Consider the following 72,089-nt stretch of genomic DNA (forward strand, 5'->3'; position numbering starts at 1 on the left):
TTTTTAGAATTTCATCCTTAGTGGTGTGATTGCAGCCCAGCAAGTGCAGAGGTATTTGTGGCAGACAGCTCAACACCAGCCAAGTATTTTAGTATGAAATGCGTGTATGTGAGCAGAGGGAGTGGTGAGAAATCGTTGCACCAGCATGTCATGTGCCAAATTCATCCTGGGAGGAGAAGCTTGTGAACTAGTGGTGAGTTCAATACAGGGTTAAGCAACTGTGCTGTAACTCCTTAACAGAGACATTTGAATCTCAAGCTGTTTGTCTCAGTTCAAAATGAACACACAGAAATATTTAAACATTTAAGGAATGCGGAGTTGGCTCAGGACTCTGAACTGTTAGTGCTGGCATTACACTGGTGGTTAGCAGTAATTCAGGGCAACTTAATGATTATTCTGTCACTCCAGTGGTCACTCCCAGGCAGACCCGTTTCAAACCAACTGTGCCTGCAAGCATGGCCTCATGGGACCACTGCTGTAATTAAACAAAACCTTTCTTATGCAGTGGTGTGTACTATTTGTTTTCACTTCAGAGTTATGTGAGGGAGGCATTCTTTTGGGGAACTGCATTTCATCAGTGCTGTTGACCAGTGCTGACTTCTCTGAGATGTGCTGGTTTTAGGACTGTATTCTCTGCTCTCCTTTCTTGCTGGGACAGACACTATAAATGAGACAGTAGTTGTTTTCTCAGTGTGGTACTTATTTAATCCCACAGATTGTTCTTTTACTTCACTGTTTATAGATTGAGGATACTATTCCAGTTATTTTAAATTCTCCCATTCATAATATATTTCAGAAGTAGCTGAAAGAGTGAAAATGAAGTTATTTTAAAATCTCTGGTATAGCAGGTTATCATGACTGAAACAGCTTCTGTGTGTTTACACATGTGAACTGAGTTGATATGTTGATTGAATTTCTGCTATACAGATATCAACATTCTAAAAATTGTGATGATGACTGACAGCAGCTAATGTGCTTTTGATTGTCAGCTGTTGAAAGAAAGTAGTTAGAAATCAAATGGATCGAAAAATTTTATACTTAACTCTTTGCATTTTATTCTTATTTCAGATTTGTAGCTTGCAAGAGTACAGAATTTTAACACACTATTTGTTCTGTGCTCCTTGCTCATCCATGCAGGTCTTTTGCCTCTCCTGCTTGATTTCTTACTCCTGGGGATACACTGATATTGAGCTTGGAAGAGGTGGAGCTTGAACATTAACCATCTCTCTTCAGCCCCTTACTGCCTAGAGCCCTAGCCCATGGGTTTCCTCCAAGTAGGTCTCTGAAGTTGTCAGAGCTGCCTCTTCTCAAATCCAGGGCTGCAACCTGACATGCTACCCTGCTACTTCTTTTCATGATCCTGAACTCTAACATTTCAGGGTTACTGCAGCCAAGGCTGCCCCCAGCTTTCACATCCCTGACCAGACCTTCCTTGTTTGTTATTACGAGCACCTTGCACTTAAGTACTTATATCTGAGTGCAAATTTGAGAAGATTGTGTGAATTTGAAAACATCCTGCAAATACAGAGCTAAAATTGCTTAAAGGAAGTTATAACTAACTAGAGTTGTACCTGGGTAGTTTTGCAATTTTTTCCAAATTTGAAGCTTTATGTTTTAAACAGGAAAATTCTTTCATCACTGTACAAAGCACCTAGTTTAGCCACTTGAAAACAGGAAAATTCCACCATAAAAGACTAGAAAAGAAAAGTTTTTCTGACATGCTGAGCATGTTCCCTTTCACCATCTTTTATGAACTGAGTAGAGGCAAGATTCACAGAACCTGAATTGTGACTCATTGGTCTGTGCAGTCTCTCTGCACAGGTGTGAATTGTGACCAGTTTGCCCAAAATCCTTTGCAGTTAGGGTAGACAGTCATCTGGAATCTACTTCAAGAGACAGAAAATTTATTCACAGCTAGTACATGGAGATAATTTTACTTTTAAAATGATAGTCACAGCTTACATATTTGAGATAACTGTTTCAGCTTTGCCCTGCAGCAAAGCCTTATTCTGCATATCATGTGATTGTTACATTAGTAATATATCCTGCTTAAAAATAGAAATGCCTGCTGCACCAGTCCTAGTAGCAAAGAAGTAAAAGTCAGTGTTAATAGGACTGTTTATCATACAATTTTCAGTCAATTAATTTTCACTAATCAAATCCACATGACTCGAGCCCACATACCACACCCCCTTAAGTAGTGAGTATTAGCACATTCGAAGAAGCAAAAACCCTGATGAGTATTTGCACTGTATTTGCTTGGGAACATAATAGAAACTGGGTGAAAGCACAGGAGAGGAAGAAACCACTCAAAAGGATGGCTGTATTTTGACAGATGCTGATGTGTAGCTGCCTTTAAAATTCCCATGGAACTTGAGAGAAATAAAAGGTGCTAGTCTCACTACCTTGGAAAAACTGCAGTTGTGTGTCCTTCCCCTTTAAATTGCTCTTGAAGTGGATCTCAGAAGGGAATGTATGCTTAGTGATACAATTTTTTTAAAAACAAGACTGATACTAGGAAATTATTGAATTTTTCATAAAATAAGTTTAATTCTGAATAGTCTTTGTTTGTTGCAGAGGCAAATCTAGCATGGAGTGAACAGACATTGAAACAGAAATTACAGTGTAGCATGAGATATACAAGGCACTGTGTGCTGTTTTCAAAGCTGCATCTCTTTCACCAATTCCACTGCTGATTACACTAGCAGTCATGGGATTTCAGCACTGTGCCTCCTCTAATAGGATTGACATGCTTTTACATCTCTAAAGCAGCATAGAGAGATGTGATTTTCCTAGTTTGTTCCTTCTTGACTCTCAAAATCAAATGAAATCTCTTGTCCCACCTAGATAATTTAATTCTCTCACCCCATCTTATTTCACTGCTAGGTCCTGAGAGTCAGTGGAAAGCCCTTAAGTGAATTGCAGAAAGATCTTGTGTAGGTAAATACAGAATTATTTTTAAAATGGAATAAACAAAACCAAAGCAAACCTGCAAACAACAGCCACAAGAATATCTGCTTCTTAAAGAAGAGAAGCAAATTAGGAAAATGTCTCAATTTCCATGATTTTTCACCCCCTTAATTGTTCTGAAACATATTTGTGACTTTTTGCCAGACACTTTAACACCTCAGATATTGGTTGCTGCTGCTATTGCTAGAGAAAATTTGTAAATACTTGGAATTGATTTAATATATAAACACAGAAAAAACCCAAACTATCTATAGACTTTATTGCATTTTTTTAAACTTAGTTCTGCAAACATTTCAGTGCTAGAATTGAGCAGAGTGCAAAGGATTGCTGGTGAGAGAAACTAAAGCTATGTAAAAGGCCACAGCAACACACTTGTAGCTGGGGTGCTTCTGATTCTTATGGAATCTGCACAACTTTGGTTCTCAATAGCAGAGGAGACAGAGAGGCTGACAGGGAACTTGTTCTTTCTGAGATTTTTAGCAGCACTGTGCCTCCTAATCAGGTCAATTACTTACAAAATTGTGGGCAATACTTCCTCTTCTTTCCATGCACGCTGCTGTTTTGTTGATAAAATTCACTTTATTTAGCAAACCGATACCATAACATGATATCAAAAGCTATGCTAGGTGACAGCTTCTGGAAGTTATCAGTTAGCTGATTTAAAAAAAAAAAAAATAAATAAATCTAGGATTCTTCAAAAATAGAATTTCTGCCACCACTGGAATATATTTTTCTCTTTTACTGTCTTCCTCTTCGTGCTGTTGTCTCCCTCATCCTAGTGCAGCTCTGACTGCAAAAATTATACCTGTTTGATGAAATGTGTACTGTTGGGTTGGTTTTTTCCAGCTTCTGACCCTTTGTTCCTCCTGGAACAGGCAGACTTTTATAGAAGCATTGGTCCTGAAACCCTGGGCTACCACAGGTGGGCAGCAGGCAGTCAAAATGACCAGTGCCAGGATGTAGAAGCCGAGAAGGGCAGACGGGACAAAACTGAGTAAGAACACATGAGTTTAGCACCTGATACAAAATCCACCTGCATCAAATAAGTCTTCCAATTGCAATGAGATTTGATTCAGGTTCAGAACAATAAGTCTAGCTAAGGCCCAGCAGCTGTTGGGAGTTTTAACCAGGTGCTCTGGTATAACTGCAGATGTACAGTCTGTCCAGTAATGATGAATTTAGTTGTGAGAAGAATGGACCTAATTTCAGGATGAGGGACAAGCTGCACTGAGCTTGGCCAAAGGAGGTGCTTTTTAAACAAGACCAAATGACTCTTTGGTTCCAGGGAAATAAACTGATTAAAGGGAACCTGCATCAAGTTAAGAGGGACATTGAAAGAATTTACAGACAGAAAGGCAACCAGAGGGAAAATATTTCTAAGGAAGTTATTATCAATTTCCAAAAGTGATTCCATGCCTGAGAGTTGTATGTTTTCAAGCAGCCATTCCATAAATTCCATCTTTTTCCTCTGTGAAAGTGTATGACAAACATTACAAATGGATGAAACAAGAAATAATTATTTTTAACATTATCTTTATTTCCATCTGATTCATGGTATAACGTTACATACAAACTAGGTAAATTTGCCTGTAGGTATTCCAGACTGGGACTGAGCATGGATGAAATCTGTTACCTATATTTCAAGTGCCTAGATTGGACTTCAAAAAATTGGAATATTTTTTTCTCAAATTCATGCAGAGCTGTCCTTTTGCTTTAGGCCAGAGTAGGCATGAGAGAAATTAAGAATCACCAGGGAATAATATTTGAACATGGTTGGAGGTGCTGAAACTGCCCCAAATCTACTCTTGTGAATCTGTCTCTGAGATTTATCATCAGGCTCTAATTTTCCAGCTCTTTTCTGTTAAGTAGCTGAAAACAGAAGTTGCTGCTCTGAGCTGGACTTACCCATTGAAATTTTCCTGCCTGGTTTCTCAAAGTCATGCACACATCTTCGTAGGGCAGCTGGAAGGCATATAGTTTTATTTGTCGGCAAGCCTTACTTGTCCAGCAAACAGTAGCTACAAAAAATTGCTCAATCCAGCATATAAAGAAAAAATGCTAATTTTTTAAGTAAAAGCATTTCCTTTCTTACATCAGTTAAAGTCCTGGCATGCAATGCTCATTGTTTAACAAAGCTCTTCTTTCCTGCTTCTCTGTGGTCTGTCAGATACTAATCTGAAGAAAAGTGAATTGCAACTTTCCACTCAGCCACAACAAGGACATACTGCACCCCTTGGGAGAGTTTATATATATTCAAACCAGAGAGAATCTCCTGTGTTGCTTCTTCCCCTCCCATGTGACAACTCTGCTTTCTAAATACAAGAAACTGTTCGAAGCAGGCTAGCTGTGGAGGCGGCTTTGATGTCCTGCCATCACACTGAGCTGTGGAAAGCCTTCTTGTTGTCTTATGTAGGGAGCAGTTGAGAAAATCAAAGGGAAGATGGGATGTTAAATTTTTATTGATGAATGTTTAATAGTCTGGGTTGTAAGCTGTCATGAGTAATGCAGTAAAAGGATTCATTCTGAATCTCACTGTTTGCCATACAGTGCCTGAAAGTGATTAGTCTTTAAAGAGTACAAATATTTTTTTTTTCTTCACTAGCAATTTATTTTCTGCAGCAGATTAAAAGAAATCTATCATGATACTTAGGAAAGAGTCAAGTGGGCACATTAGGTTAATACACCAGCCTCTCAGCTTGAGACTTGAGTTTGAATCAGGTTTACAGCAAAAAAAAAGCAATGAGTTTAGCACTGTTTTCTGAAGGCCTACTATTGTGACAAGTTTGGTCATGTCCCGCTAGGTTTAGGGCTGTGCAATGTCATGAGGTGCAACTTTATACCTTGTAAAACGTGAAGTGTGATTATTGAGTAATGTGCACTGGACACTGGACAACCCAAGGCTACAGGCAGGTGATAGCTGAGGAATGAGCTGTTGCCCTTCCCTGCCCCACCAAAAAATCCCAAATAAACCTACCTCCTGAATCACTAAAGTTTTAACATAAATGTAAACAAAACCATTTTAAAACAATGGATCTCTCATTCTTCACTTCTCATTAAAAAAAAAATACATATATGCTCAGTATAACATCTAATACACATTCTGAAAATAAACCTGTGCCAACATAAGGGAAATTCTGAGGAACAGGGTGGGTTCCATATCGTTGTAAGTTAGGCCTGCTTTCTTTTCTTACACTAAATATGATTCAAGATCAAGGTTTAGTTAAACAGGAGCTCTAACCAGCTATGGTTTAAGACACTTTAATTTACAAATTTTAGTGAACTACAAGTGCAGTTTTGAGAAAGATGCCAGATAAAACAGCCTTAGGTTTAGGCCAAGAGTGTTATTTTGCTGAACTCTACTGAATATATAAAGAAACTAACATCCTTTAACTGCTGCCCTGATTCGTAGAGAGTAGTTTTTTAGATAGCGAAGAAAGATTATTATCTTTTATGATTCCTAATCAACCCTTGATCACAGCTAATTCAGTGACTTTTGACAGTGTGAGAATTATTTGCATGCTGTGAATCCATATTTATCCACTAAGAAATGGGTTGAGATACTCCATTCATTACCTCCTAGATTTCTGAGCAACCATCAGTTAATGATTTTTGTTTACTACTGTCTGAGCTGGTGATGAAATTTTACCTCAGTCTGAGGCCATGTTAGCAATAAGTTAACCTCCTAACTATTGTCACTGCCGCACTGATTTTTTAAAAGATCATTTTTTTTCTCTCAGTCATCCTAAAAAGAGACCATGAAACAATGGGGTTTTAATGAGATATCCCAGAAAAACCCTGGCTTAAACACAAAATTCTAATGGCCATGTAAACCTACAGAGACAAACTGGTGAGGAAGAATTCTGTGTATGTGTCATTTATGAGGTGAGTGGGGATAAACTTATGCGCAGGGATACATATGTGCCTGTGCCTTACATGCTCACAATCTCTGTTTTACACATCTGAGCAAAAGCATGTGACTGAAAATCTGCACTACCTCTTTGTTGTCCATATGTTGATTAAAGGCAGATGGTGCTTCCCTTACTTGCAATAAATAGTTCTGGTTTCTGCTTTATTTTTGCTTTTTAAGGGAGATTTTGTTTGCATAAAGAAGCCTTCAGTAAATCTACTCTTCAAAATACAATGAGCTTTACGTAGGCACCTTGAAAGGCAGACTTAGAAGCATTATAAATGCTTTAAGTGGACCCAAAGAGTAACTGAATACAGTTTTCAGTCTCAATTACAGAAGGCTGTAGTGGTAAGAGATAACAGGATTTTCCCAAAATATTGTTTGGGATTAGAAGACCCTTGGGGATTTTACTTTGGATGACAGATTTTTAAAGTCTACTTAGAAACTACAAAATTTTCGTTACTTTCCAAAATACATGCTTTACTACATCTCTGGGGTTTTTTCATTCTCTGCAGATCCTTGACAAAGTGCCTCATAGTTCAGTGGTGAATCAAAGGGAAACAAAGAACTAACTAAATTATTATTACTTATTTGCTGTACACTATATGTATTATAACAGGTTTTTTTTGTGCAGGCATAAAATCTTATTTTAATATACATTTATTTAAAGTCAGTCTAATAAACAACAGGAATATTATGAGTAGTAACAAATTTCATAACAGTGCTTTTTAACTTCCTCTCTCCATAATGAGGGCAAGAACTGGCACGTGGTTCTCTGCTCTTTGAAAAGGCAACTGAAAATTAGAAAAATACCTGAAGAACATTATCTCATTGGAATCCTTCTCAAACAGACCAAGTAAACTTTAGACAGAATTCTTCTTAGAGCTTCAATTGAGCATTTCCAGTTTATATCAAATAGGGATGGTTAAAAATTTTTGTTTCAAAAAGTATTTTGGATTGGACAATATTTACAAGCAAGTGTCCCTGGAACAAAATTCTATCCATTACTTTAAAAAAAAAAATAAATAAATGTGTATTTTAATATTTCTAGCTTATTTATTTTTCTCTCTGGGTTTGATTCTCTGAAATACATCATCTATGAGTGCTCAAGTCAGTCCAAGACTGACTAGCTGACTATGGGAATGTAGCATAGAGTCTGAGCAAGAGAGAAGCTTGTCATCATCACAGCAGGTTCTGTCACAAAAGCAAGGCTTCTCTTTTGCATTAATTTCTGTGATTCTGAAGTTTGCTTTGATTTAGTGCTTTTCTATTAGTTTTCTGATGTGCAGAGCTTTAAAAAGTGGTCTAGCTGCTTTCCAGATTATTGGCGAAAAGCATTTACTGCATTTTCTTGATTGAGAGCTAGACTGTTGGATTATCTTTACCATCCAGGCTTTGTCTAAAGCTATGGTGTTATTATTTGATACTCAGTGTATTCCAATATACTCACACCACTTAGTGTGGAGCGATTAGTAAATATTTTATCATTCACCCAATTGCCTTTGGCCTATGAAACATTTTTAGAACATATTTGCTAATACATGTCAACCACATTCCTTTTTTCATCTTTTAAGCAGTGCCATATATGGCTATGAAATGGAAGGTGTCTAGGTTCTGAGCTCGTCTTGGACTCTGATCCCAGATGGCTTTTCTTTATTGCATATAAGCTACAACTTTCTTCACATTTTACATTGACTTTATTGAACTTCATTGCAATCTGTTTTAAAAATATAAATATTCCTTATTTCTAAAGTACTTTTACATGACACTGTCACAGACCAATATGTTTGAAATTGTGATTTATCAGAAAATAAAATTTTATTAATAAAAAGAGATAAATGAAAGACTGTAGGAATAGTCAACGTAACAAGTGATTTAGCAAAAACAGTGACATTATTGCCGGGTTGAGGATGAAAAAACACACTCTAACTTATTACAAGGTATCTCCAAGGAAGGATGTGCATAAGCATAAATGCAAAGTAAACAGAAAACCTTGTCTGCTGAAATATGTAGATGTCCTCACTTATAAAATTAAATGCATAAAACCAAACACTTGGACAGATAGAGAAGTATGTAAAAGAGGCTACCCCATATTCAAAGTTTCCCCCTTTAGGGTTAAGTAAATAATCATAGTATCATTCAGGGTTGGAAGGGACCACAAGGATCATCTAGTTCCAACCCCCCTGCCATGGGCAGGGACACCCCACACTAGATCAGGCTGGACAGAGCCTCATGCAGCCTGCTCTTAAACACCTCCAGGGATGGGGCCTCAACCACCTCCCTGGACAACCCATTCCAGGGCTTCACCACTCTCTTGGTGAGGAACCTCCTCCTCACATCCAGCCTGAATCTCCCCACCTCCAGCTTCATTCCACTCCCCCTAGTCCTATCACTACCTGAGATCCTGAGAAGTCCTTCCCCAGCCTTCCTGTAGGCCCCCTTCAGATACTGGAAGGCGACAATTAGGTCACCTCGGAGCCTTCTCTTCTGAAGACTGAACAGCCCCAACTCCTTCAGTCTGTCCTCATAGGAGAGGTGCTCCAGCCCTCTGATCATCCTTGTGCCCCTTCTCTGGACACCTTCCAGCACGTCCAGATCCCTCTTGTAATAGGGGCTCCAGAACTGGACACAGTACTCCAGGTGGGGTCTCACCAGGGCTGAGTAGAGGGGGAGGATCACCTCCCTCGACCTGCTAGCCACACTTCTCCTGATGCAGCCCAGGATCTGATTGGCTTTGCGGGCTGCAAGTGCACGCTGAGAGCTCATGTTGAGCTTTTTGTCCACCAGCACCCCCAAGTCTCTCTCCTCAGGGCTACTTTCCAGCCAGTCACTGCCCAGCCTGTATTTGTGCCTGGGATTGCCTCGACCCAGATGCAGGACCCTGCACTTGCTCTTATTGAACTTCATGAGCTTCACGGTGCATCAGCATTTCTCAACAGGCAGCAGTTATCCCAAGGAGGTGGTCTCACCCAGGCCTCATGTTGGCTTTGTCAGCAGATGTTCCTGAGTGGCATCCCAATTCAGGGAAGTTGCTTCATGCAGTCCAGGAGAGCTCAAAGTGTCTTATTTTGGATTGCTATTTCCAAGTACCAAGCTGAGTGACTTTTGTCAGGTGCTCTTCCCTTTGGGCCTAGCTTGAGTTGCAACATTCTGATCTGCACAAAGTCTCAGACTTGAGGCTCCTGATACTTTTTCCATCAGTTGTGCATGCCCAGAGCTTACTGGATCTTGGAATCTTGGTGTCCTTTGTCTGGGCTATGACCCCCATACAAGTGTTCCAGGTCTTAAGAGAGTCAACGGATCATCCATAGGCAAGAAGGAAGGAAGTAGGAACCAGGTGCACCAAGAGGCCACCTCAGACTCTGGTCTACTGCACAGGGTAACTGTCCCCAGAGAAGAGAGGAAGCTGGAGACAGGTATGTGAAGAGTGTGCCATAACACTCTGGTACTGCCTTTGCATTTGTACTTTTCCAGTGGTTTGCTGTGTGGTTCAGGAAAAGGGGTCACATGCTGTGTCAAGAGCCCAGAAGTGGGGCGATCGTAACTACCACAGACAGTCGGGAAAGTTAATGCTTGGATCTAGGCCTGTGACTTATTACATGCTGCTTAGTCTTTTGTTTGTAACAACTATGTATTACACATCAGGCAAGAGTATATAAAATAAGCCTATGGCTACTCTTGATGGACAAAAACAGTGCCCTTGCAAGCTTATCCCAGAATAATCAGCTGCCTCTGCCACTCCTTTTGTTTTAAGGGTAGCGTTTTTCTCACTACCGAGAACTCCATGTGTTGATGGTGTCTACAACAGTCTTCATGAATGAACTGCTATAACTTTGAAGGTCAACTCCTGGACCTTTGCCTTGCTGGAAAATTGTTGCCTTCCTCTCTTAATTTGAACTGTTTGAGTTTAAATTCCTGGTTACAAGAGTCCACTGAATACCATTGTCCCTTAACACCCAACCACCAGTGCCTTTGTTAATAAGTGAGTGTTCTTGATGCCTACATATGTCCATGGTAGTAAGTGTAAATACTTAGCTACTTAGAAACTAAACAAGCAGAAGTCAGGCTCATGGTCTCCATCCAGTTCTGTCAAGAGATAACATTTCTCTCATACCACAGAGATTACTTCCCCTTTCACAGAACTACAGTTATGGCACAACAGCAGGGAAATATTTTTCTGGGCACATGTGGAAGAGAGTAAAATTCTGTTTGTTTTTCTTCTATATTAATTTGCAGACACTAAGGCTCCTCATCGGGGTGGTCATTTAAATCTCTGTCTTTCCTTAAAGATGTAAACTTAGCAAAACTCAAAGATTTCTGCTCAACAGGGCTAAATGGTTTGTATCAAAGCCCTTGTTCAGTTTGCTCTCACACCTGGTGGCTCTATCCTACACAGAAATAAGGCACAAAAGTAAGTCTCTTTTGGGATTAGGGCCTACATAAATAGTCCTCTCAATAGAACAGTTCAACCAGTAGACAAAAGTAGCAAAAGGTGTCTTGGAAGATAATTGGAGGAAAAAGAGTGGTTTTCTATACATGTGCTTATGACAGCTTGTATTTAGAGCCAGCAGCGTGCTTCGGTTAGGTAAAAGATACTTTTTTTGATGTATGCATATATACTAAGTACATTTTAACCATATGTATAGGAGTGTTTTTAAGCAGTTTCAGAAGTTAACAAAGTAATTGATCTGAGTCATTAGAGCAAAATCTGTTAACATTTTAGATGTGTGGGTGAACCTCAATATTGAATAGAAAAATTGGTTTAAATTTATAAAAATTAAAACAAAAAGGTGACAGGTTTTAGGAGACTACAGGAGGTTTCATTACATTATCCAAATCTGTGTCTACAAGTGCAGCATGCAAAGATGACTAACATCAAGGGCTGCAGAGGGAGTAATGTCTCTGATAGAGTGCACGACTAAATTATAGAAGTATGTCTGAAGGCTCTGCCATCTATGGGAAGCACAGGCTTGTGAGCTGGTGTAGGGATTTTCCATTGGTTTCAGTGACAATATATGTGATTTTACCAAGCTCATATTTTCCAGGACAGCTTAAAGAGCGATAGCTAGGATCTGAAGGCCTCTTCAGTCACCAGCATCTGGTCTTACAATGTTTATGCAGCCTTCTTTGAACACATTCACAGCACAGCACATGCAGGACTTAGATTTATAACAGGTGATGATGTGGTCTGGGCCTCCTAACTGCTCACAGTCATTTAGTAATTGCATATATAAAAGGAAAACTTAAGGAAGAGAAATGTCTGTGTTTTGAAGTAAGGAATTCTGCTGACACTACAGATTCTGCAAGCACAATGTGCTCAGTGAAAGTACTTGAACCTTGAAATAGAAATACAGACCTCTTAATTAATCTCTCTGTTATTCTATATAAGTGCAAAGCAAACTAATACAGAGAATTTTCCTGTTAATTACAAATGGATTCTTTGTGTGTTTGAGTGTGTGACAAGGAGGAGAATGTTGGACCAGGGCAACACAATATTACACATCCTACGTAATTATGTAGGAGGGGTGGTTTTATTAGGCTGCAGTAAGCCATTATTTATGTGGATGGAATCTTTATTAGAAAACTACTTTTTAACCTTGCCTTTGTTCAAGTTATAGCAGAATATCTCATCTAAATCTGTTCCTTCATGAATGTTTATACTGAAAAGATATAACAATCTGGCATGGGCCAGGCTATCAAAAGCTTTCTGTAGGCTGATGGTTGGAGGAGGTCCACAGCCACATTAGTATGCCAGATGTTTCAAGATGATCGGGGGGCCGAAGCACCTCTCCTACAAAGACAGGCTGTGGGACCTGGGGTTGTTCAGCCTGGGGAAGGCTGTGGAGAGGCCTTATAGTGGCATTTGAATGTCTGAAGGAGACCTTCAGGAACGCTGGGGAGGAACTGTGTAGAAGGGTTTGTGATAGGATGAGGGGCAATGATTTCAAAGTAGAGCAGGTTAGGTTTAGGTTAGATGTAAGGAGGAGGTTCTTGACATTAAGGGTAGTAAAATATTGTAACAGGTTGCCCAGAGTTGTGGTGGAGGCTCCATCCTTGAAGACATTCAAGGTCAAACTTGATGGGGCCCTGAGCAGCCTATCTAAGAATGTCCCTGCTCACTGCAGGGGATCTGGATAAAATGACGTTCGAGGGTCCTTTCCAACCCAATGCATTCTAAGGTTCTATGATACCATTACAGATGCTATTGAGGGGCAGTTAGGACACAGACAGTGCTTAAATTTCCATCTCAGCTAAAGGGCTGAAGCTACAAGTGTCAGTACTCGCAAGTGCCTAGCCAAAGATCACAAAGAAGACCACTGCATGCAGCTGTGACCAGGATAACGTAAGATGTAAGAGCTAGACAACTCCTTCACTGTGTTATACAGCCTGGACAAGATAGCAGTAATGGGGTAGGAGCTCAGCCCTATTGTCTTCTTCTAGCAAATCGTTGCCTGCCTTTCTCCACCATTCTCTCGGCAGTACTTTATTTCAAATTATATTGCACAATTTTGCAGTACATCTGATTTCTTGTCCTATCAGAATGTCTCACACTCACAAATTTTGATTTGTCTACATTCCTCAGGATAACAATATAAAGCATCAAGGAGGGGAAGAAACGGGTAAATTTAATGTGCCTTGTGAATGAAATATTGGCAGAATGGGATGTGTTGAATCTTGCTTTTCTTCTGCCCCACAGGGGAGTAACTGAATTAATTCATCATTTTGCTTAAGCATGGAAGAGGGCACCATTAAAGAAAGCTTAGAGGAAAGAGAATTAAAATGATAGGGCACAATCATTTTAATCACTTGGGCTCAGCTTCATAAAATGAGGTGAAATTCCTTTTCATTGGTCTTCAGAGTGCATGGATTTCATGCATGATTCCTCATCAACTTGTCTGCTGTACGTAATTAAAAACTTTTTTTTTTAATATGCCTTATGTAATTCAGTGAATGCTGTATTGAGAAAGGTTTCCTATGTCTTTTGTTCCTATTATTTTTATTTTTTCACTGTTACCCTCCAAGAAAGCAGCAATTACTGAAGTAAACACATACATACCAGAGTAAGAAAACCTCCTGTGCAGCAACACTAGCTGGTCTTGACCTGGCAAACAGATCTGCTAGAATAAAGAAACTTGTTCTTATGAAATCAAAAGGGGATGAGAAGTGGAAGGGAACAAAAACTAACACCCAGAGTTTTATTAGAATAAACCTTTATTAGAATAAACCAAACCAGGTTGGAAGAGACCTTCAAGATCATCGTGTCCAACCCATCAACCAATCCAACCCACCCAAACAGCTAACCCATGGCACCAAGCACCCCATCAAATCTCCTCCTGAACACCTTCAATGACGGCGACTCCACCACCTCCCCGGGCAGCCCATTCCATAGCGCAATCACTCTCTCTGTGTAGAACTCCTTCCTAACATCCAACCCGAACCTCCCCTGGTGCAGCCTGAGACTGTGTCCTCTTGTTCTGGTACTGGGTACCTGGGAGAAGAGACCATCATCTGCCTGTCTACAACCTCCCTTCAGGTAGTTGTAGAGAGTGATAAGGTCACCCCTGAGTCTCCTCTTCTCCAGGCTGAGCAACCCCAGCTCCCTCAGTCTTTCCTCATAGGGCTTGTGTTCCAAACCCCTCACCAACTTTGTTGCTCTTTTACTGGAAGAAAAAAAAAAAAAGTGGACTGTTTATAACAAATAAACACTAAGGAGCAGAGACAGATTTCTTTAAACAGGCTGTCTCTGAGACCTGTCAGAAGAGGTGGACTTTGTCCCTCCAATAGATCTCACCAACTTCTAGTCCTCTGGCCTGCTCCTGAAACAGTGGCAGCTACTGCTTTGTGGCTGCTTTACCAGCCACTAAACTGGGACGTGGAAGTAAAAGGTTTAGTTATGCAGATGGCATAGTTACACTGAAGCTGACCAACGATTCTCCTCCTGTACGACACAATGTCAGAATCAATATGTGAACATCACACCCTGAACCAGGGTTAGTGCTGGCCTTTGTCTTTTGTTACCTGCCATCATGAGTCTTCCCCAGGTACTGCATTGTCCTAAGCATGTCTCTGAAAAGGGATTCTCAGCAAAGGAGCAGGTACACAGTAACCACAACTGGAAAAAAAACAGAAAGATTGTATTGCTATCCCTCCAAAACAGAGTTGGGGAACAGCAAGCCCTCAAAATCATTATCAGTCATTCACTTGCCTTTCTACAAGTCAAAAATGGAGCATGTAGACAAGTTAATGTGAAATGTAAACATTATTATGTTATATAAAAAACCCAAACCAAACTAAACCAACAAAATCCCAAAATAAACAAAAAACCCAAAGCAATCACACAAAAAACACTCTGGGATTTGAAAACCCAACTAGAAGAGGGCCGGCTTAATCATGAAGGACGAAAAATCTGGAGAGGGCTTAATGAAGCCAAGGCATCTTTGGCTACCTTAGCAAGAGTTAACATCTAAGTGGTATAGGCGTAGTCAAACTCGGCAGAGACAGCACTGGGAGAAGAGCTAAAATTCCTTCTTGTCTAAATTAAGGTGGACCAGTGGGCTAAAGGAAGCCTTGGATCTGGATGGGGGCTCATACAAACTGTGATCAAGCCTCACACAGCTGCCCACTGAAGTCTCTCTTGTTGTTGCATCCTGAAGCATAGGGAGCCAGTCCTGAAAACACAATTTAGGTAGAAAATCAGTGAGATAGAGCAGTTGACAGAAGGGTCTTTATAATTTCAGAAAGGTCTTTAGGATTGCATTTCAGTGCAGGGGAATCTACTTTGGGTTTTGGGTTTTTTTTTGCTTTTAGGTAATGTGTATTTTCAACTAAGTACATGTTTTGATTATTTTAGGCCAAATTAGGACTTGCCTTTCCTTTTACTTTGGTCTAAGTCATAGCAGTGCAAACTCAGGTTAAGAGGCAAAAGAACAGGACACTAGGGTCTTGATCCCTAGATCCATCATTGTCAAGACAAATTTTCCCATTCCTGCAGAATGATTTCAGAATCAGGCCCTTAGCTGTTACGTCTCTGTATACAAACACATTTCTCCATCTGTGAATACGCACTGATGCGTAGATGTCTGTAATGCTTTGTGTATGTGTGCATATATGTGTGTATTTACATACACATTCTCACAAACACAAACATATATTTAAGATTTACAGTTCTGGAAAACCTAGTGAATAATGTAAATGATTAAAGCAGATGCCTCACAGAAAATACTGTTCAGACCCCTTCATTTAAATTCAGCCTCTTATTCACACTTGGTAATACACTCTGCTGTATGAATTATGGATTCCTGTTTTTATCTCTCACACTACACATGAATGTTTGATAAAGATTGTTTCCAATATTATATTTGTAAAAATTCACATCTAAAATTCAGTTAGAAATGCTTTCCAGTAATTATGGAATTATGGATTGACTTAGCACTCTAAAAAAAAAAAAAAAAGAAAGAAAAAGAATGAAAAAGAAAAGCAAAAAGGAACAAAGGGAGGGGAAAATAAAAAAGCCAAATGATATTATCATTGTTTTTCCCGAATATTTGTGCTAAATAAAACTAAGAGACTGACAGGATTTGCTGCCAAAATTCCTTATTTATACTCCATCCAAATGGAGCCAAGGCAGCTACAGTATGTTTTTCACACTGCTCTACACATGCTTCAGCCTCAGCGCTTTGTCTTGTGAGGAAAAAGGCTGCTTTTATGCTAAATTATTCGTAATGACTTTGTGAAGTGGATTAATATCCAGAAGGGGTCTGAATTCACACTGGAGAAATATCAAATTTACATCCTTAGGGAATCAAGATAGTCTTATTATGAGGTTTCTAAGGAGGGGGGAAGTCCACAGTAGTTTTTGCATTTATTTTCTTTTGCTGTGTGTGAAATTCCAGCTCCTGAGGAAAGATCCAACTAGAGAAAAGCAAAATGTATTTTCCCATTTTAGATGGAAATCTATGTCATGACTTATAATGCTACCCTATCTTCCCCTTCCTTCGTGCAGAATTCTCTTCAATTTTACCGGTCTGTACAGGGGTCAGGTGTCCAGAAGGGACGCTTCTTGGCTCCATCTGCATTCAACAGGAAGGGCAGAACAACAGTCATGTATCTGTAGCTTCAAATGGTGGCAACTAAGGAGCTAGTGCCTACAGTGTGCGTGTTTGGGAAAGAAGGATTATTTTAAATTAGCTCCAGTCTAGTTTTATGGACTGACCTCCTGTCATGAACTGGCATTCATAACTATGCTCCTGGAATGCATTTCCCATTTAGTTTCATTTGAATGGAGTCCAGTACTTTCCAGGAGCCAATCAAAGCAACAGTAAACAGGGGAAACTGAAAGACTTGTTTTAAAAGGACAAGCTTTATCTCATCTGAAATGCTAACCTAACATACATATTAAATTCAGCAGGCTTTGGAGCAGTATGAAAGACTAAGATGAAGCCATCAGTTTTCCTTTTCTTTTCAAGAGAATTAAGTTAGCAGAGACTGAGGCATTGTGCAGGTATGGCTACTGGATTGAATTTTCTGTGGAGGAAGCATTATAATGAAGAGCTCCTTGATTGCACATTATTCTTGGTTAGGGGGAAATCCCTTGAAATATTGCTAGTACTGGCAAAATAGTAATTTTAATTCTCTCTCTCAAGCTGTGGTGCAACAAGTCCGTAAACACTATGTATCTTTTAAAGAACTAAAGGACCAGTACAAGGAAAGTTCTGTTTCTCTTCTAAAGTTAGTAGTAATAATGGATTCATTTTTGCCTATCTATCAGTCCTCGCTGCATCTTTAGCTGAGGAATAGCCTGCGCTCCTCAGCATATTGTCAGCTGGGAGGAGATAAAAACCAGAAACTTCCTTTTCCAAGTACAATAACCATTCCTTCATTTCTGTTCACCTGTATATTCTCCTAGAGTTATTTGAAATCCTTTCATGATTGTGCTGAAAGTCCAAAATGCAATGATAAGGAAAAGAGAGATCCATAATGAGCAGGCCAATGTTGACAAATTTTGAACTTGTTTCATACAATACATCACATAAAGCACATGATCATTAATCTGTCATAGATACATGTGTGCTCCATATTACTAGAGATACTAGCCATTTTCCAATCTTGCTTCATCATCAGTCCTCACAAAATGCTAATGATTTAAATGCTTTTACCCATATATAGCTGATTGGACAATGAGTGGCTTGTCCAAGTTCACATAATTAGGCCACCCTCAAAAAAACTCCTTTATGCAGTGACATGAAGTAAAGAATAACTGAAAATGTTTACAGCTTAATATCACACAGGACTTGTGAAGAAGATGACAAAGTACGAGAAGACATCAGGTACTCTCTTTAGTAGTACTTTGCAGAGTGCTGCATACATACCTGTGAAACAAACAAACAAATGTGCATCAGGGTATACAACTACTATCCTGCAAAGCAGAATTAAAATTTCAACCACTCCCTTCCATCTGATATATCTTTCACAATGGTTGCTGTATTTTGCAAATGTTTTTCAGGTTGCTTCAGTTTTCTCTTAAATTCAAATTTATGAGTAGCTGTTGAAGAGCAATGGCCATTGGTTTTTTACAAGTTTCATTTGTCAATGATAATTTTGATAGGGATTTTTGTTGCTGTTTCTTGTTCTTCTTTTGAACCATCCTGTACCATAAGTAAAGCCCTAGACATCTGTCACAGTAGAAAAGAAAGAGTCTTTTACATTGTGATGGATTTTCCTAAATGTGTGAAGGAATGTTCTAAATGTAAGAGGCACACATTTTTTCACCTGTATGTCATAAGGCTGTCTTTGTTAAGAAAAGGGGACAAGAAATGCCAGCTGTAGATTTCTCAGCTGGAGTATCTGTATTCTACCCACCAGTACTTCAGCCACTTCTTTCCAGACCACTTATTTACTTAACAAATTCAGCCGCTTCAACAGACATTCTCTCTTGCTTCTCTTGAGTTTACACCTGGGAAGCTCCTGCTGCAAGGTTCCTTTGGGACAAGCAGGGTTGTAAAGATAGCATGACCACTCTTTCTCCAGGAGTTGCTGCAAAGGAAAGTTTAAAAATTTCTGAGATGATAACAAGTGCCTAAGTGCAACAACCCTACTGACTTTCTGGATGCAGCTGCTATACCACATGCTTAACTCTTTTTGTATAGCATTTATTAGAATCTCCATTATGGAAGCCATCAGCACTTTCTACATAACAAGGATGAAAGAATTTCTGGCTGTGATTTCTAGAGGCTTGTCCTTGAGGGAGTGCCACAACTTACATAATGTCACCACATATGTGTGTGAGCATACAGGTATCTATCCATCTGTTTAATAAATGCTACACACCAGTTACTTCAGCTAAGAACATTATTACACCACATATGGCCATCACTTGACATATTTCAACATTAAATACTACATATTTGAAATGTCGAGTCCTTTTAAAATGGTACACTTTGTACTAGTTTTGGATATCCATGGATACAAGCACAGATGCTGTCTGCATCTCTTAGAAAATTGAGTGTGAGAATACTTACTGAAATTGGTACTTTCACCTTGCAACCAAGAGAAATCATCACTTCTACTTTTTAGGCTGGATGTACCCTAGTGATGGAAAAGCTTCACATTATATGGCTGTTATGTTTGCTGAAGGCATTATTGGCATTAATCAGATGTATGCCATCAAAACAAAGAATTCCAAGGCGTGGCATGTAACGCCTAGCATGACAACATTTTTGGGTCAATAAATACTTCAGTGACAATGGAGTTGTACATGGGTCTTATGTATCTGAATGGATGACCTGAATATACTCTGAAACAGAGTTCACTAATGAGGGGGGAAAAGTCAGAATATACTGTCTCTTGCATCTTTAATTTGTTGCATCACTCCATGGTTTCCTTTTTTGTTCTGAAAATTAGTAAAATATTTCTGGTATCAGACCAGATCCCCATGTGGAGTCCACCCCACAGCATTTCAGATAGTGCTAAAATAGCATTATGGAATATTACACCAAAAAGAATCTTGTCCTGCACACCAGTGATTTATCCGCTGTATGTTTTTGCATCAGTAACCATAAGAAATCATTATTGGTCCCTCTTCTACTGTGTATTTATATACTGTGGTTAAAGATGAGTTACTGCACAGTTTGGGTTAATGGAGGCATATTCCCCTGAGACAGAAGTACATACTTGCTTTAAGGTGGGGATGGGTAATTGATTATGGTCTATGACTGATTTCAATGCTGCTTTATCATCTGCTAGCATGCACATACAAACTAATAAGCTATTCACTGCTTTTTGCCCCTGAGGGCACCTTTCAATAAGGCAAGTCATTGATTTTTACCATCAGACACACAGACCATAAGCCATTCCCTGTATCGTTCTATCCCAGTGGTGCATTCTGCAGGGGAAATCAGTCATTTTTTTTGTCACACACAAGCACATTCACACATGCACACACACTAGCCAGCAATAATGTAGCTCAGATGCCCAGATACTCACTTTGCCTCCATTGGCTGTACTATTGATATTAACCTCTTCTGTAATCCTGTCAGCATAATTTTTATTTTAAATACTTTGATTCCATTCTGGGGCCTTATACAAAGGACAGAATATACTTTTTTTACCTCTGACAACTTGTCTCTAGTATATAAATGAGCAACTGACCCTCACTGCCACTCTTTCGCTCATTCCCAGCAAGGAGCCGAAAGACTAATTGCAGTAATGTATATAATCAAAGCCAGTGCCTTTTAGGTTACTTGTGTTTCTTCTAAGTATGTGAGGGTCTTTCTTACAGCCTTAAGGCCTTAATACCTTTTTTCTGTTTTACAAACTAAGAGTGCTTAAACTTTATGAACTAGTTCATCCTATTTAAGATATAAATGACACATTATGGATCATTGTGGTTTTAATCACTGCCACTGTCTTCTACTTTTGCTCTGTTAATGTGTTTTAAATCTATCAATTTAGCTTCCTAAATCTGTTCATACCAAAAGAACCCAGATGCTTATCTGGTATAATGCAGAATAATTCAGATTTCAGTGGGAGCACTCATGTCCTGCAGTGGAGAATCTGGCCATCTTGTAGATTTTTCCCACTTTATTTACCTCCCTCTTCAGCAAATTGTCCTTAGGAAAATAGTTGACATACCAGTTAGAGCCTCCCCCTCAGCTAAGGACATGTAAGGAAGAGAGCCAGTGCAGCAGCTCATTTTTCTCTCATCTCTTCTTCAGCCATCTGGCCAAAGCAGCAAAGGGAAGGATTAGCTCAAACCTGATACCCTATGATGCTTGAGACACTGAAAGTATTCTAGCCTGTCCAGAACAGTGACCTGTAATGGCCTTAAACTGTCTTAACTTCATCTGAAATCTTAGTGACAATTCCCCCTGGGCCCCTTGGGGACAGAAGGCATGACATCCCAGAGGCTTCACTTTCAGTAAAGTAAAGCAGCTTTTAAGAGCTTTAGTGGTTCATGAAAAAAAGCCATATGATGTAGATTATATTTTTTATATGTTCTATATACTTCACAGTATCTGCAGCATATCTAATCTTTAAATAATCAGAAGTATCATAGTTTAAAATAATTGGGTCAGAAAGTTTTCCCAGCAGCAAATAAGGATCCCCTAAAAGGAAGTTTTAAGAAATAATTCAATTATAATTCTAATGAAAATATTAAAAATAAATACTGCAATGAAGTTCTTAAAAACCTGCCCTTCAGAGATTTCTGGAGTTTTGCTAAAATATTTCTTAACAGCCTTTCAGATTATACCATTGCATTAGAAGGTATAATTCTGAGTGCCAAGATTGCTGCAGCAAGTAAGCCAGCATTTATTTTTCACCTATCTCTAAACATTAATTAACTAGCTTGATTAAATATCTTTCCATAGTATGCACATCCTTGTTTGAAATTCAGAATACATGTATAGTCTGTATTAAAATGTACAATATTGAGCTGATAAGGATGCGGTCATCACTGCCATAGTGACACTGTATGCATTGAAATAAAGCAAATTCATCCAGTCTGTAGATATACCATGAACTTTGATTCCTATCCTCCCATTGGGAAGGGCTCTATGTGTTAAAATGAAGGATTTGAAATATAAATACTTTTATATAACGAAAATAGCACAGGCAAAACTGCTTTGAAGTGCACAAGGTGCATACATCTTTCACAATGTGTTTGGAAATCTAGACAAAAAAAGTGCATGTGCAGTTGATTGGCATGTGTAGCCATCATAAGCATCTAAGCACACCCTGGTGCCTTCAAGTTATAAAATGTGATTCTAGTTATTGCAATGTAAGTTTACAGTGTGACTTTTTTATACAGACCTGACTGTGAATGCCTCCTACAATGTTGTATTATGTGACCAAATGGTCTTCTTTGACCTCAAGAATTAATGAGTATTGTTATTTCAGTAAGGGAAATTTCAAGTTTTGCTTATCCAAGGTAGGAGAGAAGGAATACCTGTTTGAAGGAGAGCTAGAAAACAGAAATATTTATGAAAGATGTTGATAAGGGCAGGGGGCAAGAAGAAGGGGGGAGGGGGGGGAAGTAAAAATCAGAACCATCCTAGCTCATAAAACATCAGAAGAAATCTGCTTCTCCAAACTTCATATCAAAGGATCAATATTTCTTCTGACAGTGTCTCTGAGCAAAGCAGCTCAGTCTCTGATTGCTAATTAAACCATTGCAAAAAAACCCTAAATGAAGCACCCCCATGCCTGACTAACAACTCAAATCTCAAAGGCTTTCATAATTGAAAGTGGAAGAAATTAAATTACAGAAATATTAGAGAGTTAATGAGTGGCAAACCCCCTGTATTTGGTCTTGGAACAAAATCCCTGTCAGCAAGTACATTGTAAAGGAGTAACACAGCCTCAGACCCATTGTCCAGACGAGTATCTTGTATCCTATAAGGAGCAGTCTTACCTTGTTTTCATCTCATTTTGTCTGGATTTATAAAAGAGCTGTTTAGTTTTATCCCAAGCTGTTCCTTAAGATCTGTCTCAAGGGCTCTAGGAAAGGAAGCACTTGAAATTCATATATTTGGTCCTTCAGTTAGGACATGTGTTCCAGCTCCCCGCTTTGCCTCTCATGTGCAGCAGGGTGAAAAGTCCTCCCACAGCTCTGATTAATGTGTTCCTCGCTTCCACACAGGCACAGGTCATAACTGACAGTGGCTTCACAGAGCTCAGTGATGGAAGAAAGTTAAGATTCATGTCTCTTCTGATGCAAAACTATAGTCAGTTGCTACAATGCAAGTGCTATGCTGTAGGAATATTTCTAGTTGGCGTGATCAATGAGTGGCAAGTAAAATAAACATCTCATTGCACATGCCCTACTGTTAGAAAAGTACAATGCAAAGACCACAGATGTCAGTCTCCTTTCTCCACATTTGGGTGAAAACATAGCAGAGGAAAAGTAATTTACCCAAACGCATTAATATATATTTATTCCCAAGTACAGGGTGATCTATTCCTCCTTCTGCAATATCATATGGTCTAAGCATAATTTCTTCTTTATACCTTGCCTTCCTTTACTGTCAATTTTACCTCCTATAAGTTAGCATCATTAGTTAGATCTTGCTAATGGAAAAACATTTATGTGGATTTAGAAAGGGCTTTGGTGCTATGACACCAGGCTTTGGAAGAATCTTTGCTAGAAAGCTGCTGTTATTATCTACATTTTGTGGGTGTTTGTGTGCATGTGCATTTGGAGTTGTGGGGGACATGGCAGCTCTGATGAAATGCCATGGGTGACATGCATGGCTGAGATGTCAAGCATGTGCCCAAGCAGTGAAATGGTGAGAGCTCCAGTCTCGTTTCTCAATTCTCACAGACAGGTGAAGTGAGGTTTTCAGATGGCAGTTCCTGCCCTTGCAGATAACAAACTGTAACATATCACTCCTTCCCATTCTGGAGCAAACAAGTGACAGAAAGAAGTTAGTCTCCCACTTGGATTTAATCCTCCTGGGGTGCATTTTATGCACAATCCCTGGGTCCAGGGTGCTTTGTGAGCAAAAAGTAGCTCCCACCAGATAAGCTCTTTTGACTGAAATTGCAATCAGTTTCTGTGGACTACAGAAAAGGCGTTTGGATTGAGCTGGAGAAAGATTGGGTTTTACTCTTTTTTCTTTCTTCCCTTCCCCTTCAAACAGTAACTGTGCTCAGTGCAGTGAGTTTAACTTCAGTAAGGATAAAACTACTGGAGAAAATGGTCTCACCTGAACCATTTACCATCAGTGAGCTTTTGGATCTCAGAGAAGCCCTTTCCCTGCAGGTTGCAAAAGATGAAGGCAAACTCTTTAAGGATTACTCACTTATCAGGCTTCTGATGTCTGAGCCTGGAAAATGTGATCTATGACCAGTGGAAAAGTGGCAGAAGATTTTCACGGAAGTTCCAGAACTGCTTTTTCTATAGAATGTAATTGCCTTGTAATGAGCGTCCTTATATCAACTAATTTTACACAGAGCTGTCTTTTAAAGGGAGAAGAATTCAGCTCACAGGTAAAGTACTTTGAAATGAGAAACAACTTTTTCTTTTCTGGAATCTGCTTTGCATTTAAGAAGAGGCATGTTTCAACATTATTTAAAACACCCCCCTTCCTCACAATTTCTTTAAGGACTAGATTGCTGATGTGGAATTTGCGCAGGCATCAGGTCTCTTGCACCATCATTAGTTTTCTATTACTGTTTTGAAAATCTTCATGTCACACAATTACAGAGTCAAAATCACTGTGAGATTTCAAAGGAGGTGCTTTACACAACCCTCATGCAAATTCAGTGTTAAAGTTTCAGATGTAACATAGGATTTCTCTCCTGATTTCAAAGAAAGATGCTGATACAAAGCTGATAAGGAGCTGGCCCCAGATCTGGAAAAGAGCTGGCTTGTTTTATCCACCAGCTGGTGCAGAACTGCTTTAGAAAATATACATCTAAATGATGTGTCAAAGTATTCTTCCATTTTTCATGTGACCAATCTTAATCTGTTTTCCTGGACACTTGTTACACAGTTGAACAAGTCCTACCAGTCCTGGTGGCACTGATGAGAGTGTCACAATGTTGGACTGAAATTTCCCCTGTATCAATTTCATCAAAATATTTCTAGCGATACCTCCCTCAGCAGCTTGAATAATGCTTCACTTGTCTTGCTGAGCATCATCCTCTAAGAACCACGGTCCTTCTCTTGCAGTTTGCCCCAGTTAGGCAGGCTGGTTCAGAAGCAGCCAGCACCTTTGCTGGGGTCCATGAGGTGCTTCGACCTCATACTGCAACTGCACATACAGGTGCAAGCCGTGTCCTAGTGGCATAACATGGCTACAATTGTTGCAGCTGCTTTATATATTGTGTTTGCTGCCTGAAGAATGCACGTGGGGGTAATCTATGGAAGTAGCCCTGCGTAAGAGGAACACACTAAACAACGGAAAAGATTAAAGACTTAGCACAAAAGGCATTTCTAGCCTTTGCTTTGAACATGTGACTTCACCCAAATGCTGTAAATGTAGGCTGTTTGCTTGCAGAAATGGAGTTGAGAGATCAAAAATGCTTGAAAATTAATAAATCCAGGCTTTGCTGTCTGCGTGACAGGAGTGTGTGTGCCTGACTAAAAAGTAAAATAGGACTGTTTGTGAGACAGGTTTTCCCAAAGACATGTAGCTCTTCTTAGTAGTCAGTCACCCCCAGATGAGTGTTTTAATTATCAGCATCTGGCTAAATCACAGTCTTTTATGGAAAAGACATAATGGGTCATCTTGTGCAGCACACTGGCAAAGCAGGATTTATTGCTATAGGACATCTTAGAGTATGTTGTCCTGTCCATGCTGTATAAACCATAGTGGATTCCCACAGTTCTCTTAAGGGATTGTTTTATAGGCTAGTAAATCCTGCTGTTGGGATTTCCTTTTTCTTATTTTTTTTTAATAGTCATGAGGCCAAACAAAATCTTAAGTAATTTGAAAATACTGAAAATTATTTTCATATTACACTTCTGTGATGCTGTAGAGATGCAGTGGTTATTACTAGGATAGCTATTCTTATTGCAATATCACAGTAGTACAGTACTATTTCTAACCCACCTGTGCTAACTTTTGTGTTGTTAGAACAAATTAATGCAGAGTTTGAAAACCAGATAGTAATGCTGGGAACCTTCATACTGTGCCCTCTCTCATGTCTGGTTTGGTTTGTTTTTCTAAGTGGTTTTTTTCTTCTTCTTTTTAAAATCCATTGCAGCTTCTGTTTTAGAAACCATATAAACTGCATCCTACAGGAAGTTTTGCTTGATGTTAGTGAGAAAGGACTTCGTCCACATAGTGGGCACTTTTGGAAATAGTCCCTATCACCTTCCTGACTGCAGTGAAGGAGTGCTTTGCTCCATAGTGTATGATGCCAGTGTACTGCAACAAAATGTGATGCATGCGTTTTAGCTATGTATTTCCTCTTCTTCCCCTTTATTTTACCTGCTTTAAATTCTAGTGGAACAATTTGTTTGCCATCACAAGGAATATCTGAAAGCATAAAATAGAAGTTGTGCCAAACTGCAGAAGATACAGCATTGTACCAGATCATAGATTATTCCTACCAGCTCCTGACAGCTCTGGTTCATTTCTGTTACTGTCTTTAAGGCAGGATACATCCTTTCCTGCTACCTCTTGAAAGCTTCATGCCTGAAAATAATTGCCAAAATGTTTTAAATTAGAGAATCATAAGTAAGTCGATTTTCCAATTGCTTGATTTTATCTTTGAGCTTATTACATAGCCAGGTAAAGGATTGTTCTGTCCTCATTTTTTACTTAATATCTTTTTACTTAATATCTATATGACAGCTACAGTCAGGTGCTGGCTGGAAAAAATCTGACTAGCATCATAGAAAACTGTACCAAAGCCTGACAGTATTCTCCATGGTGCAAATTCGTGGGTACAAGCTTCAGTCTTTCCAACCAACAAGTGCCTGTGCTCTTCAGAGTTTAATGATTACCACCGCAGTTTGTCTTAGAGAACATCCCTGTCTTCTTAACTGGCCCATTTCCTGAAAATTTATTAAGCAAGTAATTGCAGGGAAAGACCAAATAGATTTTCTTTTTTTTTTAAATGCAAGTAATTTTTTAATATATTAATAGGGGTAAGAGGCACTATTATTAAAATGGAGCAGCTTTCATGTAAGTGCTGTGTGAGTCTGAACTACTCATAGCTGAGTAAATAGGTATAAAATTATGTCCATTTCTCTGTGCAATATCTGTAAGAATGGGGTCTGGTGTCACAGGGTTTCCTGGGAATACAATCAAGTCTATGCCTGCCACTTGCAAACATTGGGATAAATTTATTGATATAAATTACTACAAAGGGTGCAAGACCATGGGGAATGACATGCTACATGTCACAAACTCTTCTAATATTCTTGTGTTCCCTGTGACTTGGGGCTGTATCTTCCTCCTCTGCTGACTTTAAACAAGGAAAAAAAAAAAAAAAAAAAGAAAAAAAGAAAAGCTTCCTTAAAAAAGGATGATGGTAACTGAATGCAGAATTTGCTGTATGGTGTTTGAAGTCTTTCAGTAAATTGGAAAATATTGTGAGGTTTATTATGAGGTTAATAATTTGAATTGACTAATAATCAGAAGTTCTTCTGAATTATGTCTCTCCTGGATTAATTAAATTAATACACAAAAGGATGAATACAATAAGTGTCACTAATATTAAGTAACTTCCATGCTGCTCCTCCCAAGTGGAAGTAGTATGAAAACAATCTTTGTCTTTTTGATAAATTTATAGACCAGAAAAGACTAAGTCCAAATGCTGCAAACACACATTTACAGTCTGGCTGCGCTGGGCAGTCTTATTCTAGAAATCATGAGATAGTGTTAATTTAACATAAATGTAAGCTTTCAAAATAATTTAAGTATAATCAGGAGTCCATAATGGAGAATTCATTGAGGGTCATTTATCACTGTATTAAAAGGAGACTAGGCAGAGATCAGAAGCACTGGTTGTCCCAGTGCCCTCCCTTTCACCCCTAGCATCAAGCTCTATTGCACATTAAGCTTCTTACAAGTCTTACGTATTTTTCAGCTGTTGGTCCTGTTACAAATATATCTCTGCTTTTTAACATCACAACCAACTCCTCTCGGCATAGAAAGCCTGTCAGGCCACCTCAGTAGTGCTCATCATGATAATCAGATGATTCACATCTGTGCTTACATATGCAGAGAAGAGCAAGGAAAAGATTTAGTTAATGGCTGTGTGCACAACACTGTCTGAAAGACAGTTGTAGTTGTTAGTAATCTCACTGGTTGAATATACAAATAGATTTAAGAAATCTCCTGCAAATCTGCATACCTCTGACACCCTGCTTAACAGTTAAAGTGTACTTTTACTGAACAGTTAGTGTATGAAATGCTTGCTATCATTAAAGGTTTGTGAATAAGGTGAAAAAAAAGTTAGGTCCCTGAAGATGGAATAGAGTCTTTATATAGCTCAGTCATTCCTGCCACTGAAAAACATCTGTAGCATCCCTCAGATACCTTGTAAGGTAACAGGGAGAAGTAGAGCAGTGGTCACAAGCAATCCATATTCATGTTTCTCTATGCCCAGACATGAAAAGCTAGATGATATGTATCTTCAGACATCTGGATTTATATCAATGTTAAATGTGGATATTTGTGAAGGATTCACTATTAAATAAAGTCCCAGAAGGCAGCATTGAAGACTATATGTCATCATTCCTGTTTCTTGTAGAAGTAATAAGGTTTTATGTCACCATGTACAGAAGATTGCTTCTTCCATGCATCTCCTGAACACTCTGTGTAGTCCACTAAAACAGGTCAGTTTACAGCATCTGGGGACATGATCCTAGATGTAAGAAAAGTCAAAAAGCTCTAAATTCTCTTTATATGATGAATTTTTTCTTTGTCCTCTGGACAGAGCTGTCTGGATTGCCATTAATAACTAAGAAGAATCACAGTATTACCAGTGTTCTGTTGTTTTTAGTGTCTGCCATGGTTGTGTGCTGCTGGCTCTTAAATTCCTTTAAATGATGCTTACTTTGGATTATGTTTTTAATATTTCTGCTTTATGTTTGCAGGGTGAACATGAAGGAAGAAAAGGGAAAATAGGGATATATGAGAAAGCCAAAAGGTACTCAGTAAGAGAAAAGAAAATCACTAAATCATGACTAAACCACAAGGAGTTAGTCAGAGGTCTCATTGGTCTCATTTTTATTACAAAAAGTAGTGGAGTTTTAATTTGGACTAGCCTTAGTTAGTAAGCCTGAGCAAAGCCTGATCTTTGTTGATTCCCTTTTGCAGTCAGTTTTGGTCCAGGGATGATATTTGAAAGAGACTACACAAGAAAATGGAAAATACAGAAAAGAATATGGTAACTTATTTAGGTGGTTGGAAAGTTGGGAGGCATAGATGCCTCAAGAAAATACCCTTGAAGATACTTCCTTTTGAGTAGTCTTTATAGTCTAATGCCTTTCCCATTCTCTAAGTGCAATTTTTCTCTTTATTCTATCAGTCTCCATTTTTCCTTTTTTTTTGTTGTTGTTGTTGTTTCATGGTTTGTGTCAAATCAATAGTAGGATGTTCAGCTATTAATATCTCAGTAAGTGGAGAATGTCATAACAGAACAGTACAGATAAGTCAAAGACTACTGGTTGTGTTTACTGGCTGTAATAAAATGAAAACGTCTACTGGTTACTCTCCACTTTCAATGGAGATGGGTGATTTCTTCCTCGTTGTCTCTTGAATCTGAACCATTTTCAAATGCCAAATGGATTTTCAAAGCACCCCTCCAGTGAACATGCAAAGATGTGACTGTAGCAGAAGTGGCCACTTGCAGATTGCATTGCTCAAAGTGCTTTGAGAGGCAGGATTTTCCAACAGGGAAAAGGCTACAAGCCAATTTAAAAATGGCATGGTTTTTCTTTTTTGACTTAAAATTCTCCACAGAATTTTGTTGTTGTTAAGCACTTCACAAGGTCCTAAGTATGCTGAACTTTGAAAATTACAAAAGACCCTCTTCTGGAAGTTTCAATTCGAACACTTACAATTCCAGCTGATGACAAATGGAGTGTATGATCTCCGATCGGTCTTCTTATCATCTGCCTAACTCAAAGATAAAAAATTAAAGTTGGAAATTTATTTTATTTCTGTACAAGGAAGTTCTACTTTTTTTCTTTTTTTCTTTTTTTTTCCCTTGTTTCATCTAGGATATTTTTTAACAAGGTGAAGGAAATCCTGGTAGTTACACAGAACAGCATAATTCAACAAGCGAAGGTATGAAGTCTTGGGTTTATTGTGGCTTTTCATAGTCACTGAAAACCAAGCTGGCATCTTGAATGCAGACACAGATGTCAGACATCTTGTGAAGAGAACCAACATGCTGTAGTATGATTTACTTGGCAACACAATGCAGAAAAAAAGGGAAATTTGTTTGGCTGTAGGATAGACAGTTGATTTGAATGTACCTCCTAGCCAAACAGTCACGCTGAACTGATTATTTTGTCCCAAGTTCATCTTTCTCCCAGAGAAAGCTGTGTCTCCCATTCCATTTCACACTAACTCCTTGTTTTCATCATTGCCACCCTGTGACTTTTCTGTCTGATCTTGTAGTGCCAACAAGGGTGAAATTTTAAAACATATTTTCAGTGATGAAGCAAAAGGTTAATTATCACACACATAATATGGTTTTTGACCATATAAAAAGGGGTGGGGAGAATTAAAAGGGATAACAAAAGTTTAAGTAACATTAGCTACATTTTTACACATGGAAATATTGAGGAATATATATGAGTTTCTCCCTTCTAAGTCACTCAATAAGGTGAGGGACAGAACATAACCATTTGTTCATAGTAATAAAATGTTTTCTATATATACACTTAGGTCTGCAGCTTCATTGCCCATCCTTCTGACCCAAACCCCACTTCTGCACTTGGGTACCTTTCCATAAAATCTCAGAGCTTCTCTTTCAGTTTTATTTTTCACTGGTCTCATGTTCCTCTTGTGTCTCATTCACATCTCAGAGCATTTGCCAAACAGTTTGTAGCATCCCTCCCCTCATGGGTTCATGTGCTGGATGCAGCTCAACACCATACCAGACAAGTGAGATGGAGACCACTGGAAGGATCAACTGCAGCATCAAATTGCAGGTGAAGCCAGGAGGGCACTTGTGCCAAAGGCTTCCTCTGAAGCTAGCAAAAAATATGATTCATCATGACTCTAGAGTAGTCAAATAACTTCACATGTTGAAACCTCAGCATCTGAGACCTGAGAAGAGCCATGCTGAGCCAAGATTCTGTACAGGACTATACTGAATGTTCCGTTGTCACCCACAACACCGTTAGCACCTACAGACGTTCATAAAAACATCCACATCCTCTCCCAGACTTCAGCAGTTCAGTCTTTCTGAGATTAAAAGTATTGCTTTCCTTCTCAATAGCTCTTTATGTATTTTTCTTCTATGAGTTTTCCATTGGCCAATCAAATGTAAATTTTAGGACATATAATGCCCTGGTTTTAGGGCTTCTGCAACTTAACTATATTGCATGACAAAGTAGTATCTGTTGTTTCTTCTAAACATTCTACCTCCTAGGTTCATCTGATGCACTGAATCCTTGGGTAGGAAAAAATAATTAATATTGATTCTCCATTTACAGTCTGCATTCCATCATGTTTTAAATATCTCTATCACAATGCCCTCTCAGCTGTCTCTCTTAAAGGTGGAAGAGCTGTGGTCATTACTTGTACAAACCCCATTCCATGCCTTAAGTCATCTTTCTCTCTTTTTCAGTTCTACTCTGTGCCTGGTTGTGAGATGAGGACATGGCAATTTGAAAGGTTAGAAAGAGTGAGTTAGTGACTTTACATCCACAGTCATGTTACATAAAAACTATAACAACTTAATAGAAAATCAGGTAGGACAGTTGCAGTGGGCATGAGTAGTGATATGACTTCAAGAATAAACCCACAGACCACTACATCTTGGTCTGGTTAATTTGTTTATTCATGCTGTGTTGTGTTATTTATGTCATTTTTTTGCTGTTTAAACTAAGCCTTTTTCTACTTCTCTAATAGATCATATTTCATTCTAATTGCTCCATTGCCTAGTTTTTAATTGTCTTGTATATGTTGTACTCCCATTTTACCCTATATGCAGAGATCCAGAGAGCCTTCAGCACTGACAGCTTTGTCTCCTTTCTCCCTGTCAGATGCAGGACAAACTCCATCAGCCCATAAAGGCCCCACGACCCCAGAGCATTTCACTGTTCTTATCTACCTTTACTGTCTTTGCTACGAAGAAACCTGTTCAGTTCTATTGGTTGGAATTAGACAGTTGCAACTGAGAAGTCTCCCATTAGGAAATACAGTGAGATAATTCTGATCTCACAGAAGATGGTTTAAAAGCAATCTTTCTTCCACAAATTCTAAAAGGAGTTACAAATATAATACAAAGGGGTTTTTCAAAGTATCTAGGGAATTTGAGAGCAAAAATCCCACTAAGACATCAAAGACATTTGTCCTTAACTCCCTTGGATGCTTCTGGAACTCCCATCCTCACAGCCTGTCCTAGCTGTCTGAACTCTGAGGCGGGACCATAAGTACACTGCAACAGTGGGAGCATGTTGTTCAGTTTAGCAGTCTAGCAGGAGGGAAACAAATTTGAACATCATGTGAAAAGACTCCCTTAAATCACTGCCTGCATCAAAAGATTGTCTCAAGCGCCCCCTCTTCCTCCTTCCTGTTCTTACCAAAACTGGCCATGGTACAAGGGAAACCTGATGCTGGATACTCTGAGGAAGGACAGACCTGAAGGGGTTTTCACCATCTGTTTCACAGATGGTGAAGACTGCAATTATTTTACATTATGTAATTAAACATTGTTACTGTACCTTCCCCACGAAAGGACCAAACCTGGTAAGACATAATCTACAATTGAAGAGGTTTTATTCCAGATGGGAAACTGAGACACTGTGATTTAAGTGGTTCATCCAAGGACAGAAAAAAGGAACAATGTCTAGAGCACAAGCTTGAGCCTCACTGGTTTAATTCAGTGTCTTGTCACATGCTTCTGAAAGTCCCTGTGTGCTTTAAATAGAAAATTATATTTTTTTCAGAGTAGCATGAGGTAAGTTTTGAAGTGCTCTAGACTGTTGTTATGAGCATGCAGCTAAGAGAACAAGAGAGATCAGATTGGAAAGTTCCTGACTCATGGATGATTACCTTAGGTACTTAGTTTCCCCTCTTCTCCCTCACTGTAATTACTGTTTGTGACCTAGCACATGTGACGTATTTACTTTTTTATTGATTCAGGGGCTTAAGCTCTGAAGGCTTAGGCACCTTCTGAGGTTGAACTTGAATGCTTGAAAAGGCTTTTCTGTTATCCTCCACTTTTTGATAGGAAAATGAGAATGCTGGAAATAAAAACACTGAGTTTCCATGCAGTAGGACTTAGTGTTGTCTCAAAAAGGCTGTCTTTATGAGCTGATAAAAAGACTATAGTAAGGAAAACCACACAAAGGATTTAATAGTTCTTGGTTATATGGAGGAAAAGAAATGGGTGGAGGCAAAGGAAAAATAGTATTAATACAACTTTCCATTTTCTCACATGGACAGTTGGCAATTTTGTGTTTTTCCAATTAAGATGATAGCATCTGGACTACTGTAATTCTTAAGGTTGTAAACTGTGTCACATTGCCCTCTCCAGAGTGGATTCATCAGTCAGCTGGGAATAATTTATCTGATTAAAAAGAAAGGCACTGCCTATAACTTTAATGTAGGGTGGCTATTTACACTTTTTTCCATCTCACATGCATTGTGGGATATAACTTTTTTTAAAGCAGTGGTTGGGAATAGAAAGCCTGCAATGAAGTAAAGGAAGCCTCTCCTTATCCTCCCTTCCCTGGTCAAAAATAACCTGATATCAAAGGGTTAAATTTCGGATTTAGTTATTTTAAGCTTTGTCGCCAGCTAGATTAGATTTATTACACACAGGATTTTATTCCGACAGCGTTACTCAGGCTACCTGCAAAGTGGAAAGAGAACCATGCAGCTTTGAAAAGGAAGAGCAGTATGGCAGATGGGGCTGTTTTACAGGTGCCACTAAGCCAGGTGGGGCAGGTAACAGCAGAGGGGAAAGAGAATCAGTAGCACCATGAGTTTCACTGAGTCAATTGCTTTAGTCCTTTCTCTGGCATCCTGCTCCACCTCTGGATAAGAAAACTCCAGCTACTGCTGTTACCGTGCTAAAGCACAACAGTGGCTGCAAAACTGTACTTAAAACCCAGGAGATAGCTTGATAATGGCTGTTTACACTCTGCCTGTTTGAACCACTTGCAGAATTACTTCTCTGAAAAATTAAAAGGAATCTCTCAACAATTTTGGTACCTCTGTGAAAATAGGAAATTTCTTTTAATTTCTTCTAAGTTATTTGTGTCAGGACTTCAGAGTTAGGGTTATAGTTTGGACAACTTACCTGCTGAGTGAAAATTTCTGAAGTGCATCTCAAGTACTTAAATCCAAAGACAGACTGTCTTTAGGAAGAAATCTGGGGCTCTCAGGGAGCTAACAAAGCTTCCTTTATGCAAACTTCTTGCTTAAGTCATGTCTGAATACTTACAGCACTTTCTGTGCTGAAATGGGAGTTCTCAACACCTGCTCTGAGCAGGTGGAAGAGATGACAAAAACAATGAGAGGGGAAGATACCTTTTCTCAGGTCTCACTGTAAGCAGCAGCTCCTGAAATAATGAGAGGAAGAATAGCAAAACTCTTTCTGAACCTTTGGGGTTTTTTTTAAGTACGGGATAAAAGTCTAAAAAGCTCTCATATTTTTGCCCAAGCAGCTGGCTTGCACTGATCATTGATTACTTTTCCTAGTAAGTCCTGGCTCTTCTTGGATTTTGTAGTTTCTTCCTTATGTGGCATAATCACACCTGATGCTGCTATAGTTTGATGCATTCCAAGAGACACAAGCAACAATATCAACAAATATTTGGTCATAAGCAAGAACTTTGAATAGAACTTAAGCTTTAATGTTTTGGAGAAGAAAAGCTTTGATGGGGGAAAATATCATGGGTTTTGTGCTAAACTGTGTCAGCATATTGGTTAGAAACACTCTAGAAATTTTTGTTGTTTCTATGCATCAATGAGTTTGAGCTAAGTATTATTTTCCTACCAAATGCAGTACTGATGGCAAACTAATTGCACATTAGCCTTGACAGTAATTTTAGAAAGACCCTTTATATACTCTTGTAAAGCAAGAGTGATGTGAGTGCACAAAATAGGTTTTTATCCTCACAAACACTGTTCAGATGCCTGAAGTTGTGAGTGCATAGCTTCTCTATAGCAGCAGTGAGGAGAGCTGGGATTTGCTGGGCAGGTGAAGATCTGGGAAGAGAGCTTTGTACTTTTAATTGTGAAAAGCACAATTGTATCTGAACTTCAAGCTTAGTTTACAGAGGTGTGCTGAGATTCTGTAACCTCATATGAGCTCAAAGCACAGAATATGATGTCTTCTTCTCAAGACAATAGTGTTGAAGTTTCTCATGGGGTAGAAAAATTTGCTCCATGATTTTGAAAAAGCTTGTAAGCCATTCTTTAATGCAGTGCAGATGACTAAAGGAAGGGTATAGCCATCTTGCTTTCCCAGTGAATCAACTCTTAGCCTTTATAGCAATGTTCTTCTGATGTCAGATACTAACATTCTCCTTGTAATGTTATATGAGCACAGTACATTTCCCGTTAACTTTGCAGTAGATGTGGGTGGTACATCTGCTTCACTAGAATATCGCTGAAGCTAGTCTTTCAGTCTGTGATTTCCACCTACAAGTGCCACCATGGAGAGAGCTCTTCAGCATCCAGAAACTTTTGTGTACCGTGTGAATGAACTGCAAGTGGCTCGAAGCCCCTGATTCCATCATGGCTATCTTAAAAGATATGACTTGACAGCATCAAACTGACTTACCTTAATCTTTGTTATGCCTTGGTACTCCAGCTTCATTGCTAATCTTAGTGTATTTGCTCTCTGAATTAGCTTATTATTAAAAGATGAGCCATGGCAAACTCCTGCTAATCTCTCCTCCCTCATCTCCCTGCCATTGATAGCAACCCATTTATGGCTTTTAATGATTTTTTGCTAACAGTCTTCTGAATTCCCTTCTGGTGTGACTGCAAATGTATAAATAGTAGTATTTTCATGCCCTGCGCAGCCCAGTATATGTGGAGGTGTCCCTGGTCACTGCAGAGGGAGTTGAGCAAGATGACCCTTGAGAGTCCCTTCCAACCAAATGCAAGCTATGAATCTGTAAAGAATTAGTGTATGTAATAATCAAAAAAGCTTAGGCAGACAATCAAACAGTTTTGTAAATGAAAAGCATAGGGTGGTTAAAAGCAACGAGCAGTCTGTGTTTACAAAATCATGTAGAGATTTATTGGCAGGAGTCCCTTGCCTGTACTAAACTCGCAGTTTCCCTAGTGAGCTTATCTAGCAGCCCAGGTGTGGGGCACAGTTCTATATTGGGAAGTGTCTTCTGTGAATAAATATCAATAAATCTTGTTCCTTGAGGGATTGTGCTTCACTGTGGAGCTAAACCAGTGTGTTACAAATGCATGGTATGGCAAATGATGTTAGAGAAGAGAAACTGATGCCTGAACAGAGAAAATACAGTTGCCCCACTGCTGTGCAATAGGAAATGTTTCACTGATGTAGGAGACATCCAAGTACTTTTTTTCCAGCTGAAAGAAATGTCTTCAGCTACAATAGCTTAAATGTTGGATCAAGAGTCTGGCACTTCTGAGGACAGATGATGAATGGTGGGAGTTGTAGAAAACTGCTGGTGACTCTAGGATTCAGACCTATAAACTGCAGTGGCAAATTAGATGGGAGAATAATGTCTTCTGTTGAGCTGTGATTCTTGTTATTAATCAGTAATTACATAACAGTTTAGCCATAGACTTCTTCCACTTTCAACACACAGAAGAGTTGTGCTTATTTACCCTACCCAAGAATTTGACATAATAATTTTGGGAAGTTTCCTGTTTCTTTTATGTACAGAAGAGTTTTATGTAAAGAGTGTGGCATGAATGTTACCTGGCCCAGTTTTTGTATGTGATAATTGGCTTAACTTTTTCCTCTGTGTGCAATTCCACACACCAAAAAAATTATGTTTCGGGTCACAGCTATTTGTTGAGAATGCCTTCCAAAGGATATTTCATTTAAAAAGATCCTAAATACTTCTGTTTTCATTTATTTCCACATGATACAATTGTAAATTGTATGAGCAAGCAATGTGGTATTTTTCTACTGAGTCTTAAAATCACAAGCTTCCCATTTATTGCAGAAATGTCAGAGATCCTACATCATTTGTTCTGTAATAATCTAACCCCATATGCTTGACTGAAATTTCTACTTGGGATACTTTAGTCAAACACCTTCACCCCAAAGGGATCTATGTAGAGACAGATCATTAAAAAAAAAAAAAAATAAAAAGAAACAACACTCGTGGATGAAAGGTGCTTTTACAGAGTGATTTTACCTAGAGCATGATGAGTAGGGCTTCAAATATTGATTTGGGCTTTGATACAATACCCCCAAACAGGCCTTTCCTGGAATGACAGTGTCATGTAGTTGTTTGAGTAATATATTTGGAGCAATACCTGTGATTTCTGGGATGCACGGGAAATTTTAATTCAGACTCATGTATGTTGAGAATAAGCACTTAAAATCACTAGGCCGGTAAACTATATAAGCTACTTTTCATGGCCTCAAGTGAAGTTGTGGTATCAGTAGGGCTTATTTTCAGTTGCAATAAAAAAACCAGACTCTCTAAAGAAAGGCTTAGTACAGAGAGGAAATTCGGTGGAGTTTCTTCTTTTTAAATGCTGATTGATGGAACAAGAAGGGCCTCCATCAAAGGGCAGAACTGTAACAGAAAATTAACATGAAAGGGAAGGCGGGAAAGTGAGGTTTTAAAGCTAGATACTGGATCCGGGAGGAAAGAAAAGGATAGAGGGATGATACAAAAGTGATGTGAGGGGAAAAATGCTGCAAAAAAGAGAAAGTGGAAAATGGAGAATAGGATTAAGAGAAAGAACAGAGCGAGCAAGAGAAAAAGCACAAGAAGTGGTGCTGGAATTAGGCCAGTGCTGAGTTGTGGCAGTTCATGCAAGAGTCCTGATAGCTCTCATAGAGAGAGTTAGACTAATTGAAATTTGTTCCTCTTCAGTTCTGGTGGTTAAATTCCAGTCCTGATGAGAGAAAGACAGAGAAATGCAGAATGAGAAAGAGCTCTCCAGTATGACTAAGAGAACACTTAATCTTCTCTCATATATTTGATATTTAAATATATATTTTTCCAAGCTGTAAGTTTTCTCTTTGTTTCCAGCACACAGTGAATTATCACTGACACAGAACATAAATGGAATTCAATCAAGCTCCAACTTTAAACAGCAGGCTTGAGGAGATTTCTTAAATTTGGGTATGGATATATATTAATTTAAAATAATTTCTGCATTCAAAAAGCAAATGTTAAAATTTGGGGGGAAAATAACTGAATTGCTTGTATGTAAGTAAATAGCTGAATGCACATTTTAAATACAAGGCTTAGAGCAGGAGGAACTGCAGGATCGTGGCTGATATTTCTTTAAGAAGTAATTTCTTACAGGGTCTCTGGTAATTAGGATTAACTGTAGTATAAAAGGGGAAGATATTTATGATGCAAGGTCTGCAGCTAACAATTTATTCCAGGAGAAGATCTGGTCATTCTTGTCTATTTTATCCATCATTAAATCATTGCAGGAAAGAGATTCGACAAAGGATCCTTGACTTTATCCAAAGTAGGGTCTCTGTGTAAATTAAGTTAATAAATTTTTAAGAGCAAAATACAGTTTTAAATATTAGGCTAGAAGAAATTTTTAAATAACCATTTTTCTCAAGGAATACCTAGTATTATGGAAAAGTAATGACAAAGAGTAAAAGCCATGCCCAGTATTTTTCATTTAAGGTGGGAAAGACCTGTCAATACACATAAAATTTACAGAGCATAATTCTTGCTTTTCACTTACACCAATTTAAAAGAAAGGCAGCTCTGCTGAGGTAATGCTGATATAAAATACACTGAAGATATGCCCAAGTGATGAGGAGCCTAATTCAGCCAAGTATATAAACAGATGCTTCAATTCATTCCTGCTTGTAGCATAGGCTTGCATGTTCTTCTACTTCATTATCACAAAGTTTACATCAGCTGTAGCATAATCTAAAAACTCTAAGTAATTTCAGAATGTATGCAGAGCTGCAGGCCCTGTAAGAAATATGTTCCCAGGAGCTTCTGAGTCCTGCAAATGGAGTGCAAGTGTAGCTTGCACCTAGACACTGCCCCGTAGAAATCCTCAGAGCTGTCATGAGAAGGCTTTCCCAGCAAGAAAAGGTCTTTCTGTAGCTAGGTAAGATGGTGTTTTGATCTCTAATTCTTTTAGAATCTCTTTTCCTATTTAGTAAATGCCAGCTACTCTGTTAACGCGCTTAGATAGTACAGTGATTGGCACATCAGAAATACTGAAGAGAGACAGATAAAAGGATTCCAGATGCATCCTTTGAATTTTTAATACAGAGATTTTGCATTGTCCAGTGATGAAAACAAATAATCTGTGGAAAGACAAAACCATTTTTCCGTTAATATCACTCAACTGAGGACATTTTTGTACATTCAGTGTCTGATAGCATCTTAAACTTAATCACTTTGCCATCTGTGGCAACAAGATATGCCACTTGGCAAGCGCTTTTATTTTGCTTCTTTTCTTTCTTTCTTTCTTTCTTTCTTTCTTTCTTTCTTTCTTTCTTTCTTTCTTTCTTTCTTTCTTTCTTTCTTTCTTTCTTTCTTTCTTTCTTTCTTTCTTTCTTTCTTTCTTTCTTTCTTTCTTTCTTTCTTTCTTTCTTTCTTTCTTTCTTTCTTTCTTTCTTTCTTTCATCTCTAAAGCCTATCTGTTGGAAATTGTTGTGCTGTATTTTTCATGTAGTCATAGAAGTCTCTTTATGAAGTTCCTTTAGGCTAGTCTAGTAGAGTTGATGATCAGGTGAAGTTCTCTGATGCAAAATATTTTAAGTACGAAGAAATACTGAAGTTCTCTAATTACTTGAAATTCCAGAGAAACAAAAGAAATTGGGAAATAACTTTATTGCCTCTTATAATAGGATTTTTCAGGTAGTGCTGAACAAAAATAAAAAACCTCTATACCACAGTTCTTTGGAGGATCCAGTATCACCCTGACTGGGCTTGAATTTGCTTTAATTTTGTTACACTTAAATGCCTCTTCTCAATAACTCTTCCTGAAATCATGTGTAACCAACCTATTCTATCCAGACAATTTTGATCAGTGGACAGTTTCCTTTTTGCCCTGGCTCTGGGACAGTGATTAAGTTGCAATATCTATGGTGCAAGAGTGGCCAAAGCTATTGGCTTCAAAAACATGTGATCTGGCCTGTAACACCACAAAATTATAGAATAATGCTTCCTGATCAAATAAGCCAACTCTCAGCATCTCATGGTGCCCCTATATAGTAAGAATAATTTACCAAAATCTAACAAATTCAAACAGTGTCATCTTCCACTGTGAAATTACTTGATGACTTCTTGAGTAGAGAGCAATACTCTTACATCTGAATTACAGTCAAAATTCTTTCTATATCACAGAATGTTAGGGGTTAGAAGAGACCTCATAAGATCATCTAGTCCAGCCTGCCTGCCAGAGCAGGATGACCTAGAGTAGGTCACACAGGAATGCATCCAGGTGGGTTTTGAATGTCTCCAGTGAAGGATACTCCACAACCTCTCTGGGTTGCCTCTTCCAGTGCTCTGTCACCCTCACAGTGCAGGTTTCTCCTTATGTTCATATGGAATCTCCTATGCTCCAGCTTGTGCCCATTTCCCCTTGTCCTATCATTTGACGTAACTGAGAAGAGCCTGGTGCCATATATGTTTCTCTTATTTGATTAAGTTATATTTGAATACATATCCTTGAACTCTCTTTGAAATTCCAGACTTGAATCAGCTAGAATCTGTTGCACAAATGTTAGTAGTGAAAGAGGTTTGGAGTGTCTTCCACAATACAGGCTGTTTTATTATTTTTTTAAATGTCCCTACTCAAGTTTCTAAAGGAAAAGATGCTAAATAAACAATGTCTAACATTCCTCAGTTTCCCAGAAGAGTTCATAAACTTTTGAAGTGTATAGCCAATGTGGGGTTTTTATGCAAGGTATCCTAATGATGCAGAATTTCAAAAGTGACATTGCATATTTTATAAATTTAATTTCAAATCCATGCTAAATCAGTATGGAATTACATATTCCATACATTTTACTACCAAAAGAGTTCATCATGGTTAATGTTACTACTGTGAACACCAGAGGAGTTAATGATTTGCACTTATTATAGAGTGGTACCAATGTAGAGAAAAGAAGGTTAGCCTAATTAAACCACTGTAGGTCTCTGCTGCATTGTGGAGACTGGTAATCACATTGATTAACTGAGAATTTTTTCATACAGAATTGGGTTTAGTATTGTTCAAAGAGGCACCAGGAACTGTTTCTGATTTTTTTATTCCTTAATTTTTTGTTATTTTTCTTCAGGATATCTTGATCAAACAAGACTGTGCCCTTTCCGTGATGAGCTCCTGCATTATAGTGAATAGAATAGAATAGAATAGAATAGAATAGAATAGAATAGAATAGAATAGCATAGAATAGAATAGAATTAACCAGGTTGGAAGAGGCCTCTGAGATCGTTGAGTCCAACCTATCATCCAACACCATCTAATCAACTAAACCATGGCAACAAGAGCCCACCAGTTTTCTTCCTAAACACCTCCAGTAATGGTGACTCCACCACCTCCCTGGGCAGTGCATTCCAATGGCAAATCACTCTATGAAGAACTTCTTCCTAACATTCAGCCTAAACCTCCCCTGGCACAGCTTGAGACTGTCTCCTCTTGTTCTGGTGCTGGTTGCCTGTGAGAAGAGACCAGCCCCCACCTGGCTACAACCTCCCTTCAGATAGTTGTAGAGAGCAATAAGGTCTCCCCTGAGCCTCCTCTTCTCCAGGATAAATAATCCCAGCTCCCTCAGCCTCTCCTCACAGGGCTTGTGCTTGAGACCTCTCACCAGCCTCATTGCCCTTCTCTGGACACGTACAAGTGTCTCAATATCCTTCTTAAACTGAGAGGCCCAGAACTGGACACAGTACTCAAGGTGCGGTCTAACCAGTGCTGGGTACAGGGGCACAATGACTTCCCTGCTCCTGCTGGCTACTAGTCTTTCATTGAGCTGAAGTTGGGTGACAATATTGCTGTGTTCTGAGAGGACACAACTGAATGGGGAATTAAACCACAGGCCTAGTAATCAATCATTTTCTTACAGTAAGCAAAATTACTGGACAATACTTTATGGACTTAACTCTCCCTTTGTATTACTCACTGCCCTCAGGCCAAATCTTTCACAGAAATGAATGCTTAGATTTTAGCTATCAAATATTTAATTTCAACGTGATTTGGTGTGTTAGATCAAGGGGTGAAAAGGTATGGTTTTGCATATTGTTTCCTTTTTGGTTCATTTTAAGCTGTGATAAGGTAGACAGGTAGAAGACCTTTCTTTGTAGCATTTTTGGTGACCTGCCTAGTTCATTTGTAGCTTCCCCTTAGTGTTGTTGCATAACACAAATATTTTTGGACTTGGATTCACACCAACAAAAATAGCTATGAAAAAGCAAACATAAAAATTTGCTTTCCTCTGCCTCTACTGGAATTCTTGGAAATGTTTTTACTTTACCCTTTTAATAGATCTGCTTGGAAATCCTATTCAAGTTGGATTTGGACCAGTTTGGAAATCCTATTCAGGATGGATTTTTCAAACCCCAGTTCTCTTAAGCATATGCTTCATAGGCTAGATGTGTTTAAATTCTCTTAATTTAAAGGCATGTACTTAAGGACATTGCTGAGTATAGAAGGGCATGATCATGTACCTAAATGCTTTGCTGATCAGAAGAACAAACTGTTGATTTAATCTACATTTAATGTGACTTAAATCACCTTTACCTGTTATCCAGTAGTCAAGAATTTATCAAATGTCTCTACAACACACACATTTCTTGATTAAGCTGTGCTCTAGCTATGGAAATAAGAAGAGTTGCATAATACACCACATTTCTTTATTTTTTTTATTGGTTGTAAATTACATTTTCTAGCACTATGGCCTCACTGCAAATAGAAGAGGGGATTGAGACAGTAGAAATTAAAAGGGAGAAGAGGTGTTTAGTTGTTAAAGTCATATATTCAGTGTAACACTGGAACAATTTGAGATGTTTTATGGCCTCAATACTTTTCTGTCTATATACAGAAGAGTACGTGATACATCTCTTCCGCCTTACACTAACAATTTATATTCAGGATACTCTAATGAAGTACATCTTGAGTCTCTTCATGGCTAATGAGGAGACAACAAGAATTTGACTAATACTAGTACAATTACTGGAGCAGTGAAGCATGCATCTCTGATTAGACGTGATAATTTGCAAGGCTGGGCTGTTCACATTAAGTTTGCAAACAGTTTAAAAATCACTTCCTCTATTTATCCAGCTAATCTCTGTTTAATGACTCCAGACCTGACAAAAGAAAGAGAAAATGTCTCTTAAAATCCCATACTTCATTTGTGAAGCTTGTACACAAAGCAGAGGTGTCATTTATAGTAAATCTTTTCCAGAAGACTTTCTGAAGTCATGCAGCTGACTTTTGACAATGCAGCAGTATTTTTATTAATCTTGTAATACTCAATCTTTTTTATATAGAGGTTTGTTGTCTTTGTCCAGGTTTAGAGCTATTTCTACGGATTTTGGCTCTTTTGCTTTATTTCTTTTCCTTCTAATTAACTCTTTTACTTCAATATATGATTATCTACAGAGGGGGGATTTTTTTAATTTGTTTGTTTGTTTGTTTGTTTTATTTTTTACAAAACATTGGTAAAGTGACTGTTGATGGTGGTGCTAAGGAAGTGTTAATCAGTTAGTAGCGTCATAGGCAGGTGGATTCTAACAGAAATCTGGCATGTACCAGTCCTGGGCTTTTTATTTTTATTTTTAATTTTTTTTATGCTCCTTTTATTTTGGGGCCTATTTTCAACATTCAGACTTGAAGCAAAGCTGCCTGAGACAACTGCAACTCAGGTTAGTGTTGAAATCAGATTCATTGATCAGCTGGGAAACCACTGTGAATTCCAAGTTTACCCACTCCCTCAGGTTATTAACGCCTCGCTGTGCATCTGGATCTGGTTTCCTAAGGCAAGAAGGTTCATGTAAGCGTCTTTACTTATCTTACCTTTTAAAACTAGATGTATTTGTGAATAGAGTTCTTCATAATATTAATTTTCTAATAAGTAATGAAAAAAACTTCTGGAAAGCAAGTATCCTATTAGTATATCCACTGGGGGAGAGGGGGGAAAGTGTCACTCAAATTCTTACTAAAGTCAAACTACACAGGATAGCACTTCATGAATGCTTAACTGCTTGCAAAAGAAAAAAACAAAGAAAAGAGAAATATCCTTTGGAGTTTTGCCAGTTTCAGACATCAGAGAATTCCTTTATCAACTAAAGCTTCTTTCCTGTATGAATTTTCTGTTTTCAAAAAAGGAGCAGTAGAAAAAGATTTTTCTCCAACTAACTGGATGTTTAACTAGAATGAGTTCACACAATTCAATCAAAAGCCAATCAGCTGGAAGGTAAGTCCAGTGGAAAACAGATGTAGTTAGCTCCAGTGCTCATGGAATAACTTGTTCTCTGCAGATTCCCAGTCATTTCTTCCCCAGATGTGACCTGTCCCCTCTGATTATTGTGCTGTTTCAAGCAACTTGTTCACATGTTCCACTAACTCAGAGCAACTCTTAAACAAAACCAATCATCCTTAAGCTTGGAATAAACAGGGATTGAACTATTTCTTAGATCACTCTTCAGAAAAGAAGACTCTTAAATTGTAGTGTCCTTTTCCATTTAGTTGTTAGTCTGAAGATGGTGCTGCTGTTTGTTAGAAGAATCTTTTCATGAGTTCTTTCAGTAACTTCATTTTTGCAACCTTTGTGGGAAATGAAACTATGCCTCCAGAATATCTTGCAGTGAATTTTATCGTGCTTTTGTCTTGTTGCATCAGAGAGCCTCTTACCTACCTGTGTAGGCACTTTCAAACCTCAGTTTAGTAACTTTTTCAGTTTTTTTAGCTCCATGCCTAAACATTGAATTTCAAGCATTTTGGAATATTCAGCTTCTTCTGAGCTCAAGCTTTAGGACATCTTCATAGAGATTTCTGGCATAGCCTATAAAGCAGAGAATACAATTTTTGCAAGACAATATTATTAATGATTCTATAGCTAATTATCAAGCTTGTTGCTATTCAAAAGCTCTATGTGAGTGTGGTACAGGCAGATAAAATGTGAATTTCACTGTGCTACCAGTGAGCACTTAGATTAGGTGATTCACTCCCCCAAAAGCAGATTTTGTGCCTGAGGACAGGGGTGTGTTTTTATTATTTACAAAGCCCCAGGTCATAACTGTCGACATTGGGATGTGGACTGCTGTTGAAAATGTGCAGGGCGTTTGGCATTGTTAGAATGGGAAGTCCAGCTACAACTAAAACAGATGTAATGACTGAGCACATACACGCAACAATGCACCAAGTATCCTGAGAAGGCCTGTTTGGGACTCTGCTGTCCTCCTGATGTGCAAGGAAAAGTTATTTTTGTGTGTATTTACCATTAACCCTGAAAAAAATATTCCCTGCCATAGAAATGTAAGCCACATGTTGGGTTTGTTGGTCATGAAAGTTAAAATAATTAACTCATTCAGGAGGCAGGAATTTTAATTGAGATCACCAAGGTTGAAAAACAAGTGAGTTATTCATGAGTAGAATTATACCTTTTCCCATCCCTTTCCTCTAAATATTTAGTCATAGAAAAACTTGGTTTAGACCAACTGCAGCAGAAGAAAACATTGCACTTAGATTTGATATTCTGTGAGTCAGTGGAAGTTGGTAACACACAGCTATATTTATCTTGTCCTGTCATTTCAAATGTACCTTACCCTACTCTATGGAATCATTTCTTATAGAAGCTAGCAGCAATTCTACCATCTCATACCTATTTTATTTTTTTTTTAAGCCAGACTTGTTTATTTTAGACAGGTTGCTTCATAGCCTGTTCAGAAATGAAATGTTTTCTTTGTGTATGGGCTTCAACAGAAATTAAGAAAAATACCATCCATCTTCCTCAGTTGTCCTTACCTCATATGAAGGAAAGCATTCACAGCTGTCTCTGGTGTCCTGCAGTGTGATAATTTTTCTCTGAGGGAGACTAATACCCAAAAGCCTGCTGACATGGCCACTTGCCTTCTGTAGTACTGTAACGTCTGGACACTGGGAGTACAAGAATGATCTTTGTAAATTTCCCTTATGCCCAGTACCCCTTGAAGCAAACTCATAGATTGCTGTTTGGATTAACAGAAAATGTACAAAGATATTTTTATTTGCATTGAGATGAATAATTTTTTTAACATCCCAGGGAGCTATGCAAATAGATCTTACTGAAAATCAACAAAATTCATACTCAGCAGAAAATTCTGCTTGAACAATTATTGCAGACTTGTATTAACAATTACTCTAAAAGAGATCCAACACTGGATAGGTTGTTTTCCTTCTTTCTCATCCTTTGTCACTGGGTCTGTCTTTCCTTCATATAGATTATACTGGACAGTGCCATGCTACTGAGGTATGTGCTCACCATCTAGTTGATTGGAATTGGTTCAAACATCAATTGCTGCTCTAATACCCATTTTTAAGGAGGCAGCATAACATGAATGTGCTAAAGTCTGCATAAAATGAAGATAAACCAAAGGTAAACTTAAGTCAGGTAATTAACACATCTTTGTAAAGTACTTGCCAGAAATCACAATTAACCATTTCAGCTCTTTAAAGCAAGGACATTAAGCTTTGTAAACTTAATGAAGTTCCCCTTTCACTCTTCAAAAGGATCTAAACTGGAAACAATATTTCATTTTTTTAAGGTCAAGAAAATGTAAACTGCAGTGGATCTGAAACATTTCAACCTCAAACCAATTCATTCTAAATTCACAAAATAAAGAAAGCAAAAAAATCTTATGTACAGATCTTTCCTATGATATATTAACAGAAAGGTTTAGACACATTTTTCCAGAGATGCTAAACAGTACAGCAATGAATTGTACCAGTACTGGTGAGAATTATTGATCAACAGAAAAGAGGATAATGTATTTCCTGGAGAATATCCAGATTTTTTCTTTGTGGAAGGAGACTTCCCAAGTTTTACCATTGAATGAGATATTGGAACTGAATACCAGTTGCTGTGTGAATAAAGGCAGGGCAGGGGGGGGATCAACCAACCCACAAAAAAAGACTGGCATATGCAAGAGAAAAAGTCTTGTCTGCGTAACCTGCAGCATCAGAAGTGAGGATCCCAGTGTAGTTCCATAATCCATGTTTAGCACTATAGCAGCACCTGCAGTACGTCGCTCAGGCAATGCATATATAAATACCACAGCAAAACCAGGTCACTGTGAAGAAAAAGAAACATTCTACAAGCCAAAAACTGTAGGCTGAAGTCAGTAGTGGCTGCACCCTAAGAAGCTCAGAATTAGACTTTAAGCATTCATTCAATTTTATTAAATTGAAGTATATAGCTCCTGATGGTTAAAAAAAAAAATATTCTTTCCTGTGTACCTAGAGTATTATCCCATTACATACTGACCTCACTTGTATAATTGGCCAAAGGGTATTCCATTAAAAGTAAAAGCTTTTTTATTTCATTTTGTCTATATGATTCCATTTTTAATGTCCATCTTCTTAGTGAACAAGCATTTACAAGGTTCACTAACTTTCTGTAGATGTCTGTATATCATGGTTCCGTTCCTCTGAAGCCAATCTATTTATTTTTCTTCTTTGTTTATTTAAAGAAATGAACAGACCTGTCTCGTCTAGACTGGCCATCCTCTAACATTGTACATACATCAGAGTGAGCTGCAGTTTTCAGATGCCAGGACAAATACTACATATTAAATAGAAGTATACAGTTCCTAAATTAAAGCACATCAGGACTTCTTATATTCAGACTCTTCTCTAACTTTTTTGTAGTTAGAGACCGAGTGCATGGTATTCTGTTTGACAAAGCTGAATTTTAATCTAGTTTTCTGTGGACAGCTGTATACACTGTGTACCTCTTTGTCAGATCATTCATTTGCACCACTAGTTGAGTTTGATTAATTCAATGGTTAATGAAAGGCATAGATTGAACAAATATATTAGAATCCCTCCTAAAGGTTTCAAATCAGTGATAACAAGGGAATATTAACATACCTGGTCAGAATTACCAAAAGTGTAAACTTACTGAGTGTTTAGCTTTGGATGACTATCTGGCAATTAATTTCATCTTTGCAGTGGAAAGACAATTGATCAGATCCTCTAGTTTCTGTATACTAAAACCAAAACAAACAAACAAAAAAAGATTGAATCATATCAGAGATCCATGTCTATAAATCCTCAACTGCATACTGTTAGGAGGCATCCAGTAGTTTGCTTTAACATTGATTCTTAGAAGACTTCAGCTTATAAACTACTCTGAATAATGCCATACGTGGGGAATGTGGTCAGCTTCAGTGCTGGGGTATAGAGTGTATCTTCTCTACACTCTTCCCAGAGCTGTAGAGACTGAATGGCTGTGACTACATTATGGGGTTTGTTTTATGCAATTCTGAAAAAGAGAAATAGTAATTAACAGAAAAGACTTGTTTGAAAATACACTACAATAACTTCATTAAAGCTTCTATAATCTGTAGTAATTTTATACTTAGATTTTTTATTCTAGGAATTGAATATCATAATGAGACAGAACTTAGAGATCCCCCTGTTGTGAAATTCATAATGCTTTTTGATGTGAACTGGAAATAAGGAACAAGCACCAGAGATTAAATTTTGAGAAACTGAACAAATTTCTATACTTCTGAATAATTATTTATAATATATACCAAAAGTTTTACATAGGACCAAAGAATGTCTCAGAAGAATTCATTACATTTTCAATGTAATTTTTTCCCCCTCTAAATATTTTCGTATTACTGAGAACTTTCCTTCTGTCTTCATTTTCTAATCTTTCCCTGGTAAATGTATAATTTCCTATGCCCTGCTCTGTGGCTTTGCAACTAATACGCTAGTATACTGTCATACACTTGTATGTGTCAAGAGGAGATAGGATCTAGTGGCATATTTATTAACTGGCTTTCAGAGACATTTTGAAATACATTTTGGAATAAAGTAGTAGTTAAAATGATGGAGAAGCCCTTAAATTGCATATGGTTTTTGCTAGTGATCCATCAGCTGACAAGGGTGATGCCTGATGAACCTGGTGATTTCCTATGACAGAGTTACAGCATCAGTGGATAAGGGAAGAGCCACTGATGTCTTGTAACTGGACATGTGTAAAGCAATTGATACTGTCCACAATGACATCTTGATCACCAAACTGGAAGAGCATGGACTTGAGGGATGGACCACTTCATGGATAAGGAATTGGCTGGATGGCCACACTCAGAGTTGTGCTTAATGTCCAAATGGAGACCAGTGACAAGTGGTGTCCTTCAAGGGTCAGTACTGTGGCCAGTGTTGTTTAGCATCTTTATCAGTGATATGGACAGTGGGATTGCATGCACCCTCAGCAAGTTTGTGGAGGATACCAAGCTGAGTGGTCCAGTTGGCACACTAGAAGGAAGGAATGCCATCCAGAGGTACTTGGACAGGCTTGAGAGGTGGGCCTATGCCAAAATACTACGGAAACCAAAACACTACTCATGTTTGCAAAGGTTGCCTATTGTTTGTGAGTCTGATGAGATCTTCCTGAAGCTAGGACCACAGAAGCTGTGACATTCCATTCAATTTACTCTAGAGCCAGTGTGGTGGTTTTAGTATATGTCTTTAAAATTTAGTTACAGCAATCTTGAAAGCTCTTGGTGCTTACCTTTGGAAAACTGGCTATCCTAAGATTTTGACGTTTTTGGAATCTGTCTAAGCAGATTACTTCAAAACTGGGTATAAGCCTGCAACATTTGTCTCTGAGGTTGCTATGGCAGAACCTCTGAGTTCTGTCCAGAGTGGGAAGCTGCCATGGCAGCACCAGCAGGTTCAGCTGCATGACACAGCATCTTGTGGCTGACATATGTAACCAAAGCCCTGACTCCACCACTGTGCAGCTTCTCACTGCATAGCATGGGTGAAAACTTGAAAACGTGGAAAGAGTTGTACACTGTCTTTGATTTCAAGGCTGACCTGGCAGAGGATGGACTCTGTCTAGTCTGTCAGTTATGAGAATCGAAAGCTTAGAGGAATTGAGTCAGTCAGTACAGCTGCAGGATCCCAAGAAGTTATTTTCTACAGAAACTACCTTTGAAAACATCTTGTCAGCTCAAATTTTTCAAAACCCAAATGCTTGAACAGGCATATGTCCTGAGATTTGGAAACCACGTTTTGACTAGTTCCCCCTATATAGCTAACTGTGATTTTATGCCCCTCACCCCCGCCAAAAATTTTTCTGCCCACCACTTTTCCAGCTCAACATGCTGATTTTTTTTTTTCCCAGAACTGAAGTCTCTTTAGAACAGAGCCCCTTTGACCAGGTGTAGAGAGGAATAGTTCCAATAAGAGAGGAAAATACTTTCAAGAACTTTTTAACATATACAGAAAAACCCTCACATTTCACAGGGAACAACATTTTTCCTGGAGTAGGGGATAAGAAGATGAAGGAGAAGCCATTCACCTCCAACATTATAGACTTAAATTCTACACAGACAATGTTTTAGCCAGCTGAAGGTTTTGCACACATTTCTGTAACTTCAGTGTAGGCAGTTGGGGTATGTCTAAATCCTGGGGCGTGTCTAAATCTTGTGATACATAGAAGTCACTGCTTGAATAGGAAGGGCTTAGACCAATGTCTGTTGATGGAATTATTCCAATTGCTTCTAAAGAGCTTTAGATCAGTCCTTAAGTAAGCACAACCACCAGCTTTAATGTTTTTAAGAATGTACCAGCTATAATACATTCTTTAAAAAGGTGCTATGACTTGATATGTAGATTTTTTTCTCTTCATTTTGTGGAACTCCTGACTAGCTTCTGAAATTTCTCTCCTAATCTAAAAAGTATGCCTGAGCAAAGGAAAGTATAAACATTGAGAAAGGACTAAAGTCAAGACTTGGACATAGAGAAGATATTTTAGAGTTCCTAATGCATTTTCCCTGTTAAAATCATGTAACTGCCAGCATCTCATGTTTTTTCTTACATAAGCACTACCAAATGGGGGGGGAGAGTTGTACCTCATGTAACTTCAGATAAACTGGTGGGCATTCAGAAGTAACTGAAGTGGAGAGGAGGTGGGGTTTCTACTGGCAGTTACTGATAGGGTCTGGTTCATATTAGGATGGAATTTCTGAGACTGGGAATGTATTACTGAGAGAGTGGTTGCTATAGGAAATATGTGGTCATCTGTATTATTCTACATGTACAGGAAGGCCATGCATGCTGACAATTTCCTGGGATTTGAGTATGTTGGGTGAAGTAAATGGACTCTAGGAGTGTTGTGCTTTAACATCTTGCATTTGTCATCTTTACTCTTGTCACCATAATAATTATGTACAGGCCTCAGAAATCTGTGTGGGCTGTAATCTGTCATCAGTATACAATTTTGTATTTTCCATTTTCAGTTTGGTCTAGGACAAAATGATGATTTAGAGCAGATAGAGTAGATCTACCAAAGGCAAAGTGTGCCTGGCCAACCTGGGAGATGGATGAAACAATTGGTTCTGTGAACTAGGAGACAAGTCAATGTCTCTTATCCCAGCACAATTATATAAGGGAAAAAAAAGGTACGCAGAGGTCAGATTTAATATTACCAGATATTTGGAGCCTGTGATTTGTTCACAAAATAATATGGAAAACATATGTAATGTAAATATGTAGTCCCTATCTAGTAGTCTAGTTTTCTTCAACATTTACCTAGATGTCAAGTGGTAGTTGAGGCTCACTGGGCAAGGCAAGATCATTCAGCTTCCAGTTCTGTCTGTGCCATGAAGATTTCCCATATCTGTACATGGGGTAGTTACAGCCCTCTGGTAGATCAGGCAATGATTATCATCCTGTTTCCCAAAGACCAGCAGATTTGAGAATTTTGAGTTCAGCATCAGGTATATTCAAGAACCACTTCAGTTTCCCTATCTCAACAGCTTGTGCTGCATGCCAAGTGCATGCACAAAGTGCCGTAATATGCTTTCAAGAGGCAATGTTATCAAGTATGTGTCACTGAGCCAGCATGTAGTGACTACACATGCTGAAATGCTCTGGGTTTTCCTAGCTCTGCACAAGATGACAGAATAAATAAGGCAACAACAAAACCAAACCAAACCAAGCCATACATAGAAGTATAAAGAAACAGGAGGCCCTAGATTTGGGAAACATATTCTGTACTGAAAAACTGAAAAAATGTTAGTACAGATAGAAATTGAGAGTATACAGCGTTCAAGTTTTGATCATCTTCTCAAACATGTGTCTCTCAAAGTAGTAAGCATATTTATGAGGTTTGGATTAGACTTACTGTCACAGACGTTGTTGCATGGCCACACTCCATCAACTCCCTACTACAGTTTATTCTAAGAAAGAGGGCTCAAAGAATATCTATGGTCAGTTTTTCCATGCTCTATGCAACCAAAAGCAACTGAAACTGGGACAAAAAGTAGTAGGGTGTGTGAAATGGAAGTGGTGATGCAGAGCTTCCACTAATGTCTGGTCATTAATTTCAGCTTTGGGGACTACCATTGGCAAACAGCTCCAACTGGCTTGGGGACTGTTGCTTCTCCATGAGCAGATAAATAGGCCAGATGGTCTCTGATTTTACTACTGATTTTACTACAACAGAGCAATACACCGTCCAAACACTGAATGTTTTTTTCACCTTTTGACCACGTAGAAACAATATAATTATTGGAAGAGCAGTAAAATGGTTAGAGCAGTGCCTAAAAGGAAAGTTTGAATGGGAGAAAGAAAAGGCAACAATGCTCTACTTGCCTTTTTTTTTTTTCTTTCCCCCTCTTTCCAATTCAGAATGGCAAAGCCTAGAAATCTATTTTGAACAGCTGCACTTCCATTTCTGTTTGCTATAAAACAAAACTGGTTTGGGAAAACCTGAGGAGGAAATTGTTTTTTTCTTTGCCATTTTTGTTCCTTTTAGTAAACAAAAACAAAAACAAACAAAAAATTAAAACCAACCACACAACCAAGTGAGAAAACATCAGAAATTTCATCAAGCAATCTTTAGAGTTCATGCTAAGAAGTGCACTGGAAAGCTGGAAGAATCTAATTTAAATGCTTTATCTTCAGTGCTTATTGAAGAGAATATTTGCCATACCTGCATGTAGCATGGAAACTTCTAACAGAGTGGAAGGATGAGATTTGGAGCTGGAACCTAAGGCAATATTCAGCCAGTGATTTTGCAGTTGTTGCCTAATATGGAGAGTGCTTACATTAATAATTCTGTTAGAGTTTCACAGTGAGGTAATTGAAAAATGCACTGTTCAAAATCATCTACATTTGTGTTGGTAAAAATCAGCAAAATCACTATTAAAAATAATAGCACTCTCATAAATGTTTTTTCTCAGTGGGTGATGAGTGTACTCATTTCAGAGGAAAGAATGTGTTGAAGACATGGTTAATTTCTTTGTTAGCCAGCACCCTTTCTTTGTGCTTTCTAGAGTGCATAGTTCTCAATGTGTTCCAGGAAATAAATTGGAAAGAGCTACTAAAGGGCATATCCCTTTGCTTTAGAATCATAGAAAGGCAGGGGTTGTAAGGGACCTCTAGAAGATCATCTAGTCCAGCCTCCCTGCTAGAGCAGGTTCATCCAGATCAGGTTGCATAAGAACCCGTCCAGGCAGGTTTTGGAAGTCTGCAGTTCTCAGTCCACCTCACTGTCCACTAATCTAACCCACACTTCCTAATCTTACCTATGAGGATGCTGTGGGATACAGTGTCAAAGGCCTTGCTGAAGTCAAGGTAGACAGCCTCCATTGCTCTCCATCTACCCAGCTGGTCACACCATCATAGAAGGCTATCAGATTGGGGCCAAGAGTGATTTTTTTTCCTACATGAATCTATGCTGGCTGTTCCTGACAATCTTTTCCTCCATGTGCTTAGAAATTACTTCCAGAATGAGTTATTCCATCACATTTCCAGTGACAGAGGTGAAGCTGACTGGCCTATAGTTTCCTGAGTTGTCCTCTGTGCCCTTTAAGGTTGGAGTGACACTGACTATCCTCCAGTCCTCAGGCACCTCCCCTGTTCTCCATGGCCTTTCAAAAATGATGGAGATTGAGTTAGCAATAAAATTAGCCAGCTCCTTCATCACTCGTGGGTGCATTCCATCAGGGGCCCATGGATTTGTTTTAGGATATGGCAGTTTGCATTTTCATTTTTAGGGAGATCGTGAATAATTGATAAGAACAGGCAAATCTCCACTAACATCAGTGCAGCTGCATTCATTTAAATCGGTTGAGACTCTGATTCACTGTATGACAAAATGTCTTCACTAATGCAATTAGCTAAAGCTGCAATCAAAGGCCAGCAGGGATGTGGTTTGTTGCAACAATGTGAAATACAAGAAAAAAGCAAAGCTGAAAGTTTCCAATATGTGTAACTATGTTCAGCTATATCTACTGTTCCATTTTTTCATATTTGTTCATGTGACAAGTGGGGTACTGTGCCAGGATGAGACAGCTAGCTGAGTGAAAGGTTTGCCTCATAATTATGAAAATTACTTTTGCCTTCATTCAAGTAACAGGTATGTAAATGTAGACCTGTGGCTGCTGGAAGAGCAGCAGAGAGCTGCTATCAGAGCATATATTATCCATTTTCTGAGTCACTGTTTGCAAGGCTCTGGTTCACTTAAGAAAATTCACTCTTTATACTTCAACATTCTCATTTTCAGACCTGTCTGGCTAGATCTCTGAAGCAGAGTTTGCTCTTGCTCTGTGCCTGTCATCATGCCTCTTGCAATGAATCTGGCCCTCAGGTAGCTGACGCGCTCTGTCTCTCTCTCGCAGCACCCATTAGAATGTATCCAGTAATCACCAGGAATAAATATGAGTAACTCAAATTCCCTAACTATCAAGAAATACAAGCTTGACAAGGACAACATTTTCCAACACAGCCTTTGACTCAGTTTATTGAAGAGGACCTTTGTTGCCTATGGTCATTATTTTTTTCCGGACCATCACAATATCCAGGAGCCTCAGCTTTTTGCTTGGCTGCTGGTCTAAGCTGGAAGGCAGGAGACAAGAGCATGAAACGCTTTATCACTGCCACTGTAAACAGTTTGTGTATTTACTGTGGAAATATGTTTCCATGAGGGGTCAGACTGTAATACCTTGTACCTTGTCAGCAGAAACATGCTTCAGTGCATCCTGTTCCAACTAACAGGGTTCTTTTTTCACATCCAGTTCTGGGTAAGCAAGAGTAAGGTTCTTTTATCTCTTATTAGTATGGTGGGTACAAAGGGAAAACTTCTACTAATATTTGTGCATAAAATACAAGCCACCATGCAAAACAATGTGTTGTATCTTGGTGTCAGCGGAGCCCAACCAAAATATTTCAAACAAAGATCATATTGTAATGATGCCATAAGGAACAGATGAAGGAAGGAAGGAAGAAAGAATGTTGTCAATGGCATCCATTCCTCCTCTAGCAACAGAAAGAAACTGTGCAATACGAGAGACTCCAGAAGAGAGGAGCATGAAAAGCAGAACCCCCAGTGCCATAGGGCAGAAGGCAGCTCCTTCTGCTGGGAATCAGCTCTTTCTCTCTTCCTCCAGAATCCACGTTTGTTTCCCCAGGGTTCTGATTTCCTGGTAATGGATAGAAATACATGGCTAATGACAATAATGGTATAAAGGAAAAGCTACCCTCTTTAGGTGAACTTTAGTAAATATGAGACTAAAATAAAAATATTAAAGCTATAAATTTCAAGAGCAAAAGATTATACCTTCAAATACTGTCATAAAAAATTCCTGTTTGGAGCAAATATCTGTCCTAGGAATTGCTGTGGCGACTGAGGGGAATGTTTTCATTTCCCTGTAAGTCTATAAGGAGACTACAGCATTGGTCTCACATTTTTTTCTTTCTAGCATCTCAATTTACTTATTTGCAGGTTCTCTGTGTTTAAAATACATTAATTTTTAAGTGTCTTAGCATTTATGAAGTACAATTTGCAAATTTAATCTCAGTTTCACATTTACTTTTGAGAAGGTTTAATAATTTGTCAGTGTTTAGGTAAAATTATTAATGACTGATAGATTTAGAAAGAGCAAAAGGTATTAAATGGTGGGGTATGTTGCTCAAAGCTGGCTCTAATATATTCATCAGGCTATTAAGAAAAATAAGAGAATCTGGAGGGATTGTCCAAGAGTTGCAGGATTACCGATGGTAGAGTTTTCAAGCTATAAAGCTTTGGAACTGTGTGGCAGTTTTCTATCCATTGTGTGCTTGCACACAGAGAACTGGACTTTCCACTTCTCACTGAATCCAAACAACATGAATTTGGTCAGGGATCTTCAAAATTAAACAGTAGGTGTTGTACTTAGTGCTATCTGCTAGCATCAGCTGACAGGAATTTTTTTAGATTAGGCTTTTTGGTTTCGTAGTTTTAATAGCAAATTAGTGCCAGTAAAGTCACCAGAAGAAACTGCACTAAACTGATGTGACTGTACATTAGAGTCCAGTAAAAAATAATCCTGTATGGCTAAATTGTGTATAATGTGGATTCCTTCTAATTTACTACAACAAATCAAATATTTTTAATTCTTTGCAGTGTCCCACTCTGTAAAACAGATTCTTCTTTCATCCAATATGCAGACAGGGACTATTAAACACCCTTGTAATAATAGTTCTGTTAAGAGCCTGAAAGATAAAATCTGAGAACAAATGTCTGCACACATCAGATTTTCTGGTTTAATTTAATGCATTTTGTTAAATTCTTTGTTTTCTGTTTCTATGCTCCTCAAGTCACTCTCTTGAGCAAGCGTGTGTAGTGTAGAATTCAGAAAAACAGGACTGCTTTCATTAGAGACAATTCAAACACATGGATTTTTCTACCAAATGTCTGGAAACATTATCTATGGCAGCTAAAAATTATTTAATTTCTTTTTCTATATCAAAAGAGAAAAAAGTTATGAACATATGTGAATTGAAGATCCACTCTCTCTTGGACTACCTAGGATTTTGCCTTCATACCTATCAATTAGGATTTGAGAAAAGGCTAAATTTTATTTCAGGCTTGGATGTCAAAACTTTCTTGAAGTGTTGGCTGACAAAGAGCAACAAAGTCAAATGGTAATGAAAAAAAAAATAAAAATCCTGACCAACTAAGGGAAAGTTTCCCAAATGCAATCTGAGTTGTATTGCTGAAATGACTGTGCTTCAGGCTTCAAAGGAAAGAAATTAGAGCCTCCAGTTCTATTCCTACTGGGATGGAATCCACTGCTGAGAAATTTTGACATTCCAGACATACTTCCTGCTTCTAAGTCTGAAAATGTCTGCAAAGAGTAGATATCTTTAGGAGGTATTACATGTCTTCAGGAGGGTAAGTTAATCACCTTTTGAAAGAAAAATTGTCTTGAGGTCTTCATATACTCTTCAGTGCAAATACATGTCTTGGAAGTCCTAGCTTTATCAACAAATTGAGAGTAGGATTGAGAATTTCTACACTGTGACTCACCAAAGAACAGGGGTTTTAGCTGGCTGTTGACCACAGAAAATTAGAGAGAGAAAATCTCTCAAGCTTGATCACTGCTTCCCTATCTACCTTTGCACAGTATCTAGCATCGTAACTGGGGTCCTGGAGTGGCTGAGGTTGACAGGGACCTTTCGAGACCGTTCAATAAACTCCTCTGTTCAATCAGGGTCACTGAGATAAAGCAGGTTGCCCTTGACTGTGTCCAGTCAGGTTTTGAGTATCTCCATGGATGGAGACTTTATAACCTCTCTGGACAACCTATTCTTCAGGTTATGCGTTTTTTGTTTGTTTTTGTTTTTTATTTAGATAGCAAATTCATGTGTTTCAGTTCATAGCCATTGCCTCTCTTTGTGTCTAAGAGCACCAACTATTGACTATCAGACAATAATTTTTGCTAATGTTGCACAAAAATAATAGTTTGCTACATGGAAAATTTCTTTTTCATTGCACCTCCAGTAACTTTGAACTGGTTCAAGCAAGATAGGCAACAAGTTCAGCTCTTCTGCGTATCCCTGCTGACACTTGGTAAACCAGACATTGCAAAAGATATTTAAATATAAAGCAGGAAACCTTTCTTTTTATGACTGTTTTTGTCTACAACTCAAAGTGTTCCAGATGAAATGAGGTCATGCAAAGCTGTGGTCATGCCCAAAGCCAAGGAGCAGGTGACTAGAACCAAGAACAGTTTTTGTGTTAGACCTCCAAACAAGCCTAGGGTCAAGGGCAAATCTGTTTGTGTAGCTTCAGCTGTCCTGTTGGAAACATTACAGACATGAGCCTTCACTTACATACATTAGTGAGCCTTTTCTGCCCTTTCCCTTTGCACAGGTTAGAAACTATTTTCCTCAGTGAGAGTAAACAGTTCTGAGCCTGCAAGGTCTCTCCATGTGTTCTGATCAGTTCCAAATATTCAGCTATTCATAGACCGTTTTAAGTTGGAAGGGACCCTAAAGATCATCTAGTTCCAACTCCACTGGCATTGTTGGAGACACCTTCCATCAGACCAGGTTGCTTTCATTCAACCTGGCCTTGAACACCTCTAGGGAGGGGGCATCCACAACCTTCCTGGGTAGTCTGTCTCTCACCACCCTTACTGCAAAGAATTTCTCCCTCATACCTAATGCAAATCTACTCTCTTCAAGGTCCTATCCATTCTGTCTTCTCCTATCACTACAAGCCCTTGTAAAAAGTCCCTTCCCAACTTTCTTGTAGACCCCCTTAAGGTACTGGAAGGCTGCTATAAAGTCTCAGAGCTATTCCTTGCCAAGCCTATATTTGTGCTTGGGATCACCCCAACCAGGACCTTGCATTTGGCCTTGTTGAACTTCATGAATTTGGATTGGGCCCACCTCTCAAGCCTGTCCAAGTCCCTCTGGATGTCATTCCTTCCCTCCAGCATGCCAACTGAACCGCACAGCTTGAAGTCATCCACACACTTGCTGAGAGCACGCTTAATTCATTCTATGATTTTTATACCTGTCATGGAATACTAAAGGCCAAGGGATGAAAAATCATAGCATTAAGTTTATGGTTACCCTTGAAATCAAATCAAGTTAAGGAATAGAAAAGCTCTTACCGTGGACAACAGATTTGTATGGGAAGATATCACATATCAACAAGGTTGCACACTGAGGTCTGTGCTTGCTTTGAGGTGTTGAGCAAGACTGCATTATAGTAGACTGGAACATTACAAAAGGGCAAGGTCCTCCCAACTCTAGAGGCAAAATTTACTGTTTTATGGTTGATATATTTCAGGAATCTCATAAAACGGGGTATTATCCCTGTCTTTTTGAACACAGATTCACTGGATCTCTAAGGAAAATATTCATAAGAGAGAACTATTGCATTCAAAATGCTTTTCTAAATAATCAGTATTTGGGGAAGTCATCCTCTTTATTTAAAAAGCAAGTTGTCTGGTCAAAATCCTGAGCAAAACATGCATGAGTGATGAGCCACATCCCTAATACACTGACAACTACCAGAAGTTGGCAGTGCTGATCCAAGTCTTCTGAGAAGGGCAAAGCAGCACCCACAGGTGCTTGGAGCTGCTTGGAAACAGATTGGCTGCTAAGGGTAGCCAAGGGTAGCTTGGTCATGCAGGGTGGGCAGTCCTCAGACGGTCACTGTATAGTAAAGCAAAGCTTCCTGAGGTAGGACACACAAAGTCTTTAGGACTTATATACTGGAAAGCTCAGTTTGCAGATTAAAATAGGATATATTTGTATTAGAAAATTAGGATTTGACATGATCAGACTACCAAACAAAAACTGAACAGTGGCTAAATAGTAAGTATATAATATTGTGAAAAAGACAAAGAAGAAAAAAGATGAGTTCCTACATGAGCTCTGAGATGAATTTCCACTAGAATAATAATTTTAAAAGGCATCTATTTCCTTACAATCATAAGTTAATCACACAATATGCTTCTGACAGGTGTTATGAATGTAGAAAATAGGTCTAGTTTATCAGACTGTCAAACAAACTGATAAGCCATGCCAGTAAGTTCACCAAATCTGTCTCACTTAAAATGGTGTTTCGTTGACATATGCTTCTTACTGTTACATGTACCTATATTGTTAAATAAAATCAATTATGTATGTATAATCACATATTATTTATTAAGCACTGCAACTGCTTGCATATTCTAGTAGGCACACAGAATCTATTTACTGTTGCATGTCTTTGTGAACAATAGCTGGGGAGCTGCTACTGTAGCTGTTTATTAGGACAGCATTAAATGTGAAAATTTTGGGTCTAGAAGGAAAGATAATATTTATGTTTGTTTAGGTTTGTTGCCATGGTACTTAAAATAGTTTCTATGGCAATGAAAACAAATTGGTAAATTGCTATTACCCACTAGTATGAATACTACAGGGGGGAGGGGTGTTTTTAACAGCCACTAACCCCAGTTCCATTGATTTGCCCAGCTGCATTGAAAAGGAGAAAGGAAAAAAATCCCTGATGGATATCATTATTTGAAGCTGTATCTGGATGAAGGCACAGAAGGTGACTGTAAAATAAAAGGGACTGACCCAAGTAAAAGAAAACAGAAATTAAGACCAAATAGCATTCACCACTTGGGTTATTCAGACTGAGAGGTGTGACTGACTTAGTCCTCTAAGACAGGGTCACTCTGTTGTTTCATTGACTTGGGGGAGTGTAAACAAACACATTCTTTGGAGTATATTTCTTATAAGACTACAATGGTTCTATCTGGATTTCCCTATGCAGGATTGCTGTCTTGCACTTAATGCAGCATTGCAGGGTGATTATAGCATTCAGAATTCAGAGAAGGATGTCCAGAAATAGTGTAGTGTGAAATGTGTGTGCATCTGTTGGCATTATATACCTCTGCCTCCAAATGCACGTCTAGTTGGTCTTCCTCTTTTATTAGATATTTGTGGTGGGTTGAAGTTCCACCCCCCCAACATTCACTTTGCCAGACCAACTTACTTACAAGCAAATGGAGCCGTATTTACAATCAAGAACTACACTCTACAATGGAATGCAATGAATATGTACAAAACATACAGTATTTACAATATTATACAGGTATTTACAATTAGCAAACAGCACAAGGATCCCCCTGGTCCTTGCTTCTCCCTCCGTGCCTTCTTCTTACCCCCCTGTACAAAAGGGAGAAGAGAAAGGATCAGAGAAGTTAGACCTAGCCAAGGCCAGCCAAAAGCATGTTATCTCTCCCGAGTGAAGCAAAATCAGCCAAGATCAGAAGAAGAGAAATAGGGAAGAATTGTTATGGTATGACTCCTCTTATTCTAGATATTTACCCAATGAATTTGTTTAGAATAATCTTTTGTTTTCCTTTTTACACCCAATAGTGATTTATTTATATATGTCTACTTTTCTGCTCAAAATCTGTAACTAAATTTTGAAGGGATACCCTAAAACCACCACAATATTCTTTCATCTCAGATTTTCAGGAAGAATTGTTAATGCTGATTAACTTCAGAGACAGCCTCAGCTGAAATTCTGAAATTACACGTAAGGTACATTTGGTAAATTTTAAAGGCAGGACTGGTGGAACTTGTCCTTTTCAAATGAGCTATTTCTTAGCTTTTTAAGTAATTCAAATCCATGTGGACTAGAATTAAAGCAAGTACTCACAGGAAGTTCATAATGAAGGTAGTGGGAAAGGGAGAGTCAATTTTTACACAAATGGGTTTAAGAGTTTTACTACAGTTTCAGATCCACAAATGCTTGGATATGTAATGGGTCATTATCAGAATAAACTCTGCTCAACCTGTTGAGATGTCTTCAATAATTGATGGGGGGGAGGGGGTTAAATAGATATTTTGTAACACTTTGGTGTTTGCAGAACTGCCAGCTTTCAAGACCTTTATCAACAGCCAGTGGTACTTGGACTAGAGCACTGCCCTCCAGAAGGGTTCTGCCAGCTTCCATCTCTGCCAGCACAAGCAAGCCTTGATTTATAGTACAACTTTTCAGACAGAGCTGACTGTTCATTACACTTATGCTGTGTCTGTTCCTGGGGACAGAAGACAAATTTTATGTAATTTAATCCTAAAGTCTCCAAAATCATAGCAAAGAGAGAGTTTAAATTCATTATTTAACAATTAATTCTTTTCTTTTGTAAGCCTCTAGATATTTGGCATCTAACTTGGTATTTTTGACTGCAAGTGATCAAGCATAAGCTGAAATGTTATTAATGAACTATCCTGATTTTCACTGGCTACATTCAGCAATAAACCAGTTATTTTTCTTCTGCTTAAAATGTACTTATTGAACAGAGTTAATTGCCACTTCAGAGTTTTTATCTTTTCAAAGCTGGGTTATGATTCTCCCTCACATCAAAAAAAGAGCAGACATCAGAGCTTGTGCTGCAATGCAAATAGTCCCAGGGAGAGCACCATTTCTGATCCTCATACTTAATTCCAGTGATTTCCAGCAGTGTTTGAGAGGGTTACCTGGTGACCAGCTGCACAAACACTCTACCGAGTCCCTCCAACCAGCAAATGCCTGCCTTTGCAAACCTGAAAACCTTCTGTGTAAACAAACATCACAAATAAATACCAGAGTGGGGACCATCCCAATTAAACAGCTGTAAAAATAATTTTAAAACAAATTAAAAAGATTTGCCTTATAATTGAGCTGAAAACCTTAATGAAAGTATCTGCAAGCAGCAGTTAGAGCAAATAATATTTTCCATCCATCTGTACATGCAAAGATCTAGGATGTTGGTTGTTATACTTAGTAGTTACTTGCAAAAAAAGTAACATCTAGCTCTTTACTAGGCTCACTTTTAAAGAACAGACCACCTCTGTCTGAAACACCATTGAAAATATTTTGGTGGGGGTTTTTTATCTAAGAAGCCTAATTAATTAGTTCATAACAACGTAAAAGATTTCATGTTTGAGCAAGGTCTGCTTGCTTAAAACATACAAAAGCCACATAAATTCAGAGTAGTTCAGCTCACAGAGGAAAAACTGCATGCAAAACTGGTCATAAAGTTATCTTGCCCCTGATAGGAGATATGGACTTTGGAGAAAAAACAGTACTTGCTGTACATTGCCCTCTACAACTACCTGAAGGGTGGTTGTAGCGAGGAAGGGGTTGGTCTCTTCTCCCAGGCAACCAGCACCAGAACAAGGGGACGCAGTCTCAAGCTGCACCAGGGGAGGTTTAGACTCGAGGTGAGGAGAAAGTTCTTCACCGAGTGAGTTGTTCATCATTGGAATGGGCTGCCCAGGGAGGTGGTTGAGTCACCATCCCTGGAGGTGTTCAAGAGGAGATTGGACGTGGCACTTGGTGCCGTGGTCTAGTCATGGGGTCTGTGTTGATAGGTTGGACTCGATGATCCTCGAGGTCTCTTCCAACCTTAGTGATACTGTGATATTGTGATACTGTGATATTATTAGAAAATAAAGGAGCATAAATTTGTAGTATGTTGACTGTGTCCTCTAAGTATAATCCTAGAAATTATCGTATTTGTTTTTCTTCAAAATTATTTATGGTCATTCTATTGTTTGTATGGAAGAATATGAGAAATTCAGGGTCAGTATAAGGATGTCAGTTTGTTGTAAGACTGATAGGTGATATGAGGATGTGATGTTTCTGCCAGCAAAAGACAACAATTTTTATTTGTTTTTTAATACGCTTCTCTTGAACCACTCATAATGGTGTTAATTTTCCTTGTCATAAACAAGTATAATCAGACACATTCTTGTTTTAATTCCAATCATTGAATCCTTCCAGAGGTAGGGCTGTCCCTTCAGTTGAGTAAATGTAAAAATTACAGGTGAATTTTAGGTAGTTCTGTGAGTTGCTGCTCTCTGACTAGGCTTGGCTCTGGCAGTAAGTTTTCAGAGATCTTATTAATTAAGTTTGAGGAATATTGACCTCAGTTATATACTCTACCTTTCTACCTGATACTTTCCTTGACTTTCAACAGAAGAAATTAGGTGCTTGTATTTTAACTCTTCATTAGAAAGTTCAGGGCCTCAGCTGAAAATGCTGGCTGAGGTAGGCCAACAATTTGCTGCTTGGCCTTTCAGATGTATGCTTCCCTTTTTCCTATTGCAGCCATACCCAGAGTGAACCCAGCTGAATGACATTTCATGAAAATCTTCTATACAGTGTGAACCATCAACTAAAATGTCTGCTCAACTCAGCTCTTTCTCAGTTGGTTGCTGTAGTAGAAGTGGGTATAGACTGAATTTTTTTTTCTCTTCACTGTGAGTGGACAAACTGATCTAGCTTCTACTGCTGAAATACAGTCTATAAGCTCATGCTTGCTCCTTGACCAAACACTACATCTACTTTAAGAACTTTTAGACTGGACATTAGGAAAAACATTTTCCCTGAAAGAGTGGTCAGGCATTGGAATGTGTGAGGTGGTTGAGTCACCAACCCTGGATGTATTTTAAGGTCATTTGGATGTGGTGCTTGGGGATATGTTTTAGGGGTGAACCTTGTAAAATAGGGTTATCAGTTGGACCTGGTGATCCTGAGTGTCTTTTCCAATCTGAACATTTCTGTGATTCTGTGAACACATGCAGGTATTTGTTTGAAGCCTAATGTGGGCATTATAAAATACAAAACTGCCAGCTTCCTGAAATCATAGAATGGTTTGGGTTGGAATGGACCTTAAAAATCTTCTAAACCATGTCCCTAAGTGCCAGGTCCACACTCCAGGGACACTGACTTTCACCACTGCCCTGGGCAGACCATTTCAATGTTTGTTAACCATTTCAGTGAAGAAATATTTCCTAATATCCAGCCTAAACCTCCCACAGTGCATCAGAGACCCAAACCTTGTACTGTTGAAATTGAAGACAAAGTTTTTAGTTTATGTTAGATTTGGGATTATTCCTGTGTGTCAATAGTGGTCCATGAAAATTAATTGCAGTACTTTAAACATTCTCCACTAAAGGTATTTTCACATTCAAGACTGAGTATCTTTGCTAAATAGCAACAATTAAAAAACTCCAAACCACAAACATTTCTGTAAGGATTCTTTTTCCCACTTAGTGGAAATCATATGCAAATGAGAGTAAAACGATCATAGGAGTCCTTATTTTACTGAAAACACACAATTTTGGCCACAGAAAAATTTTGTCATTTTCATAGTATCTTCAAAACATTAAAACAGTTGCTGCAACTGAATTGCAAAAATGTTTTTTTAAAAGGAAATGGAAAAAAAGCAGTGTTTCAGCTTTCAATTGAAAGTGTCTACATTTTGATCTAAATATTTTTTTAATCATGTCACTGTTGCATCATTTTTGTGCTTTTAGACTCTAGTAGAAATATGAGAATAGTTACAAGAAGAAGATTTGAAGATTTGCTTATTCCAGCCTTGCCAACATCAAGGAACAGCTCCCAAAGTCTTGGAGCATATTGCATAAATCATTCTGGAGAAATTCCTTTAAGATCCACCTGGGAATTATGTTGGCAAACAGTTCAACGACAGATGGTCAGATCTGGCAGCAACATCCTAAAATGAGGAGGTCCTCCTGAGCAGAGGGACCACTACTGTTTAAGAATTGGGGCAGGGATCCACACTAAATTAAATAAATTTAGATAAAAGTCTTTCTTTTCTTACAAAACACTGTATTTGAAAAAGTATTTCAACAACCCATTCCATATTAAATGTTCTCTTTTGAAACTAATGAGTAAGTAAGCAGTGATTCATCCAGCAAAGAGCAAATTTGCATGCTTCTGAATGTTTGCTTTTACAAAGACAGCTGGATATCTTCCCTGCCCATATCTGGAGCTAATGTAGAAGACATCAAGAAAGGGCCAGAAACTCCTTTTAATAAAGTGAAGTAAAATCAGATTAATAACTGTAGTACATTTGAGTAACCATGTACTTGGGCTAGCATCAGGGTCACACAAGCCAAACTCTATTAGGAACTATGCATAACAATATAGACTGAAACCAGCATGGATTAAGTACTTGAATGTTGCAGCCTCAAAGCAGCTTTGACAATCAGTTATGCAACTGCTGGTCTATATAGTTTTGTTTGATTGTCACTGTGTTCTACAAAATTATCATAGAATCATAGAATCAATAAGGTTGGAAAAGACCTCAGAAAGCATCAAGTCCAACCTGTCACCCAACACCTCATGACCAACTAAGCAATGGCTTCAAGTTTCATGTCCAGTCCCGTCTTGAATACCTCCAGGGATGGTGACTCCACCATGTCCCTGGGCAGCACATTCCAATGGCCAATCACTCTTTCTGTGAAGAACTTTCTCCTCACTTCAAGCCTAAACCTACCCTGACACAGCTTGAGACTGTGTCCTCTTGTTCTGGTGCTGGTTGCCTGGGAGAAGAGACCAACCCCCACCTGGCTACAACCTCCCTTCAGGTAGTTGTAGAGAGCAATAAGGTATCCCCTGAACCTCTTCTTCTCCAGGCTAAAATTACAATTGGATTACTCCAATTCTTTTCCATTTCCATTTTCTAGAGGCTGGCAACAAAGAACTGAAGACCACCATATTTGATTTAGCTTTTCTTTGTGACGGTTCGTAGCTTTTTGACAGATTTTAAAATAAATTGCACTCTGTTATTTTTGCTATACACATTTTACATCTACTTTAACTTCTGAAAATAACATAAAGAGCAGTTGACTTTACAATTTCTATGAAGAGCTGTGATAAGAATATTTTAACAGAAATTGTCTCACGTTATTTGCAAGGTATTAATCTGGTGAAGTATAAAAGGCCATCTAAACATTTTGAAGAGCAAAGCCACATTACTTCTGATTTAGGCTTGGATCCTGTATGAAATTCTTGGACATCTTAGAAATAGAGATGGAGCTTGATTAATCTGGTATCCAGGGACATGGTTGAGAACTCACCCTTGGAGACATTTAAGATCTAATTGGAGGTGTCCATGCTTACTGCAGAGGGTTGGACAAGGTGATCTTTGAGGGTCCCTGCCAAACCCAAGCAATCTGTGAAACTGTGAATCAATATGGAAGACAGTCAACAAATTTCAGACTTCTCTTAATATAGGTAATGGCATTCCAAGGTAGATGGAACTTATATACAAGATGTGCTGCACAAACTTTAAGATTCCCTCAGGATCTCTTTATTAACAAGTATACTAAGGTTATAAATACTATGCACAGTCTTGCTTAACCAAAATAAGTTTTCTTATCCAATAAAAAATCTGTTGGGAATAGCATGCTTTTTCTCCCCTTACATAATTACACATAATGTGTGGTCATGCAGTGACACATCTCAGTGATGTTGATAAAACAGGAAAATAATCATTATTACACTTGAAGTTTCACTTGTGGCAATAGACAATTCTTCTGTTTGATAATTAATTACAAATAGCCACAAAGAATTTTCTGCACAACTAAACCTCTACTTCCCTTGAATTTGCACTATAGGCTAATTGTATGGATTGTATAGGTCTGTAACTTAAACATTTACATCAGTAATGCATCAGGAAAACTTTCTAGAAGTTGGAAAATATTGTCTGAATCTACTACAAGACCTATGTCTGCTACTAGTCTGAAACAGGAAGGCTTTTCTGTATGTCCTGAGTTTGGGCTAGGATGATTAGATTAATTAGTCTGTGCCCTCTGAACTGAAATATAATATAAGATTGCAAGCAGTTCAGGAAGCAAAAAATAAATATATTGGTCAGATGTTAGTACTGTGGGAATGTCTGGAAAACAATATTAAGAATTCTGTGAAGGTGACAGAAACCAAGACTGCCTCTAATCCAAGGGAAAAAGTAATGGAAATCTGCCCTTTTTTCTTAAGAATTCCAGTCAGTCACAGTCAGGTATTTCCTAAAGAAGTATTTCTTTACACAGAACTGCTCTTAGACATCAATGGAAGAGCTGGGGAAAATCTCGCATTTCCTCTCCTCGGGCCTACTAATTCACATGGTCTTCATTAACCATTATCAGCTGCTGCTTGACACACATCCTATCAGCTCTTTTATGTGAGACTGTTGTTTCATGAGTCTGATCACAGTGACAGTGTTGTAGTAGCTTTCCTCCTGTGAGCAGGTCCATTGCATTCACTGGGACTGCTGTCCTGAATAAGAACTCCCATGAATTCATCTTAGCAAGACTGAGTCCTGTATCTGTGTTAGCCTAAGCACACTTTTCTATCTCTTTATTTTTTTTCTACAACATAAATCCTCAGGCAACAGTCCTATAATTTCAAGCAAATGAAACAGAATGGAGAGCTCTGTTAACACCTGTATGTGGCACTTTTTTCCATCTTTTCTCCTTTTTATACTGAGCACAATGTTCCTGCCCTCCCCCCAAAAGCCCATAAATCTAGTATGAAATAAAGACTTTTTAGGAGTTGGAAGCAACTTTAGACTACAAATTGAATCCAAAGCTTATGTCTTTATTACATTCCTTGATTGCTCAGCAAGAGACTTCAGTGTGGAGGAGATGCAGATTGAAATAAAGAACAACTCTGGCTCAGGATCTAGGCAATGAGACCATTACTAATCCCTATGGATGTGGACTACTTGCAACAAATGTGAATGATATTCCAACTCTTTCTCTTGCTACTTACTGTATGAAAAATATACATAAACATATGTTCTATGACTGAGCCCCTCAAAACATGTCAGCTTCTTTTATTTTTTAAATTGATCAAGTTTTAAGGGGTAGTCCCAATGTTTGTGCACAAAATATCTTGATATAAGCAAGGTGAATATGTGGGGGGGTTGTCTCTAAAATGTTACTTTATGTTTCCTGTTTTCAGTTTTCTTAATTTAGCCACCATAACCTAGGCCATCACTTAAACATTTTAAGTTCTGGGGGTACCGGTCGATAGTAGGCTGAACATGAGACAGCAGTGTGCCCAGGCTGCCAAGAAGGCCAATGGCATCCTAGCCCTATATCAGGAACAGTGTGGCCAGCAGAGCAGGGAGGTCATTCTGCCCCTGTATTCAGCACTGGTTAGGCCATACCTTGAGTACTGTGTCCAGTTCTGGGTCCCTCAGTTTAGCAAAGATATTGAGTTGCTGGAACGTGTCCAGAGAAGGGCAACAAAGCTGGTAAGGGTTTGGAGCACAAGCCCTGTGAGGAGAGACTGAGGGAGCTGGGGTTGCTTAGCCTGGAGAAGGGGAGGCTCAGAGAAGACCTTATTGCTCTCTGCAACTACCTGAAGGGAGGTTGTAGCCAGGTGGGGGTTGGTCTCTTCTCCCAGCAACCAGCACCAGAAGAAGACACAGTCTCAAGCTGCACCAGGAGAGGTTTAGGCTGGATGTTAGGAAGAAGTTCTTCACAGAAAGAGTGATTGGCCATTGGAATGTGCTGCCCAGGGAGGTGGTGGAGTCATCATCCCTGGAGGTGTTTAAGAAGAGACTGGATGGGGTGCTTGGTTTAGTTGATTAGATAATGTTGGATGATAGGTTGGACAGATGATGATCTCAAAGGTCTTTTCCAACTTGGTTCATTCTAGTCTAGTCTAGTCTAGTCTAGTCTAGTCTAGTCTAGTCTTTGGCAAGAGATTCCATAGAAATTAAATTAGGAAGAATTTTCCTTCTCAGCTAGTTTTAGTATGGAAACTCCTTGATGGAAACAAAAGGATTATTTTTTTCCTCCACTTGGGCTATGACCTGAGAAGTTTTCTTGTGTTTTGTACCACAGCTGGTAAAAATGATAGTACAGACAAATCATCATTGAAAAGACGGTGAGTGGTGCAATAAAGAGTAAAAGCAGGGCAACCTTTCATCCCCACTGCAGTTCAGCTGCTGGAGCCTGATAACATTTTCCATTCTATTGTACTGACAAATCAATGGCAGCAGAGACTAGAAGATACAAAATAAAAATCTTTGTTGTTTTCCAGATAAATAGTTACTGAAAAAATGGGAATCATATAACCTCAAGTTGACTTCAGTCAACTATATAGACAGCAACAGCCTCAAGCTATGCTAGGGAGGGAGCCTTTAGGCTCATGTATGCATGGTGAGGGATAGAGCAATTTGGAACCTGGGGTGGAAGGAAAAGGCTGCAGTTTTTAAGTATGAAAATTTAATAATAAGAAAACTATAAATTATTGCAAAATCTTGGACATGATCTAAAATTAAGACTTCTTCAAAGAGCAGTCTGTTCTTAGCTATATTGTAAAGGCAACTGGCTACCAGGGGACAAGTTTTGTAGCCTGGCAGGTGCAATTTCCCCTGAACTCAGTTGGAACCTCATTGGTTTTCAGCTGAAAGCTACAGAGCACAGCTCACTGAGCTTTTCCTAATTCATCTATTTTTAACATTAACTAGTTTGAGAACAGAAGGAGTTTTGAGATCTAAAAAAAACCACCACCACCCAACAATATAAACCCACAATTTTTAGATTGGAATAATGAAAGTAAGTGTCTTAAAACCTATTTGAAAATTATACTGAGCAGTGAAGGTTGCTCTGTGTTAAGTGTTTAGTGCTTCCACTGAAAATATTGAATTTGCTGATTCACTAATTAAAAACTAAGGAAAAGATCAGGCCAATGTAGGTGCAGTGAAAGAACAAGTTCTACAGTCATCACATCAAGAGCTAAAGGGAGCAGGTAGGAAGGCAGGGGAGAGTCTTTAGCCCTGCTGGGATCTATGACCACAGACACACTGAGGAAGTGCTATGCCTCCCCCTGCCTGCTCCATGTGTTCAGCTCCTTGTGCCCAGACATGGTGTTCAAACTCCCACAGGACTAGGGAATAGAGAAGGAGGGTTCTACTGATGCACTGAGGTATCTCAGACCCCTCAAAAGATACAGCAAGGGTGTGCCGAGGTGACTTCCAGCCTATGGAGGCCCATTGAAACCTGCAAGATCATGTTGGGGTACTGCTGACTAAGGAGGTTATTTTAAGATGTGCTCTAGTGGGATTTCATTTTTGAAAGAATAATTGGAACAATGTAATAGTATGAGAATAGCATAATGATATTCCTTGTTTAAATTAAGGATACAGGAACAGATCTGAGGTAACAGGAAAATGTGAACTGGAAACTGTAATGTGTGATCCTGTTGTGATCAGGAAGTTCTTTGTTAATTTTTAAAAAATCTGTAAAATATTCTGATTTCTAAGCAGAATATTCATCTTTGAGAGTCTTGTGATAAAACATCAAAGAAAAATAGGGGTTTTTTCTCATTTTATGTAACTTCCATGCATTTAGGCATTTCACTGATTTTTTTGCTCTGGCAAGATTGTGGCTACTGTGACTAAGTGTATGAAATGTATTTGCTTTTTGCTTGCTTATTTGAAGAGTTATTAGTTGCCCTCAATTTATCAAGTGAGTTAATGAAGAAAATGTTTATTGTCACCATTCTTTACTTTTTTTTGAAGTATTTTCTACAAATTATTATATTAACCCACATTTATTGAATTCTAGATTCTATATGTTTATCATTTATATTCACTCAGCAGATGAAAACATTTATTTATACCTCTGGGTTATTTATATATTTCTCTTTTTTAGTCTTCTAATTTAAACATTTTTGTGTGTTTAGCTTCTGACTTGATCACCTTAACATTTGAAACACTGAATTACTGATTAAGGAAAGATGGAGTAGCTCATATTCTGTAGGTATAAAAGATCATGTCAAATAAACCAGCAGCTAAATGAATGTCTCAGAAATGTCAAATTATTATATATATATATATGCAAGTAAAAAATTATCAAGGCAATCAGTGTATAGAAAAATAATACATAGCTAAATGATTAAAGAAGCATCACTCCACTGAATTTTTCTACTTTCTATTGTCTTATTTCTCTGCATAGAAATGTTCACTAAGCTACTGGTAGCTAGATTGTGCTATATTTTCTCCTTAAAAGAGACACAAGCTGTAGTTGTTATGGACTTTATTATTCACACAGGATGTTATAAAAACAGCCAACATAGCTGACTGAAAAATAAG

The sequence above is a fragment of the Melanerpes formicivorus genome, unplaced genomic scaffold (genome assembly GCF_026170545.1).
Source record: "Melanerpes formicivorus ecotype bairdi unplaced genomic scaffold, bMelFor1.0.p_v2 SCAF_6, whole genome shotgun sequence".
NCBI lineage: Eukaryota > Metazoa > Chordata > Aves > Piciformes > Picidae > Melanerpes > Melanerpes formicivorus.